The 71,790-nt window shown below is 45.5% G+C and overlaps 1 protein-coding gene across 2 annotated transcripts; it reads left to right on the forward strand.

Moving 5' to 3' along the window:
• Window positions 1-12,238: 12,238 nt before the first annotated feature.
• On the forward strand, window positions 12,239-34,726 carry Wnt5a (Wnt family member 5A). Of its 2 annotated transcripts, none has more exons than XM_021181977.3 (5): window positions 12,239-13,508; window positions 19,234-19,367; window positions 20,579-20,829; window positions 25,732-26,024; window positions 29,735-34,726. In XM_021181977.3, the coding sequence occupies exons 1-5, from the start codon at window positions 13,503-13,505 to the stop codon at window positions 30,191-30,193; spliced, it is 1,143 nt and encodes a 380-aa protein (XP_021037636.1). In that variant the 5' UTR covers window positions 12,239-13,502; the 3' UTR covers window positions 30,194-34,726. The 2 variants fall into 2 exon arrangements, with proteins under 2 accessions (XP_021037636.1, XP_021037635.1); XM_021181976.3 differs by lacking the exon at window positions 12,239-13,508 and adding an exon at window positions 18,792-18,834.
• The last annotated feature ends 37,064 nt before the right edge of the window (window positions 34,727-71,790 follow it).

Here is a 71,790-nt window from a genome sequence, read left to right on the forward strand (position 1 = left end):
CATATTGATATTCCTTCTATGGGGCTTCAGTCCCCTTCAACTCCCTGGGTACGTTCTCTAGCTCCTTCATTGGGGACCCTGTGCTCTGTCCAGTGGATGACTGTGAGCATCCACTTCTGTATTTGCCAGGCACTGGCAGAGCCTAGTAGGAGACAGCTATATCAGGCTCCTGTCAGCAGGCTTTTGTTGGCATCTGCCTAGTGTCTGGGTTTGGTGGTTGTTTATGGGGTGGATTCCCAAATGGGGCAGTCTCTGGATGGTCGTTCCTTCGGGCTGTGCTCTGAACTTTGTCTCTGTAACTCCTTCTATGGGTATTTTGTTCCCCATTCTAAGAAGGAATGAAGTATCCACACTTTGGTCTTCTTTCTTCTTGAGTTTCCTGTGTTTTGCAAATTGTATCTTCAGTATTCTAAGTTTCTGGGCTAATATCCACTTATCAGTGAGTGCATATCATGTGTGTTCTTTTGTGATTGGGTTACCTCGCCCAGGATGATATCCTCCAGATACATCCATTTGCCTAAGAATTTCATAAATTCATTGTTTTTAATAGCTGGGTAGTACTCCATTGTGTAAATGTACCACATTTTCTGTATCCATTCTTCTGTTGAGGGACATCTGGGTTCTTTTCAGCTTCTGACTATTTATAAATAAGGCTGCTATGAACATAGTGGAGCATGTGTCCTTATTACAAGTTGGAACATCTTCTGGGTATATGCCCAGGAGAGGTATTGCTGGATCTTCCATTAGTATTATGTCCAATTTTCTGAGGAACAGTCAAACTGATTTCCAGATTGCAATCCTACCAGCAATGGAGGAGTGTTCCTCTTTCTCAACATCCTTGCCAGCATCTGCTGTCATCTGAATTTTTGATCTTAGCTATTCTGACTGGTGTGAGATGGAATCTCAGGGTTGTTTTCATTTGCAATTCACTGATGGTTAATGATGTTGAACATTTTTTTTTCAGGTGCTTCTCAGCCACTTGGTATTCCTCAGTTGAGAATTCTTTGTTTAGCTCTGTATCCCATTTTTTAATGGGGTTATTTGATTTTCTGGAGTCTATCTTCTTGAGTTCTTTATATATATTGGATATTAGTCCCCTATCTGATTTAGGATTGGTAAAGACCCTTTCCCAATCTGTTGGCGGCCTTTTTGTCTTATTGACAGTGTCTTTTGCCTTACAGAAGCTTTGCAGTTTCATGAGGTCCCATTTGTCAATTCTCGATCTTACAGCACAAGCCATTGCTGTTCTGTTCAAGAATTTTCCCCCTCTGATATGATCTTCAAGGCTTTTCCCCACTTTCTCCTCTATAAGTTTCAGAGTCTCTGGAATCACCATGCCTGACCTCAAGCTGGACTACAGAGCAATTGTGATAAAAATTGTATGGTATTGGTACAGCGACAGACAGGTAGATCAATGGAATAGAATTTAAGACCCAGAAATGAACCCACGCACCTATGGTCACTTGATCTTTGACAAGGGAGCTAAAACTATCTAGTGGAAAGAAGACAGCATTTTCAACAAATGGTGCTGGCACAACTAGCAGTTATCATGTAGAAGAATGTGAATTGATCCATTCTTATCTCCTTGTACAAAGCTTTCCTCATTTCTTTCAACTGGCATTGCTCCCCTGAAATGTCAGAATGACCAAGCATTTTGCTAATTTAATGGTTGGAGTCAAAGACATTCTGTAGGTAAAATCCTCCTCATAGTTAGTGTTTCTGGAGAAATGTGGGAAGCAAACCTATTTTTATTACATGAGAGTATATCTTAATGAGATAGACAGAGGCGAGAGAGAAAGGGGGCCATTAGGGATGGAGGAAGGGAGAGAGAGAGAGAGAGAGAGAGAGAGAGAGAGAGAGAGAGAGAGAGAGAGAGAGAGAGAGAGAGAGAGACCTTAGCTATAAGTTATTCTCTCAAGGTAGACTACTTGTGTCACTTTCTCTAAACCTCCTCATGGAAGAGTAACAATAAAAGGCTCACTATAAAGAATTTCTAAGGGTGTCAGACCCACTGTCTAGATAGACTCTCATTGGAAGTTTTCTAGGGTTTTCGAGCCAGCCTCCTTGGACCCTAATGTTGAACCTCAATCCAGCAGACTTACCAACAACGCACAGTAACATTCAGAATGCGTGTGCCCACTTTGGTGAGCTTTAGTCCCATCATGCATCTGAGATGTCCTTCTGCAATTCATTACACCTTTGGTAGCTAATTACTCCACAGTTGTGCTGTTATGTGCATTAGTGTTTTGCTTGCATGTGTGTCTGTGTGAGGGTGTCAGATCCCCTAGAATAGGAGTTAGATAGTTGTATTTCCCCATGTAGATGCTAGGGATTGAACCTATGTCCTATGGGAGAGCAGCCAGCACTCTTAATTAGTGAGCTATCTCTCCAGTTCTCAGTAGTCATTATTGATAGACTAAAATGGACAGACCATCAGGATCTGGCCAAGCCAGTCTAATGCAACAAAGGGATGAATGATGTCTCATCAGTACATAGTAAGTGAGTAGGTAAAGACATGAAATATGTGTTGAATTAGCCAACGCTACATCCATGAATGAATAGCGAATGGCCACCTGTGATGCCTATCGCCATTTCTTTCCATGTGTTTTAAGCTGCCCTTTGATTTATTTATTTTTTTTGTAGCCATAATACAGTCCCAACAAACTGACTCTAAATTTATGATTTGCTTTTATGTTCTGCTGGTGACTTTTGAAATAGAGGCTGGCACGCTATGCCTTGAATCCCATTTTCAAATAGTTAAGGAACATTTTCAAACCTCCCTGAGTGGAGTAGGCAAGACAAGAGAGGGATGGCGCTTATGTCCCAGCTAATCTCTGTTATGACAAATCTGTATGACTAAGGAGTGAGGGCCATGGGGGTAGGACCGTGCCCCTCGGCTGAGTAGAAGAAAGTTGTCCACAGATGACACATGACTGGAGCCATCGAGTTCCTGTATATACTTGCTAGATATATGTACCCACTGGACTAGGTAAATCTAATCCTTTGCAATTTTTCATTTCACTTCCTTGAGTTCTGTGGTATTACCAAGGAGCAACTGGTTTTCTTCTGGGTGAAGTGGAAATCTTTGCTTAATTCAAAACCACTTACATTAAATACGTGCAGCTACATGGGGATCTTCTGCAAGAGAGACTGTTTCTCACGCTTTTCAAAATCAACGAATCGACATTTGACCTTAACGGACATGTATAGATCACTGCAATTGGGAGTTAAACTGAGTGAAGAAAAGCAGCCTTTACTCAAAACCTAATTGTTTATTGATATATGTTTGGAAACTCATAACAGAGTCACATGTTTGAGTAGGACAATGGCAAAGTATGCAAAATTAAACCAACTCACAATACAGTCTGCTACTTAAAACTATGTGAAGTTCCCCGAAAAGGAGGCTGGGAATATTCACATATACTAAGAATTCACATAGACTAAAATAGAATAACTCAAGTTAAAATTTGGTGAAACATGCAATTGAGGTGGTAAGTCATAACATCCTGAACACATTTTAAAGTACAGCCAACTTCCTGGTTACTTTGCATGATGGTGAGGTCAAGAAGTCCAGATACCAGACTGAAATGTTGCTAGTATGTGGCCCTCTTTTAATATATTTTTCTGTACTGTTGATTTGGTAGCGAAAATTAAAGGTCATGTCTGGAGGGATGCTCATGGGAGCATAAGGACTTGAGTTCAGTCTCCCAAGCCCATTTAAAAGCCAGGCACCACGCACCCGGAATTCTAGCATGGAAGTAGAGATAGGCAGGCCCTGGGGCTTACTGGCCAGCCAGCCTAGCCTAATAGGCAAGCTGAGTATAGTTGGATGAGAGATGCTTTCTCAAATGCTGAGGTGAAAATTGATTGAGGAAGACACCTATCATCTCTGGTCCCTGCATGATTGGACCCTAATCCACATACACATGAACATATCTGTGTATAATACACCACACACACACACACACACACACACACACACACACACACACACACACACACACACATTTTTAAAAATGTACAACTTAAATGAGCCAGCATGGTGGTAGGAGCACGTACTGCTCTTGGAGAGGACCTGGGTTCTGTTCCCAGTACATAAATTTATCAGGCGACTTTAGTTCCAGGGCATCTGATGCCCTCTGGCCTCCTAGGCCCTTCTATATACATGGTGCATATAAACTCGTGCAGGTACACACAAATACTCATAAATACATTTTCTTATTGATGTCACATCTGTTGATAATAAATTGGTATGGCCAGTACAAACTGCAATATGAATGATCCTGAAGAAAAAAGAAAACTAATAAAAAAACAACTGTGCTGTCTTAGTTACTTTCCTATTACTGTGAAGAGTCACTGTGACTGAAGCAACTTACTGAAGACAGGGTTTATTGGGACTTACAGTTTCAGAGAATTAGACAATGTCATGGTGGGAACATGTCAGCAGGCAGTCAGGCAGGCATCGAGTTGGGACGTTTCCACTAAGCTTACATCCTCATTTGCAAGTAGGAAGCAGAAAAAGCTAACTGGGGATGGTGTGGGGTTTTGAGACCTCAACACCATCCCCCAATGACACACTTCTTCCAACAAGGTCAGGCATCCTAATCTTTCCCAAACAGTTCCACCAAGTGACACAGGACTAACCACATGTGTGAGTCTATGGGGGTTATTCTCACCCAAACAACCACACATATGATTCAGTAATCACACACACACACACACTTACACACGCACGTACACACACTTGCACACACTTACACACACACACACGTACCACGTACACACACACACATACACACGTACACACACTGAAATCAATGACAAGAAGAGATATCAGAACTCAGTGTTCAGAGCTGCAAAAGTAACCAGGATACAGAATCAATCTACGTAATCATCAACACATAAATTGTAAAGAAAAATGTCCTATAGGCTGGGGCAGTACCCCAATGCTTAGTTTAGTATGTGTGAGGTTCTGGGTCTAATTCTCACCACAGCACAATAAATACATAAGAAAAAAGAAAATATGACACACGTACACAATAAAATGCCTTTCCATCTTAAGAAATATTGTCATTTAGTACAAGATGAACCTAGAGGACGTTGTGTGAACTGAAATAAGCCAGCCACAAAAAGCCAAATAGTCCACATTCTTAATTACATATGCATTTTTTTTTAAAAAAATCAGATTTCTAGAAGAGCTAAAAAGAATAATGGTTGTAAGGTTTTATAATTTGGGTCTGGAAAGGTCTTCAAAGGTTTGTGAGTTGAAGACATGATCTCCATGCAGCAGTGTTCTGAGGTGAGTGGACTCATGAGAGCTGTGACCTCCCCAGTGTACTAATCTCTTGTCCACATGTAGTGCATAACCAAGTGGACAATAGGGAAGTTGTGGGAACTGCAAGAAGCGAGGCCTTATGGGAGGAAGCAGGCCGTCGGTGAGATGATTGCCTTTGACTATTGTATCTTGTCCAGCCCCATCCTTAGCAGCTGCTGTTATGGGAGCGGCTTTACATTGCCACAGCCTCCCTGTGACAATGTTCTACCTCACTGGTGTCTAAAGCCACCCACCCATCCAAACAGCTGAAGTGGACCCTCCTCCTTAGTTCAGATGGTTCATCCCAACAATGAAACGCTGACTAGCATATCAGGGCTGAGCAGAGAGGAGCCTGAGGAGATGTCAATCAAAGGATACAAAATTTCAACTATACAAGAGAAAAATTCAAGGGTTGTACTGTATAATATGTTGATTATAGTTAATAATGTATTTGTCCTTGAGAAGTGATGAAGACAGATTATGTTAGAGTTCTTAGTCTGAGATTATACCATGGTGGAGAACACCTGCCTAGCATGACTAAAGCCCTGGGTTAGATCCCCAGCAGACACAAAAGGAAACAAAGATGTTCTCTACCTAGGAAAGAATGATAACTATGTAACTGCTAAGTAGCTTGATTTAGTCATAACGCATTTGCACACCACAACTTGTGTGCAGTAACTTTTCTCTGACTGTAAAGAGACACCAACTTAAAAATTGGTTCCATTAGAAATGATTAAAATTTATGCCTAATATTTAAAGATAACGTCTCAGGGATGGGACTGGCAGGGAGAGAAGCTTACAGTCATCAAGCCCTGGGAAATGTCGTGTCTTTCTCAGGCCAGGTGAGCCTATTTTAGCATTCACTTCAAGCTGTCTCCAGGTCAGCCGTCAGCTTGACAGGTAGAGCGCAGAAGCCTGGAAGGGACAGATTTGATCCACATAAAAATCTAGTTAGAACCAAGTCTGCCCTGTGCCAGCTCTTCCCTAAAGGGTTCTGATGCTTCTTGCAGCTGGTACCACAGCGTGTTCAAGTCCAATAAATGGGAAATAAACTCTCTGTGTCCAGATTTCCCTTCTAGAGAGAGGAGCTTAGCTAAATGGTAGAGCAGTCTGCTACTATATACCCGGGAGTAGCTGGGTGTTGGGCCTGGAGGAAACCTAATGGACTTGATGAGGAAGCTAACCCTGACTTCCAAAGTGTTACTGCACAGATTTAGACCTGCAATTCTAACGATTGCAAAACAGGTTAATAATAACATAAGACAAAAGAAAGACTCAGCCTTTTGTTCTATCTCTCTAAGAAATCTAACTTCTCTCAAATGGAGAAAGGGGCCACCTGCTCCCTGGAAATGATCAGTCTGGGCTTTTCTCAACCCAGTCAGTAACTGTTTGGTGGCTGCATTGAATACAGAGCTGAATGCTTTGAGTGTCATGATGTCTGCCTTTCAGAAGCAAATGCCAGCCCAGAGGACAAACTCACAGGCCATGGTGATGAGACGATAAAGTGGAATGTCACCTATCTGTAAAGGAAAATTGCTTCTCTTATTGGACTCTCTCCACTTCAGGAAAAGGGACTGAGAGAAAAGCTAGAAAACTCGTGGGAGCTGAGGAGACACCTTCTAGGGGCTAGCAATGACTGTGATGAACAAGTAGATGAACCGTAATGGTTACTTCCTGGACACTCAGGCCAACACCATGGTGAGAACAGCCCTTCATTCATATTTCAGAGCATATGTCAGTCATGGGGAAATCCCAGCCCTGACCAAGACAAAGACCTTGGCCTTCCTGCATTTACATTCTAGTGCAGGTAAATGAAAAGCAGTCAGCTATGCATATGGATTAAAGAAAGTCATGTTGGATTTGAAGGAAGGGAGAATATCATCCCCATAGCAGGGGCAGGGTTGAGTCATGGAGAAGAGATGGCTTCAGATCAGTGTGTCTATAGAGGAGGTGACTGAGAGACAGTGAGGTCATCCAGATAGGAAGGGCATCTCGTGCCTGTGGCAGAGCAGAAACAAAAATCACACCACCCCAAGGAGCCTTGAAAACCTGTTTAGACTTGACCCAGAAGGTCTGAGGAGACCCTAAAGAACTTTAAGCAAGGTAGAGACATGATCAGAGCTGCAACGTGTCGTGAGAATGAGAGCAAGTAAGAAATGTGTGTGTGTGTGTGTGTGTGTGTGTGTGTGTGTGTGTGTGTGTGTGCTGCATCTGGATCAGGATCAGGATGTATTGTTACTCTTGATGGTGGAAGAAATGGAGAGTTCTGGCTTCCAAGTCAGGCAATTCCTGATAAATGCCACCATAGAACTCAACTGGCATTGGGGCATTTCTGGGACAGCTGACTTGATATTCCCTGTTCAGTGCAGAGTGAATCAGAAGCTGCTAATATTCCAAGTCCTGCCACTAAAACTCGGGCCTTGGGGCTCTGTGTCCTCTGTTAGCTTTCCCCTGTCTCCTCCCACAGCTAATATGATCTGCTTTGTTGGGGCGTGGGGGACCAAAGTAAGACAATGAGTAATGTGGTAAGAGCTGGGGAATGTCCCGGAGAAAATTCTCATCCACTCCTTGCCATTATCCCAGTATTTGCTCAACCTGTCCCATCCTTATAGAATCCCCCCACCACATAACAGGCCACGTAATGCTGAAATTGCCTGCCAAGTATGCTCCTTTCTAGTAGCCAGTCCCATCTTCTTCAGAATGTCACTTGGACATTGATTGCTACCACCAGTGCTGAAATCACAGTATCTGCCATTTTGGACAAGTCACCACTGGCAGAAGTTGGTCCAAGGCCTTCTGTAGACTGTCAGTGAATACAACAGCTTCACTCTAATCCTTTGTTTAGTTCTGCTTTACATTGAGGACACTGAGACTCTCAGAAATGGACATGAGGCTACTGAGTCACTCACCCAACAATAGCCAGAACCAGCCCCTCCCCGCCTCCAAATCATTTTTTTTTTCTTTCTGACCCCGCTATCCTTTAAAGACCAACATTAACAAACAAGTAACAACAGTTGATACCAGATCAAAATATCTACTCTGGACCATCAGAAAGAGGAGAGAGAGCTGGCTGGGCACATAGAGATTCTCTCTTCTTGGTTGTTTTCCTTTTTGAGACAGGATCTCTCTGTGGCAGCCCTGGCTGTCCTGGAACTCTGCAGATCAGGCTCAGGCTAGCCTCGAACTGTCTGTCTCTTCCGTGAGTGCTGAGATTAAATGCGTGTGCTGCCATGGCCACCATCCCAGGTGAGTTTGAGATGGCTTGAGACCCTTAAGGCACTTTCTTGAGTCTGCCCAGAGACCAAAAATGCCCCCTAAACTCAAGGAAGCCTTTGTCCCGCCCCCCCCTTCCCCCGCAGGCTAGTGGCCAGTGGCAGTATTCTGTGATGGGATTACTTTGACTGTGGCCATGTGGGGCTGGGAAGCGCCTCCAGCCCCTTCCGGCCTCTTTGTCCCTTTTCTAGAATTCCATCTGCAGGGCCCTCACACAGCCCTGCTGCTCTTGACTCTGAAGCAAGGAGGTAAACATCTTGGGGCGCTTTATTAGTTTATTTCAGAAGATGGAGCCTGTTTGTCCCTAGGGCCCAGCCCTCTTTTATGGCCTCCAGGCCCTCTTGACAAATTCTAGTGACTGGAGAGAAAACCCGCTTTCTACAGCAGATCATTAAAACACCCACCATAAACCCAGGGCCATAAAACATTATTTGCCAGGCATAAAAAGAGGGTAGATTTTCCCAGAATGACAACCCAGACCCTGCTTTCTCCCGCTGGGAAAGGCGGCACACGGATGCCGTCGTTCATAAATTCCTTATCTTGCACTATGCTTTGGGAAAAGAACCCTGTTGGGAAAGCAGCCAAAAAATATTGATTTATTTGTTCCTCGGAGTCCAGAGCATTTTTAATGAGAGAAGCATGGCGATGCCCTGCCTGTGTGTCTTCGGATGACTTAATCAGAGAACACACGCCCCTGTGTAGCCATAGTTTGACAGGAGGTGAGGGACTTCCACAAACTGGAGGCTCTCCTTTGGGAGTCTTCCCCAGTGGAGAGACATTGACTTCTCCCTTTTTCATCTGTTAGTTTCCCAGTTAAACCAGCCAGCAACCACAATGGGACTGCTTCTTAGAATGCAGTCTAGCTTTCCAGGACACTCGCCCTCGGCCCCTCACTAAAGACTTGAAGGGGATTTCCGTTTGTTCGGGTCTGAAGGACAGGACTGAGGTCTTTGGTACTTGGAGCCCAGAGTTCCAGTGACATCACTCAGTGCAACCAGTATTAAAACCACTAGCTCTGAAGCTGCCATCCCTTTATCTGAAGTCACTGGGACCAGATAGGCTTGCTGGAAATCTTGCCATACATTTTTCTTGAATGATAAAATATAGTATATGATTCAAATAGCAATCCTGATGTCTGGAGAAATAGCTAATAATCAAATATGTTGGAAGGAGGAACATTCTCAGGCAGTGAAATAAAGAACAGCTAGAACTGGTCTAGTCAAAATTTGCATGCCACAAAGGGGTTTTGCAAGACACCCCCAATTTCCAGAGCTGAATTTTTTTTCTAGAAAAGTCAGTGTCTAGCAACATTGAGTGCTTCGCCCAGTTCCCGTGTTTCTGTGGTCAGCTTGATGCAGCCTGTTGTAAAAGCCATTCTCTTCCACTCTAAGTGCCCTCCGGATACCCTGTCAACTTTCTGTTTGGTTGTGTGTGTGTGTGTTTCAGAAAATACGGGGTGCAAGGGGTCTTGTGAACATCTACAAAGTAGCAGGGGAGGAACTGGAACTCCAGGCTCCATCTTCCACTAGAGGATCAAGGGATGAATCCTTGAGGCTGGGTCTAACCCAAAAAGGCAACTGTAGAGAAGCAAGCCATTCTTCAGGTAACTCAGGCAACAGCTGAGTAAAATAAAGGAAATGCTCAGTGCTTTTGCTTTGACTGTTAAGTGGAAGGGATTTTGTCTTCTGTCCTGTTCATTTATGTGGCCTGCCTCTGGAATCCAGGGCACTTGGGAGCCAGGTGGCTTCTCTGCCCTTTGTGGGGCTCTATTCACAGCTACTCCCAGCTTGTTTTCAACAGCCACTGGTGAGTTGTATCCTGGAGATGTGCTAGCCCAGGGCAGAGCTGGGATGCCTGCCTGGGGACACCTGGGCTGGGGGTGGAGGGGAATGGGAATTTCTTTGCAGCTGCAGCTACAGAGCTGAATAGCTGGAAAGGAAGCAAAGAGAGGAGAGAAAGCCTGGAAGCAATTCCCCTGATTTAAAACAAAAAAACAAAACAAAAAACCCACCTCACTTTTCCCCCTCAAGTGTGAAGATCTAAAGCTACATGGAAAATTGTGAAATGCCTGAGAAAGATAAGGGATGTAAGCCTAGAGAGGACTGGAGGGAAAGTGTCACAAGGTTTTGAGTATCTCTGGCTTTCCTAGGGACTACAAGCATCCTTAGCAAAGGAAGTCCAGTGGGGGGTGGCCTGAATCCATCCATCTGTCCCAGTTTACTCTTCAGCAAAAGCACCAGGGGTGCAGTGATGGGAGGCTGTCAGTCAGTGGGTATGTATGTGGCTGGGTCCGTGGAGGAACAGTCACATCCGTGGAGCTGAACTTGTGGCTTAAGCATGCTCTTGGGCGCGCTGCTGGGCATGGGGTAAGGCACAGGGTAGCAAACACAAACTGTCAAAGGCAAGCCAGTGGATGAAGACAACTGACTCTGGTGAGTGAGTGGAGTGTGTGTGTGTGTGTTTAATATGTGTGTGGTATGGTACATGTGTGGTGTGGTGTGTGTGTAGTGTGTATGTGGTATGTGTACATGTATGTGTGTAGGGTGTATGTGGTGTGTAGGGGGTGGGGAATGGCAGTGCGTGTTTGTAGTGTGTGTGTGTGTGTTTACCTTCTACCCTTGGATGCTGGAAGATGGGAAAGATGGAGAAAAGAATTGCACTATCTCATGAGACGTTGTTTGTTTGAGCATGCCACCTGTGGCATACGGGAGGATAGGGTGGTGATTATCCATCCACTCTGTCCAATCGAAGTCCTAACAATTTCAGCTATCTAGAAGTGTCTAGAAGTTCTGGAGTCTGGATCCCCCCCCCCCCCCCGTTCACCTAAACTTCACAGCCTTCTCACCCTGAGAGCCATCACCTAGATCCATATTGGCAGCATGACCTCTACTCTTGCTTGGCCACGTTGGGGTGAGCAACAGTCCTGTCTAGCAAACCTCTGACACCAGGGACTTTGCAAGATGCAGGAGCCCACTTTACCCTCCAAGCCCGGGCTTTAAGCCCAGGGCGCAAGAAAGAGACATCCCAACCCAACGAGGATCCAGGTCAGTGAGGTCTTTTCTGTAGAGGTGCCAGTAAATGCAGTTGGGTACAGTTGAGCCAAGGGGTCCGGATCGGAAAGTTGGGGTTCAGCCCCCCAAACGGGTCGACGGCTTTGGAAGAAGCTGAGCCGGTCAGGAGGCAGGCAGGCAACAGCAGTGAAATGGACCTCATTCTACAGATGCCTGGGGGATGGGGAGCCTTGAGGAGGGGGCCCAAGGGGGAGCGTACCCCGCCTCCAGGCACCCTGTCCCGTAGTACAGCTTTAAAATCCTGAGAAGTTTGTCATAGGACAGCCTCATCACGCATGCGCATAGGCAAAGTTGACTTTTTTTTTTCTCTACCCCCCACCCCCCTTTGCCTCTCCAGCCGTGTTTGGTTCTGCAACTTTAAAATATATATATATATTTTTTCGCTGAGAACACCAAGGGAAAGAGGAGTCTGGAGAGAGGGAGGGCGAAAGTGAGGGAACTGGTCAGGAGGGCCGGGGGTGGGGGGCACGCGGTCCCCTCGCTGGGCCAGTCAGTCTGTGGGGCACAGCATCGCTTGGAAAGTTGCTGCAGGCTCCGAGGCACCGCCTCCGCCGTCCGGAGTCCGGATTGTGCGGCCGCTGCTTCGCCAGCTCCTTCCGCGGCCTCCGCCGGGCCCTACGACCGCCCCTCGGACCCCGGCCGCGACCGAGGAGGTGGGCAGCCTCGGCCGCCATGGACCTCTGGAGTTGAGTCGCCACCGCGGAGCTCTGCGCCCTCCGTCCTCTTGCTCTGTTCTCTCTGGAAAGGCGGGGGGGTGGAAAGAAGAAGGTTAACCCGAAGAAAGGAAGAAAGAAAGAAGGGGACCAGAAGGGGGAAGCCAACGTTCCCCCACGGGCTAGCTGTCCATCAACCGCTCAAGCCACCAAGCGGCAGAAAGTTCAGGGCTGCCTTGAACCCATTTTCTTTGCGCCTGGTTTTTGCCAGACTCTAAAATGAAAGGACAAAATTCGGCGCTGACTCTTGCAGCTCGGATGGCGACTTGTGCGATTTCAGCGGCATCTCCCGGAGAAAAAACCATGCGTGCCTGATTGTTCTGTGGTCCTATAGCCGCCGCCGCCGCCGCTGCTCTGTGTGTGTCTCTCTGTGTGTGAGCGCGTGTCTCTGTGTCTGCGTGTGTGTGTGCGTGTGTGTGTGTATGTGTGTGTGTTTGGGTGTGTGTCTGTGTGTACACAGACGTTCACTAGCTAACTCAGCTGCAGGAGCAGTCCCTGGAAGCAGACGTTTCGGCCACAGACCCAGAGAGGAGGAGCTGACAATCAGGAGGCGTGAGCCGCCAGGAGCCTGCAGAATTCGTGGTGTGAATGAACTGGGGGCATCTTGGGCACAGGGATTGCCCCCCCCCTCCTTCCCCGCCTCGGGCCACAGTTGAGTAGTGGGGCATTTTTTTTTCACCTTCTTGTGAAGAATTTTTTTTTTATTATTTGTTGTAAAGTCTTTTGCACAATCACGCCCACATTTGGGGTTGGAAAGCCCTAATTACCGCCGTCGCTGATGGACGTTAGAGAGGGAGCGCCTCGCCGCGGAACAGTCGCCTGCGCGCCCTCGTCGGACCCGCGGCTCCTGCACTGTGTCCCCGCTCGGCCCTGCGCTTGCTGCTCGCCCGCGCGCGCCGGCGCCCTCTCGGTTCCTGGGCACATTTCCACGCTATACCAGCTCCTCTGCCCGAGCCCGGGCGCCAGTGCTCGCTTCCGCTCCGGGTCGCTGCGCCCACCCGACGCGCCCAGGAGGACTCCGCAGCCCTGCTTTGGATTGTCCCCCAAGGCTTAACCCCGACGCTTCGCTTGAATTCCTCGGCCGCCTTCGCTCGGGTGGCGACTTCCTCTCCGCGCCCCCTCCCCCTCGCCATGAAGGTAAGTGTTCTGTGCTCACGGACGCTCCCTACTTTTTCCCCCCCTTTTCAAAGTTAATTGAACTCTTTCAATCTATCCCTATCCTCTCCATTTCTCTAACTGCCTGGAAAAAGCTAAACTCCAGTATCGCTGGCAGGAACTCCTATCTTTTCGTCCCTTACCCTGGGGACACTGCCTCTGCGTCCTTGGAGACTTTTTGCACCGGCTATTCTTCAAACCTTTTCAACTATGGAGAAGAGCGAGGGCAGGAAAGACAGTGCGGGTCACAGGCGGCGCGCCTTTTTACCTCGAGAACTGGAGTGTAGTTTTACTATGTGTATTTCAGCGACTGGATAATGATTCGATTCATCAAGTATATATCAAACGCTCATTTCACCGGCATGCGGAGATTGTGTGGCTGAAGCTCTGAGGCCCGATGAGGACTGTGTTAGGAGAAACGGCTGCGAGACTAAGGAAACTAGGGGCCACCTACCCTAGAGCAACGCACACCCCACCCCCAACCTCCGATCAGGGCCCAGTTCCCGGCTCTCCAGGTCGAGTAACCGGAGCGTTCCCGGCCCCTGTGCCTTTAAGAGTGCCTGGCGGGGGGCCAGAGTGCACCCCGCGCGGGGAGCGGGGTCGCGTTATTAGCTTTATTAGCGGCCTCTGGGTGAGCTCAGGTCCTTTACTGCAGCATTGGGGGCGGGGAGTAGTGGTCCTAGTGGCTTTAATCCTGCCCCCTGAGCGGAGTCAGCCTAGTGCTTTGGAGACTCTAGGGCCTCTGCGTTTCGAGAGCGGGCGGGGGGTTAGTTTGTGAACTCATGTTTGTTTTAATTGTCAGTTGTATGTTAAAGCCGAGTCACACACTCTGAGGGTCACCGAGAGTTCACTTTTACAAAAAAGTTAACGTTTCGTCTTGAAATATAACTAGCAATTTTCCAAACAACTTTCCCTTCGGTTATCTTCCACGTCTCGATAACAATTTCCATTTATACTTCATATCTCGTTTCCAGCTTTCTAGTAGGGAGTAAGATGAAGATCGGAACGAAGCTGTTTCCTAAAAGCAAACAACCTTCTTTCTTCAAAGAAAGGGTTTTAAACCCCGGTGTTTCTAAGGCCCTGTTTTACCCTCTATGCCCTGTCCGAGCCACAGCTCCGTGGTCGTACTTTAAATGAACAATTCGCTCCTGGGAAATAATTTGGGCCCGGTGATGAGGTCGTACCTCCTCAGCATCTGCTGTCTTGACGATATTAGCACACCTAGCCAGATTTAATTTCAAGACATTTTCCATCAGGCAAGGCTTGGTGGGGGGCGGGGGATTTGGAGGAGACAATGTTGTAAGTACCCAGCAATTGAGGAATGGCGGAAAGTAGGGTATGAGAGGACGCGTTGGGACCCTTGCTGTGCTTTGGGGACTTGGGGAGCTGGAGATCAGTTTTTGACAAGCCGGCTTTAGTCTTGGCGGTTCGGCCCTAGATCCTCCAAAGGAGGTCCAGCCCAAAACCCTGGTCTTCCCTTCTAGAGCGCTCCTTTGCACAAGGGGCGCGCTACGTGCTGGCAAAACTCTTGAGCTTTAACGCGGCCTTTCTAACCGGCCGCGCGGTGCCGGCTGCCCCCTGTTGGCCATCTGGAAATAAGGCCCCTCTGAGTCCCAGTCCTTCAACTTGTACCCCTGGAGACAACTCAGCCCCACTCTTCCCACCAAGACCCTTCTAAGGTCTCCGCCAGGGGACAATCTGTGTTACCCCGAGCTTCGAATAGAAAAGGGCCATAGCTGTAACCCAGCAATGAGGCCTTGGGCAATTTGGGCTAAGGATTTCGACCCTTTCTGGTCACTGGTGAGGGAGGGAGTGTCACAGTACAAGGCCTCGGGTGTGGCCCTGGTTGTCTCACCAATTCTTTCTGTGGTCCTGGATGCTTGTTGTGTTTCCCTCTCTCAGCCTCTGCTTCTTCATCTATTAAACACAGAAACAAAAACAGTGATTTTGTTTTCGCTTATGAACTTAGTCTGTAAAAAAAAAAAAAAATCCCCTGTAAAGATTGGGACTGAACCGATCTTTGATTTCTCACTCTCTCTTGGGGCTACACAACTGTTTTAGACAAATGACTCTGTGCTCAGTTACTCGAGATAATTGTGTGTGGGTCCTTGAGAACCCTGGGGAACATCTCTGAAGCTTAGGAAAAGAGCCGAAGTTTATCTCCTGGACTATTACTGTTCTCCGATCTCCTGGCAATTCTGTGTCACTCGGGAATTTTTCAGGTTTCTTACCCTGACTGCAGCTCCAGACAACCTCTGGCTTATCTCACTGGCTATTTCTGCCTGCTGCATGTGCTCTGACCACGTGTATTCATGAAGTGGGACAGGTACAGCTCAGCTGGGCCCAGGCCCTAAAGATGGGGAGCAACGCTTCTTTTGTCTACACCCCCTTAAGCAGACATTGGTCATTTCTTCATTGCCTTCTCTCTGCCGTTCTTGAAGCCGGAGAACCAAGTTTGTTCCAGCGACAGAGTTCTTCTCCCTCAAGTTTCTCCATCCATCTTCTTGGTTCAGAGAAAGAGCAGACTGGAGAACATAGTTCAATTTCCACCTCTTCAAGAACAGAGATCTGGGAGTTTCCCATCTTCCTTTTCGCCACTGGGAGCCTGGGTCACTCTCTTCCGCCTAGTTGGCATCTCTCATCATTTCCACTGTCAGTCGTGGGCCCTAAATGTAGAATCTAGCAGAAGGAAATGACCCGATTGGGAAGTAGGGCCACTGCCCCCTACTTCCCGCCCCCTGACCCTGGAAAAAGATTCTGTGCCTAGCCTCTCTAGTGTTTGCCTGTTTCTGCACTTGGGAGCGGAACACTTTTACGCGTGTCCTGTAGCTATCTAGACCGAGAAAATAGTCTTTTCCCACCAACTTCCCTCTCTTTCGTGTTGGCACCTTAGAACAGCGCTGCAGCCTGCACCTTTCACCTAGTCCACCCTGAAAGCTTGGAGGTTTCCTTTATGGGGAAGCAGCAGCATCGAGATTCAGCTTCTTTGGCTTCAAGACCCGCAACCGCTTTTCCTTCGCTTCACCCACCCCTGCGCTGCACCTCTTAAAAGCCCGCACCCTCCACTGTACACCCGGGAACGACAGATGCTCCGGCTTCTCAGCCTGCTTTCCCAACCCTATTGGAAAACATTTGGCTCGTTCTCTGGATAATTTTGACCAGAACTTTTTTAAAAATCTATATAACTCTGTTGCGGGAGTCTCCCGAAAGTTCTCCTTCCACACGGTCTTCTTCGCTTCGATTTCTCCTAAACTCACCCGGTTGGATGTTTTACACTCTAGAGTGGAGGTGTTCCTTAGTGAGTTCGCTGTGAGTTCCTTGAATCGCTCAGATTTGTGGGGCTGCGACAGACTGGAGAGGAAAGAAAACCGAGGTTTCCAGGCAAGTGAAGAGGGTCTAAGGCAGATGCTGCTCTCAGGACTCTCTAGCCGATCTCCTGGGGACACCCCTAAGCTGTAACCGAGGAGACCTGAGTCCAGTAAACCCGGTGCCTCCGCTCGCTGTTAGCCAGGGTTCTGGGAACTGGTGGATTTGCCCCGGGGGCGTCGGCCGGGATAGGGTTCGGTTTGTGTGGTTTCGGCTCTAACAAAGAGATTCCCTGTAATCCGCCGAATCTGTTATCAATTTCTCCACCACCCGTGCCCCGCCCCGCGCGCCCCGCCCGCTGTGAAGCTCCAAAAGTTAGTGAGACCCGCCGCGATTTGAGAGCTGGAGCCCTTCGTAACGTATGTGTGTCTGTGCATACGAATGTGTAAGTGTGCACGAGGGTGTGTATGGATGTGGTGTGAATGTGTGTGTGTGTGTGTGTGTGTGTGTGTGCGCGCGCGTGCGCGCGCTTTTAGCCTCCACTAGGGACTCTAAACCTTTGCAGCCTGGGCCGCGCAAAGAAAGACCCTGAAGCCCACCCCTCCCCTGGAGGAAACTTGACACTTCAGGCGGGGGTAGGGAAGGAGACTGAACCTTCTTTCTCTTAGACTGGGGAAACTCCACATTTCCATTCTCTCCAGGATGCGTCCCCAGCTTTGCTGTGCTTGGGCACGGCCGGGCCGAAACTCGGAGCACTGGTTAGCTGGCACTGGGAAGCACATAAGCTCCTCTACCAGGAGCCCGGAGGTGTGCAAGCCCAAGGGGTGGCTCGAAAAGGAGAGCTACCGCCTGCTCCAAGGCCCCTTAGCATTTCTACTGCCTACAGGGTCCCCTTCATCCCTTTTGCGGAGCTGGTCTCAGCAGGGCCTTCGCCTGGAAGAGGTTCACCTTTCTTGCCTTTCCAAAAGAAGGGGCTCCCTCGGGGGCTTTGGGCATCACAGAGTTACACTTATCAGAGACGTAAAGGGGAACGTTGGAAACCTGCTCCTCGTACCCACACTCTTCTCTCTCCGCCGCCGCCTGCAGGTGGAAAAGTCACCAGTGGGAGCAGCCTGAGAACTCTCTGTCCCCGAATATCTTCAGGAAGGAAACTTCTCCGCCCGGCTCCCTGCGCCCTGGAGGCCAGGGGCACTGCTGATGCTTGGGAGCTGGCTCCGCTTGGGGACCTGTCGCCTCGGCTCCGTTTGCCAACAGTTTGGAACTGAATGAACTGAGCCCGACTTGGGCCAGAGAGGCTAGACTGGAGGCAGGGTGGCAGTGTGCTTCAAGACACAGGCCCGCAGTGGTGCGATGAAAACATGGGGACAACTCCAAGAGAAACAACAGGCTCTCCGTGGTTTTCGCCCCGCCTCCCAGCCGCTGCTGGACCTGGGGACCAGAGGGAGAGTAAAAAGTCAGAATAATGGGGTCCAAGAGAAGGGAAGGGTAGGGGAAAGATCCTCCCCTAAAGGAACTGAAGCCGGATACTTCTTTCTATCCGAGACCTTCGTCTCCTCTCCTACTGACTTGAGGCCGCTGGCAGGAGGGGGCAGGCTTTCCGGGTTCCCTGGGGTGGGAGAGCCGACCCTCTTCCCATTCATTATCCCTTACCCCCCAACTTCATCTACTCCCCGCCCCAAACTGGCTGAAGCAGATCCTAAAGGAAATCCAGGCTGCTCTTCCCCATCTGGAAGTGGCTTTCCCAAAATCGGCCCCGTAAACTGATTATAAAACATACGATGTTAATTCGGAGCTGCATTTCCCAGCTGGGCACTCGCGCGCCGCGCTGGTCCCTGGGGCCTCGCCCCCACCCCCTGCCCTTCCCTCCCGCGTCCTGCCCCCACCCCCACCCCCGCGCCGGCCACCCCGCCTCCTCGGCAGCCTCCGGCAGTGCGCTCCACTCGCCTTCGCGCTCTTCTCGCCCATGGAATTAATTCTGGCTCCACTTGTTGCTCCGGCCCAGGTCCGGGAGAGGACGAGGGTGGCGGCGGGTTCCCGAGTGAATTTTCTGGGAGGGACCGAGCGCAGCGGGAAACTAGAGGGAAGCGAGGGGGTGCGGGACTGGAAGTTGCAGGAAGCCTGGTACCCGGGCTTTGACTCAACTGCATTGAGACATGTTTGTAATCGCTGGCGTGCCCCGCGCGCAGGATCCCAGCGAAGTAAGACTTCCTGGTGAGGGTGCGTGGGTGGATTAATTTGGAAAAAGGAACTGCCTATATCTTGCCATCAAAAACCTCACGGAGGAGAAGCGCAGTCAATCAACAGTAAACTTAAGAGACCTCGGATGTTTCCGTTGTTTAAACTTGTATGCTTGAAAATTATCTGAAGGCAATAAACATCTGCTCCTTTCTTTCCTCTCCAGAAGCCCATTGGAATATTAAGCCCGGGAGTGGCTTTGGGGACCGCTGGAGGTGCCATGTCTTCCAAGTTCTTCCTAATGGCTTTGGCCACGTTTTTCTCCTTCGCCCAGGTTGTTATAGAAGCTAATTCTTGGTGGTAAGTTGATTCTGTGTGCCTATTCTTCCTTTAAAAAACAAAAAACGTACACTTGCACTATGTTATGGCCTTGGGTACATTCATCTAATGTAGATGGTGTGTGTTCTATGAGCTTTTAAAATATGAATTTTCTTGTAACCCGCTCATTTTGTAAATCATACACTCAGTTCCACGGGGAAATCAGAATATATAAATCTCAGCCTTTTTCTATGAGGCCCTTGTTGAGATGTGGGTTTACAGTAACATCGTGTACTAAAATAAAAGGGAAATGCACTTCTTTAATAATTGTAAGTCTATCTATAACTTTTGCCACCCCCTCACCAGGTAAAATAAAAATGAGTCTCCCCTTTATTTTTCTGTCGTTTGAGGTTATTAAGCCACAGTGTCTGAAGCAGCAGAGTCCTAGAAGACATCTAACCCCAAATAAAGAGAGAGTATTTGCACTTGAAATTTGATCAAAGGGAGGTGAACTTGAAATAGTCAAATGTCCCTAAATGAGGTTTTCTCTCTGGGCTGCAGTGAATCCCGGGGATTGTGTGTGGCACCATTCTGGATATTTTCTCCCTGGTAACAGAGTAGCTTTTTTTTTTTTTTTTTTTTCCTTTTCTTTTCTGGCTGTTAAATGTGACTTCTAGTCATTGGATTTCCTAACTTGAATCCTTCATGTTCACTTAGGAATCCCCTTTAATATGTCTAAAAACATGGGGGATTTTCTTCAGTCTGTATAGACATCCCCATCTGTGTTTCCATTTCTCCGAAGGAAGGTACTGCTATCTCCTACCTAACTATCTCTACTTTTGATGTTCCTGAATTTTCGAGGAGGATTCATCTACCTTGTAGGTACCAAGTCACTTTCTCTAAAGTCAGTGGCTGGTCTCTGGAAACCTCCACCCCCCCCCCCCGCCCCCTTTCTCAGTGACTCTCAGAAATACTGGTTCAGGTATGTAGTGACTGGAGAAGAAGGCAATGAAAATACTGACTGAGGGAGCCAGATGGCTGGGTGGGGACTGCACAATACCTCTGTTTTCTGCAGGGTTTAAACAGAGGAGTTCTATGAAGCCCTTCTCCTACTTTGTCATGCAGACAAACAGGAGAGAAAAGGCATTTGTTTGCTTCAAGCCCCCAAATGGCTGACACGTTTTTGGGGAGGAGGGAGCTACCTCTAGAGTTTGCGTAAATCTTGAATGAACATCTCCCCCTCCCCTTTGCAGGTCTCTAGGTATGAATAACCCTGTTCAGATGTCAGAAGTATATATCATAGGTGCACAGCCTCTCTGCAGCCAACTGGCAGGACTTTCTCAAGGACAGAAGAAACTCTGCCACTTGTATCAGGACCACATGCAGTACATTGGAGAAGGTGCGAAGACAGGCATCAAGGAATGCCAGTACCAGTTCCGGCATCGGAGATGGAACTGCAGCACAGTGGACAATACTTCTGTCTTTGGCAGGGTGATGCAAATAGGTAGGATGTGTTGGGATGCCCATCACCTTTGTCTGCAAAGGTCTTTGTGTTTGCTTCAGTGTTTGATGAGCTGTCCGCTTTACAGCCTGGGTGATGGCTTGGGAGATTCTTTTCCAGAATGGTTTTAATTCTGATCCCCACTTCTGATTGCAGTTTCTAACTCCTTGAACCAGATCAGTAGAGGGACACCTCAGATCCCATCGTTCCCTGTGACACTTCATGTTTTTTTGTAAAATGCATTTTATTTAAAGTAGAAGCAGTATCCTGCTTTGCTTTGATTGATCAAAAGTAGATGTGGCAAAGCAGAGCCATTTAAGCCCTTTTAAAACTAAAAGCCCTCCTGATGGTTGTGTCTTAAGCTACAATCCAAATGGCCCAAGTTGTCATCTTTTAGAACACTGGCAATGCCGGCAGTAAGGTTTTGATTTTCCTAATATAGACATTTCCTGAGGCTACAGAGATACATAAAGTTAAAAGCTTTATTTTTAGTCCCAGAAAGAATTTTAATAAGAAGTGATACAACTTGTGTGTGTGTGATTTTTGACAACTGGCAGAAAAAAAACACACACACACAGACTTGGGCTTTCAACCTAGAAACTTTGACATTGCAATTTTAAGTGTTTTGTGTGCAGTTTGAGTTTTAATTTCAAATATGTTGTTGAGTTTGTTGTTCCATTCAGGAAGGAGACAGCATTTAAATTGGACCAAAAGAAAAAAAAATAATTGAAAACTCAGTTTGCCTGTGGTTTTCTGCAGTAGTCTGCGATCCTACTTGACAGATGGGCCCTGTGTGTTTTCTAGTGTGAATATTTTAGGTCTCTTTAGTTTTATGCAAACAAGCCCTTATAATTAATAAGACTGCAGTGACTCCAAAAGTAAGAAGCAATTTATCAAGGCAATTAACTGTTTATACTGACTGGAGATAAAGAGTTGGCTTAATATCCATCACAGATGGATAAAATACTTTTGAAAGAAAACCTTAAAAAGTGCATTCATTGAGAACAAAAAAGAGTTGTCAGTGGATGCTTGAGCCAAGGGGCTTCATAAGCGAAAATAACACAGGTTTGGAAACCACTCCTCTAATCCAGTGGGGGAACAGCCTGCAGCCCCAGCCTGCAAGGTTCATGGGGCTTTGTCCTTTCTGTCAATGATTAAAATGTGCTAATGTATATCCTGGGGTCGGACTGAAGTAGCAAAGCCCAGGGAAGCAGGAATGATCCCTAGATATAGACTGTTTTAAGGTAGCCAAATTGGGGGGGGGGGGTATCCTAGGGACTTTACTTCTGCCTTCCGAAACTTCAAGAGAGAAGTTAAAACCTCCTTCAAAGTTCTATCTAAATGTCAAGTGCTGTTGGGTGTTTCCTTTATAAGCACCTCAACCGCCTTTAAAACCTCTGTGTTCTCACAGGGACAGGAGTTAGAAAAAGCCAGAGGAAGGGGCAGTTGCAAGTGCTTTCCAACTGTGAACTCACTTGAACATAGCTTTGATTGGCATCCTCCTTCCTCTCCCTCCTCATCCTTGGCAGGGGGCTTGCTCTAGGCAAGAGTGTACCAGATAAGCTCTCATTTGCTGAGTGAATCTAAATACCGCTTAAATCTGGTCCAAGATTCAAAGTGCCTGTGTCCTCAAGGCCTGAGTAGAGCTCCTACTCCAAACACCTGCATTTAATTGTCTCCTCTTTGGTCTTTGACTGTTGTGGTACTCCCTGGTAGGGACTGGATGATGGGGCTTGTGTGAGTTCCACCCTCTCAAAGTCTGGTGAGGTGAGAGTGACCAGTGCTGTGGGTGGGCCATCGGATGCTCCAGAGAAGCACAGCATGCATCTTCCCTGGCCAAAGGTTCCCAAGTACCCGGTTGTCCTAGAGCAGAAAGCCACCTGCCAGCTTAGGTCTGACTCTCTAGAGGCTTTTTAAAATTTTTCCTTAATATTTGAAAGGAAGGAAGGAGAGTAGGAAAATTATAATACATGTTCTGGATGAGAAGGAGCAGAGGTTGAACTCCAAGAACGGAACAACGTCTTTGTCTTCTTTTTCTGAGCTCAGGCTTTGCTTGAAGTCAGTGAGTTTTGGGACAGTTGAAAACACCTCTGGTGCCCAAGGTGTGCCCGGGTCACTCCAAAACTCTCAGGATCCCAGGGATGTGGAGAGGAACACTTGTCTGTGAGACCCTGACCCTGTGAGGGGCCAGTGTCTGAGAAGCTCCTGCTGCCACCTCTGACCCCTTTCCAGGCTCATTTTTCTAAGGTGCCAGTTGCCCTGGAGGCACCGTGCGCAGCCGCCTCCTGAAGGGCCCCCAGCTTCATTTTGGAAACATTCTCATTTTTCACCCGTGTTCCTTTTCCCCCACCAGCTTTTGTTTCTCTCCTGTCTTTGTTTTTAGACTGTGAAAAGATGTCAGGAAGGCACCATTTTTAAGGGATGTGAGGATCCAAGTCAGCCTAGATTTCATGCAGAGGGAGACTTAACCAAATGAGCAGCCATAGAGAGACACAGAGGCCTCACGCAGCCCTAGCCAAGCAGAGCTCTTCAAACTGCTGTTTTTCCACAGTCAACAATTAGCTTAGAGACTCCTACCAGGTTTTGTATTCTGGATGAAAATCGAAATGATTTAGCTAGATCTATGGGGGGAAAAAAAAGCTGTGTAGGATTTGTGTTTTGTATAAAAGCCCTTTATGCTCTGTGCATTCAAAGGGCAGTGTCTCATCCCCCTCTGTCCTCTGAGGATCAGTTTATCTCCTCTTCCTCTACCCACACTTTTATCCCACAACCCTCTCCTGCTCAGACCACAACACTTCCCATATTATCAGTGTTAATCTTCAAATAACCCCCACCAATCCGTTTGCTCTCCTGGTTTATTTCCACCCCCCACCCCCCCCAGCACACACACTCTGCCATCTAAGGTAAAGCCCCACTGGGACTTTCTGGTCCCATCTTCCTGCCTACCACCAGCACACTCCTGATGGGCTTTTGTTCATTTGTTAAGTGCAGGAGGGGAGTCTGTATGACTTAAGCCATAGGACTTCCTGAGGGTCACAAATGGCACTGTGAACTGTGGGACAGTACTAATCTTCGAGAGGGCAGGCACCAGAGTCAGCAGGACCATCCTCCTGGATAGGCCTTCTCCTTGGGGTTGGCTGAGAACAGAACAGCTGTCTTTGTTCTGCCCCTGCTTCATAAAGATTGCTTGCAAGCTTCCTAACTGTATGAGAAATCCAGTCTGGAACAGGGGATGTTAGCATCCAAAGGGACCTTTAGATCATGGGCATCCATTTCTATACTCTTATTTTACAGTTGATTCTGAAAGTGAAGCATGGTACCAGTCTTTCCCCTACATGCAGGTCCAGCTTCCTTCAATGGGCACAATGTTAACATTTCTCTCTCACAGTGCAGCTGGTTATCAAGTTGCTTCTTGTTACATTAGCAAAGTCTCCTTTTGCAGGTAGAGCTCAGGCTGGTGTCTGTGGATGGGGCTCCCACAAGTGTTCTGTGGGGAAATGATCTTCACACTTTCTATCTATTCCCCTCCCTGTTCGCCCCGAGTCTGTTCCCTTTTTCTTTCTCTTGTCATCTCACCACTTCAGGCAAAGGCCGTGGGTAGAGAGAGCACAGAGCAGGAGAGTCCAGTGGTCCAGGGCAGTAGTAGATGCAGAACCAAGATGAACCAGGAAGCTGTTTTAAACTTGACTACTTATTCTCGTGTAGGGGTGGTGGTAGTGGAAGCAGCACACACTTTTAATCCCAGCACTTAGAAGGTGGAGGCAGGGAGATCTTTGAGTTTGAGGCCAGCCTGGTCTACAGAGTTCCGGGACAGCCAGGGCTACACAAAGAAACCATGTCTTGAGAAACTAAACCAAACCAACAAGCAAAAAAACCAACCAACCAACCAACCAAACAACCAACCAACCAACCAAACAACCAACCAACCAAACAAACAAACAACAAAAACCTTAATTGCTTATTCTTAAATGAGGAAATTCCAGGGCAGGTTTAGCACTGTTGTACAGAGTGGTAAAGAGTGGAGAGCTTAGAGGGTCCCATAGCGGGGAAGAGAGTATAGCTGCAGAGAAAGGGTGCCAGGCAGAAACTATCTGTGGCCCCCAGGCTGGCTGAGGATGGAGACTTGAGATTCACAGAGGCTTCTAAGCCTAGCAAATTCTGCTCTGTTCAAGGTGAAAATAATATGCACATTAGAACAAGGGTAAAAAAACGTCTAACCTAGTTCTGAGCTTTCTTTCAATGACTTCTTTCATGTGCATTTTTAGAAATAAGACGTTTTGAATATCTTCAATCGGGGTTAATGAAAAATCAAGCCAGCAGGATTGGAATCCTGCCTAGGCTCTAAAACATCCTAGCAGATGCAGGTATTGCTGTCCCCTTTGTTATTTGTTGTTGCTGTATGCGACTGGATCCATCCTTCTGAGCTTGTCACGAGGTGGGCCCAGGGCCTGAGTGTACATTTTGGAGTGGGGCTCTGTATGGGATATCGGCGCTCTCTCTCTCTCTCTCTCTCTCTCTCTCTCTCTCTCTCTCACACACACACACACACACATACACACACACCAAATAATCCAGATTTTCTGTGTTAGGGCTTCTTCCTCTTCTTGCCGCAGGGGTTTCTGTCTAGTTTTTTTCTGCCCACAGTGGGCCTGAGAACTGTTTGCTCCTGTGTTTTGACGAGTGGTTTCCCCCAGCCCCACAATGGGATTCAAGGCCAGATGTGCTGGGGATCCCTACCTCTCCAATGGTCTATGTCTGTTGGGGCTCTCTCAGCCTTCTCCAGCCTGCACAGGCCAGTGCCTTAGGGGTCTTAGTGATGCCCCGCCTTCCCCCTCCCCATTCCCAGCAAGATTTAGGCTTCTGCGTGGGGCAGGCAATCTAGTGACCCCTCATCCTTAATCGCAGGCAGCCGAGAGACGGCCTTCACGTACGCGGTGAGCGCAGCTGGGGTGGTGAACGCCATGAGCCGAGCATGCCGGGAGGGCGAGCTGTCTACCTGTGGCTGCAGCCGCGCTGCGCGCCCCAAGGACCTGCCTCGGGACTGGTTGTGGGGCGGCTGCGGAGACAACATCGACTATGGCTACCGCTTCGCCAAGGAGTTTGTGGACGCTAGAGAAAGGGAACGAATCCACGCCAAGGGCTCCTATGAGAGCGCACGCATCCTCATGAACTTACACAACAATGAAGCAGGCCGCAGGGTGAGTGTCATGCCCGCCCCCCCCCCCCCATACCGTCTATCCCCACCCCCTTGTACCCTCCCACCACACACACAGGAGTTGGGTCCTGGCCCCCTCAGTTCAGGTCTCTCCGGATACTCATACCTTGCATATCTGTATATACTTGGCATCCTCTATCTTCCTCTGCTCTGCTCCTTTTGGGCTTTCTCTTTTTCTTTTCTCTTCTATTTTCTTTTTTCTTTCTCTTCTCTCCTCTTCCTTTCTCTCTTTCTTTTCCTTCCCTTCTTCCTTCTTCACTCACCCCCTCCCTCCCTCTTTCCTTCCCCCCTCCCTCCCTTCCTTCCTTCCTTCCTTCCTTCCTTCCTTCCTTCCTTCCTTCCTTCCTTTCCTGGTATTTCAAGTCAGGGTTTCTCCCATGTAGTCCTGGCTGTCCTGGAACTTATTCTGTAGACTAGACTGGCCTCTGACTTAGAAATTCACCTGTGAGTGCTGGGATTCAAAGTTTTGGGTTTTTTTTTGTTTTGTTTTGTTTTTTTTTTTCCTTGAGTCACTTCATCATTTGTGGGCCTCTCTGTAGAAAGGTGCGTTCTAGAAAGCGCTCCCCCTCTAGGGGAATGATTGATCCACAAATGAACTCTGGAGATCCAGCTGTTTTCTGAGAAGTATGCTGTGTATCTTTTTAGCTGGTCCCCACAGATGGTCACAGTAGAGGTCACCATTTGTGGCTGGGTTTCAGTGTGGGGAAAGCACCAAGCAAGGCCAAGACCAAGGCCTCACTTTAGCTTGGACACTTATTTTCTTTCCCCCTGTCTGTCTTGTGGCATTCTGTAGCCGACCTGATGGGCTGAGAGTTTTTTTTTTCCAAAGGGCCCTTTTTAGGGAAAGGACAGACATTTTAGCAGTTTGGCATTTTTAAAGTCTGACCAGCAGACAAATCCAGGGTGGCTGTAGAGAGAAGAGAAACTGACAGTTTGTCCCCAGCCTTCCTGAGCCTCCTGCTTCCCCCCTCTTTCCTTCCCCTGGTGTGGATATGAAAAGCTACTCCAAGATATTTTAAAAGACCCTTTTTTCCCCTGCGGTTAAACACATGGCACTTTATGGCTGCTTTAAAATGAAGGGGTGAAAATGTTTCTTAACTTTGGCAGCATTGAAAACCAGGGTCATTAGTTTTTCACAGAACCCAAGGTAGGTGCCAGGAACTTTCTGGTCAGAGGTTCACTCTTCTGTATTTTGGGGTGAGGAAAAAGGAAGATAATCACAGAGTGGAACAAGGAGGACTGGAAGGAGCCTCTGGCCCCAACACCCTCGTCTCACAGATTGGGAAACTGAGGCCAACCACTTAGCAGCTGCAGAAGAAAAGCGGTGCATCTATGTTACAAGTCTAAGTTAAGCGAGTACTTTAAACAGATGCACAGGACCCTAGGGCTGAAACACAGGGGAGTGGCCACTGGAGATGCTGACTGAAAATCAGATCCTCAGGTATCCACATTTGCATATCTTCCAGTGGCTGTGTTTACAACTCCCACTTGTGGTCCTTGTGAAGACGAAGTGAGATCAGGCATGAGGGCCACACCATAAGAAATCTGACTTACAACAATGCTTCCTTTGGTTCAATCTCAGATTATAGCTTAAAGTTTGTCAGCAGTCAGTGCTTGATGAATGATACGTTAATTATTAAACACTGCAGAATACTAGGACCTAGGGAAGCCACAGATCACCGAGATAATTCCAGCTAACTTCCTCTCAGAGCAAACATTAAACATCTGAGGGTGTCAATGAGATTCTGCTTCCCTGAGGGGCCAGGTTGTTGCCACCGAGAGAGCACAGCATGTGCTCGCCTCAGGCTGCCCACTTTAGGGACTGCTACTCTCTAGCTTGTCACTGTTGTAAGTCCACCTGTGATTGCAGGTCTCTGAAAACCCCTAAGGGTGCATTTCCAGGATCCCATCATCCTGGCATCTTCCCCTCTGTGTAGGATCTAATGGACACATTCAGCCAGAAATGTCTCCTGCCATCTTTGGAACTTCCTTATCTCTTCTTTCCTAGAGAGAAATCCTGAGGGGCTTGTCTATCACAGGGAAGGGTCAAGCCTTTCCAAGTGTCAAGAGGGACCCCTTCCCCCAAGAAGGTGGAAAGTGACCTGGCTGTTTTTGTTGCCCTTAATAACGATACTTGCATCTTCTAAGGTGCCATGTCTTTGGTTTTGTTCTGTCATGGGAAGGATGAGCCAAAGGAAGGATCTTGGTCAGTAAGAAAGAGGCACAGAAACCAGCTCTTCTCTAAAATGGAGGTTAGGTACCTTAGAAAGTTGTACACTATGCCAGAAAATCATATTAACACTTTTTAGGGCATTAACTTTTGGTTTTCCTTAAAAGGGGAGCAAAGGTTAAATATATTTGCAAAACCTTCCTCAGTCTGAAAGTCTTTATGGCAAGTCTTTATGGCAAGTACTGTGGGCCCCTATTAAAAGAAAGTCCTTATAATTCCTTGGAGGAGGGAGGTAATTGTTCGGGCAGAAGTAGCTCTGGGTTCTGGACAGGCCCTGGCCAGTGCTGCCATACCATGATGACTCTGAAAGGTCGCTGGCATGAGGAGCTGTGGGCAGTAGGACTATAAATAGGCAACCACTACCTCCCAGACTGCTGGGCACAGTACTGTGGGCCAGACCTATGAGCACTGCTCCTGGGAGGCCTGAGGTGACTGGGCAAAAAACCCAGGGCCATGGCCCCATCACCCTGGAGAAAGACCAGGCTTACTGAGTGGATCTGGAGTGCCAAGTGCTTCCTTGGCTCCTTCAATTTTATCCTCCTGTGTAGGAAGTTGGTGCCATCCAAAGGTGCCAAATAGGTTTAGAAAGGGGCAGCCAGTTGCCTAAGTTCAAGGGCCAAGTTAGACATCCTATGTCCACAGCTGCAAGGTGGTCCTCAAGACCTAGGGTAGGACAGGACAGAGTAGGGATATAGTGGGTACAGCAGTGGACATAATTGAAGCCCAGACCAAGTTCCCCTACAACCTGGTTGTGTGATCTGTGTGAGCCTCCTTCCTATGCCACCGTGTTATCACCTGTTTCTACACATGCCACCAAACTGCTGGCATGATTGGATGAGGTCACAGGTGTCACAGCAGGTGTCCTGATAGCTGAGCTAACACAGTAGTACAGTAGAATGGGAGAGCACTGAAACCCTGATCCCACCAGGGATAGACCCCTTCCCAGCTCAGCACTTACCAAGTCACTGAACATAGGCTTGGTGTCCCACTGTCTGGGTTCAAATCCTGGCATTCCCCACTGGCCAGTGGTTGGGCAGAACTTGTCTCTCTAAGCCTCCATTTCCTTCTCTGCAAAGAGAAGGATAATAGCACACTCCTCAGAGGCTTGGATGTGGGTCTGCATTCAGGTAGGATAGGCAAGATATGGAGATCACATTGTACTGATAACATTTCCCTCCCATAAAACTGGAGGCTACTGGGATCGTTTTTTTGTTTTGCTTTCTTTTTTGTTTTCCTGTTCCCATCTGAATGTGATAATGGTGGACAGAATGATAAAGACTAAGAAGTTGCAGAGTTTCAAAGAAGGCAATGCAATATTTCTAGTGGTGGGGAATGAAGATGTAACACAGCCTTGGATTCAGCCAAGGGACATGGCTGCCTCTACAAAGTGTGTATTAGGCTCATGCCTGCATCTCGGCTCCTCCAGGGATCAGTACAATAACCTTTCCCTTTTCTTCCTACAGACAGTATACAACCTGGCAGATGTAGCCTGTAAGTGTCATGGAGTGTCTGGCTCCTGTAGCCTCAAGACTTGCTGGCTGCAGCTGGCGGACTTCCGGAAGGTGGGCGATGCCCTCAAGGAGAAGTATGATAGCGCAGCGGCCATGAGGCTCAACAGCCGGGGCAAGCTGGTGCAGGTCAACAGCCGCTTCAACTCCCCGACCACCCAGGACCTGGTCTACATCGACCCAAGTCCGGACTACTGTGTGCGCAACGAGAGCACTGGCTCGCTGGGCACGCAGGGACGCCTGTGCAACAAGACCTCAGAGGGGATGGACGGCTGCGAGCTCATGTGCTGTGGGCGTGGCTATGACCAGTTTAAGACAGTGCAGACCGAACGCTGTCATTGCAAGTTTCACTGGTGCTGCTATGTCAAATGCAAGAAGTGCACGGAGATTGTGGATCAGTTCGTGTGCAAATAGTGGTGTGCCTGCCCTTCACCCAGTCCCACTCCCAGGACCCACTTATTTATAGAAAGTACAGTGCTTCTGGTTCTTTTTATTTCTCCCCCAAGAATTGCAGCTGGAACCATGTGTTTTGTTTTGTTTTGTTTTTTCTTTTCTGTTACCATCTAAGAACTCTGTGGTTTATTATTAATATTATAATTAATATTTGGCAATAGTGGGGGAAACTAAGAACAATATTTATTTTGAGGATCTTTGCAAAGTTAGTACAAAATTTCTTTCTTCTGATGCTACAGGATAAAGGGGAAAAACTATGTATTCGAACTTAGCTGTGCAGTTGGGTTTCGCATCTAAAAGGTGTAGGAGCTGTTTTTCTTCTCAAACAGAGTCCTTTGAGATGGGTGGTACCCAGGTGACAGAGGAGGCACAGACCCATGAATGACAGTTCCTGTGACCAAAATGAATTGCAGGTGCTCTGGTACAAAAGATCTTAAATATAGATATATTAAATATACATATATGCCAAAAATACAGACTATGAGACACTCCCTAACCCAGAGGTTACCAGCCTGGTTTTGTGGGGTTTTTTGTTTTGTTTTGTTTTTCTTTTCTTTTTTTTTTTTTTTGCTTTTTTTGGTTTATGTTTGTTTGTTTGTATTTTGGGTGTGTGTGTGTGTATTTTTAGAATGATCTTTCAGAAGGTACAAGCGAGAATCTCATATCTTCAGAAGCAGGCATATCATGAATGTTACTGTGTCCCACCTACAGATACTCCATTCATGAATGGGCCTTTTTCTAACAGTTCATGAATATTGGGGAGCCGGTGGGCTGGGGGAGGGAAGTCCCCAGAAATTAGAAAACTTGAAATTTCCTACATTGAGGCCATAATTTTATGTTAGCCCAGCTGATTCTGAATACCAGACTTTTATATCCATGAAGGGATTTTTGACTAAAAAAAAAAAAGATCTTGTTTTGAAAGCCATCTTATTTTCTTAAAAATGAAAAATTACCCATGAATCCCATTTGCAACCCCTCACCCCCACAGGCAACAAGAAAGTCCCATGTAGTTGAGCACTGCAGAACACCTCTGTGAGGAGATGATGGCAGCCATCTTCCTGCATAACCCCAAGCCCTTTCTGGAATCTCTGCTGGCCATGCTTCCGAATGGCAGCCCTGGTGGACACTCACTCCTGGTAGGGCAGAGAATGTACACGAGGAGCCATGTTCAGAACCAGCCACTTAGGGGTTGTTCTCTGAGGCTTTTCTTTGGAGGTACGGTAACTTGATGTGTTTTGATGATATCACTTGGCCCAGGGAGTCCCCAGAGCTGTTGCAGCTGTTTGGTTGTTATCCTCCTGCGTTTAGACTTTCCATTTGTGCTTTTCCTATTACCCTGCAGGTGTACCCTAAAACTGTTCCTAGTGTACTTGAACAGTTGCATTTATAAGGGGGGGGTGTGGTTTAATGGTGCCTGATATCTCAGTTTTTTTGTATATAACATATATATAAATATACATATATAAATATAGATATAATTATATCTCAGTGCAGTCTGGGATTTAGACCTACAGTTTTCTCTGGGCTTGCTCTCTGCCTGGAGTATCATCCTTCATTGCAGTCCAATTGGGATTTCTTTTTTTTCCAAAAATTTTGAGTCTTAACATTGACCTGTGACAGGATCCTACCACGAACACCAGGAAGCAAGCTAAGACTCCGAGGAAGCTCTCAGGGCTCATGTCCTGAATGTATGTTGGTTAGAAAGTAGCCTTTCTGCTTCCTGCCCATGGCCAGTTCTCCACCCTCTCTTTGGTGTTCTTTGTGGGGAGGGCACTGTGGTTTGTCACAGCCCTGGACTTCTAGAGGCTCCCAGAACCCAGGATCACCAGCCTCCTGTCTGTTTGCTTCACTCTTTTCCCAGGGAGGACTTGGGACTGTCCTGTCTGACAGGATGGATCTGAGTTCCCGAAGTAAACCAGCTCACCACATAGATAGCTAGTTTAAACAATGTTTTAAAAGAAGGGCACCTCTGTTTCAAAAGTGACATCTGCTGTGTTGTTTTCCAGGCCTGATACTCTTTCAAGGTTTGAAAAAAATGTGTGTATCCATTCATGGGCTTGGTAGCCTTCTGGTCACCTCAGTCCTGTGGCTCTTAACTTATTGCCCAACAATATTCATTTCCCCTCAGCTACAATGAATTGCAAGCAAAAGACGTTGAAATGAAAAAAAGCACTAATTTAGTTTAAAATGCCACTTTTTGGTTTTTATTCTACAAAAACCATGAAGTTCTCTCTCTCTCTCTCTCTCTCTCTCTCTCTCTCTCTCTCTCTCTTATTTGTTAAATCAGATTATGTTCTCTTTTTGTTTTTGTTTTTAGTGATTCGTGTTTATGAGCAGAGTGGAGTTTAACAATCCTAGCTTTAAAAAAAAACCTATTTAATGTAAGATATTCTACGCATCCTTCAGATATTTTGTATATCCCCTATGGCCTTTATTCTGTACTTTTAATGTACATATTTCTGTCTTGTGTGATTTGTATATTTCACTGGTTAAAAAAAAGAACATTGAAAGGCTTATGCCAATGGAAGATAGAATATAAAATAAAATGTTACTTGTATATTGGTAAGAGGTTTCAGTTGTCCTTTAGCTAATTCATGTAGAGAAATATTTTTAGTTGAAGCCACAAGAGACAGCTTAGGGCAGTTATGTGTTCAAATAACAGAAGAACAGACTTTTTTTTTTTTTTTTAACCAAACCCGAACTGTTGGGAAACCTCAATAGAGCTCTATATGTATTGGAACAAAAGTGGAATTCTCTTCTCCTATATATGTTCCTTCAAAAAGAGAGAGAGAGAATCAAGCAGATGGCTTAAAGCTGGTCACAGGATTGCTCACATTCTTTTGGCATTATGCATGCGACTTAATTGTTTGAGAGTGTGTTGCTATTGTAACATCCCAGAGATGAACCAAAAAGGCTCACCCTCTCACCCAGAAGCAGCTTTTCAGCATATATACACATGCATGTACATGTGTGTGATATGCATGTGTGCATGCATGTGATATGCATGTGTGCATGCATGTCTGTATGTATTTTTGTGCTTGCCACTATAACTATTGCACCTCTCTATTCAGTTTGACCGAATAGGGGTCTTGTGGGACATCTCTATGTTCCAGTCTTTATGGGAAGAAAGCAAGGGTCTGCAGAGAACAGGAACTAAAGAATCCTTGTGTGGTGTGCAATTAATAGAAGCCCTGCTGGTTTCTGGAAATGTAGACCAGAATCTGGCCAGGACTGTAGACTGATACATTAGCTGGTCCTTTGCCTTTTTCTTTTCCCTCCCTGTCCCCCCCCCCTCTTTCTTTACGGATAACCTTGTAACATATTGAAACCTTTAAAGGAAACCAAGAATGCATTATTACACACACACACACACACACACACACACACACACACTACAGTAGACCAACATATAGAGTGTTTAAAATAGCATTTCTGGGCAAATTCAAACAACTTGTGGCTCTAGGACGCACATCTGTTTCCGTTTTTCTTCAGTTGTATATTGACCAGTGTTCTTTATTGCTAAAACATATACTCGGGGTAGCAATGTCAGCATCTTTTTCCTTCCCATCCTGGAGAGCATTCAAGACCTTCCCAGTACAGGAACATCAATGAAGCATTTATATACAGGCGGTGGCAAGCAGAACCACGTCCAAAATGGTCAGTGTCGGGCTCTAGGGCAAGGCTATCTTGTTCCAGTCCTGTTTCTTTGTGCTCCTGACCTTTGGGGCTGCCACTTCCCAGGATGACCGCTACCTGCCCCCGCTCCCCTGAGGATTTTCCCAATAGCCAGTTCCCATGTGTCTTTTTCTGCAACGGTATTCAAGCCAATGGAACCTTCATATAGGGCCCAAGAGCAGGATGACACAACCTGTGGACAGGAGCTATATTAACTTGATTACTAGTATGAGCTAATATTAACATGATCACCCATGAAAGGCGCCTGCAATCACTGTTTAGTCTGAAATATAGGTAGAGAGCGGGGATGGCGAGGTTGCTTGTAACTGCTGGTACACGTTGAATGCACACACGCATGGAGGCAAGCTCTAAATCACTGCACTGTTACTGTAAAGCATACTTTAAAAATATTTATTGTTTTGAAAAGCATTTTCTAGTCTTCCCTCTCTTGGTGGAGCTGTAAACAAGATGGCATGTTGTGAAGGTTTAAGATGATTTTTCTTTTTAAATCGCAGAAACATTTAGACACCTAAGAACTAAAACTTATAAAAGGGATCTTTGAATTTGCCTGTTAACATGGATTAATGTTTACACTTACATCTGATGAGTGGACGGTGTTTTATGTTAGGGAAATACCTTGTTAACGAACTTCATGAAGCAGATGTAATTAAAGGTCGATGTGAGCCAATCTAGAAGGTTGAACAGTGTTTTCAAAGAACGGAGAGACTTACATTTTAGACCAATCTTTATACATTTTGCTGAGCTAGAAAGGAGATAAAGATTATTTATTTTTGTTCATATCTTGTACTTTTCTATTAAAATCATTTTATGAAATCCAGCATGCTCCTGTGTGTGTATTTAGCAGAGAGGGGCAGAGTTCATCTGAGTCTGAGGTGTGCTTGGAAAATGGCATAGGACTTCCGGCGTTTTTTGTTTTTGTTTTTTTGTTTTTTTGTTTTTTTAAAGGCACTAGTATTTCTGGCCTAAGAGATCATTATGTTTGAACTTCAAGGATGCCTTTTGTAGATTAATGTAGATTGGCCTCCTATTAATTGTTCCTTTACCTTCTTTGCTTTGCTGGGGCTGAGAAGTAAGATTTGTGCTAGATACTTCTCTCCTGTATACATTTAGAGGGGAGAGAAGGGGTTACCATAAAATTCCAGGGTCAGGAAATAAAAAGAATGAGCTGGGGATAGAGGTAAAGTGTGTGAGATGAAGAGCAGACAGAATCAACTGGAATGTTCTCCTGGTTGCTTATTTAGTGACACAGAGACCGTCATGAGCTTCTTAACTTGGGGTTCTTCCACCCCAGCACCACTGGAATTTCAGGCTGGGTGGCTCTCTGGAGTAAATCTGCCCTGTGCAGCAGAGTTTACCAATCCTCTGGGCCTCCACCTACTCCACATCCACGGCCATCTCCCTGTGGTTGATGTCTCAAACAGTGACCTGGAGAAGAACCTCACTCCCACTGGGAAGATGCAGCAGCTTTAGATGAGGTTCTGAACACTTGCGGAACTTGGCTTGATCAGACCCCAGGGATAACACTGCTGCCAATGTGTGGACACAAGCGTGGGATAAGCCCCTTGTCGGTATTTCTGTGTGGACACCAGAGATCCAACAAGCTGGCTACATCTCCAAGAACAGATATGGGGCTAACAGATGGGGCTCAGATTCTAACATGGATCTTTTCTTTGCGACCTGGAGAAGTTGAGGGATGGCTTTGTGAGCTGGACCCCTTGTATTTAAAATGGGAGGGCACAAGTTGACTTAGCTCTTAGAGTTGTTGTGCAGGAAAACCCACATCAGCAGGATTCTATTACAGACTCCTAGCATAACAAACGTTGCCTGGGAGGGAAGTAGGTAGGGCAAGGGACTGACTAAGCCTGAGGGTTCCTCTGAGATGTGATGTTAATACTTGCCCCCTGTGGGGAGTGGCCTTTCTCCCTGTTAGACTGCAGCCCTGGCTCCTACTCTCCATGCCCTGATTTCAGTGCCTCCTGATTTGTTTTGTTTAACCTGCATGGGATTTTTAAGGTGTGCAAATTAGATGTGGACCTTTAAAAGAGATAGTTTCACATTAAAATTCAGGTTTCTGGATTGATAGCCAAGGAAGAATGGGGGCTTGGGCACTTGTATAGCAGGTCCAAGCAGTTGCCCCTCCTGTGGCCAGTCTGGCCCATCCATTGCTTTTTGTTTGTTTTCTTTTGAACAGAGTACTCCACCCTCCCACAGCCCCTGCTGTCCCTTCCTCAGGGGGCTCTTTGCCTCAGCAGGTGACATTTTTGGTCCAGGTGTTTCTCTTATGAGGGAGGGAGTATCTCTTGCACATCGTGGGACTTTGGTGCCACTCCAGACAGGTTTCTTCTAGAAGACTACAGCACTCTCCCATGTATGACAATCACATTGTTGCCTCCGGACATTTCTAGATGTCCCAGGTCGGGGGTGGGGAACACCTGAGAGTGAAAGTCACAGCAATCCTTATTAAGTGTGTGTTTAGATACTTGCAGTGTGAGAATTAAGGAAAAGCAAGACTTCCTGTGCAAACACAGATCATGGGATCACAATAAATGATCCTTGAGTGTTCAAAGAGGCTCTCCCTCCCCAGGTTTGGCTCTGCCACTCTCAGGCATTGTCGTCTAGAGTCTCCATGATCTCAGCCCTCACATAGAACAAGGGGCCCATAAGCAACCACCGATTAGAGTTAATATTTAAATGATGTGATCTAACACCTCCCCCCACCCCCAGGATGCCTCACAACCTACCATAAAAGGTGGAATCAGTTGAAAAACAAAGACTTTAAACTAAGAGGGGTATTGTTCTAGCCAGCCTGCCCCTCCCCCACCTGGCTAAACCGATAGGGGCTTTGGTGTGTGAGCCGGAGGCACCCTGGAGTTGCCAAGCAGGAAGCACTTCTGGCCAGGATAGACCCTTGCCCTTGGGAGGACTCACTCTGTTATTAATGTAGGCTAGGGCAGTGCAGTAGCCTGGGTGCCGGTGGGCGGGCAGGTGGGCGGGCAGGAGAGGCCTGCTGCTGTGCTCCCTTAGTGTGGGATGTGTTGCTTGGAAACCTGCGTTACCTGGGTAAGATGGGAGGGTGGCACCTTCATGGACTCATCTCAGTTCTTCAAATTGGAAACTGAAAGGGTTAAAATGCTATTAGAAGGTAAGTTTTGACTCTCTCTCTCTCTCTCTCTCTCTCTCTCTCTCTCTCTCTCTCTCAATCCCTCTGGCCTTTTCTTTCTTTTCTCTGACTCAGTAGGTTAGTAGGCTGTCATTCCCTATGTAGCCTGGGCTAGCCCTCAACACTTACTGTCCTCTTGCCTTCACCTCTCAAGGTAGAATTCTAGGATCGTAGTTATGTCCTCCTGATAACATTTATTCTTGTTTGGTGCTAATGGACCCTCGAAGACCACCCGAGTTAGTACTTTGACTCTGTTTTGTAGACGAAGGAATGGATAATTTGAAGAGTTTAAGTCTTACCCAAGTGTCTACCCATCCTCTTCTGCAGCAGTATGGTGGTGTTAAGGGAAGATGTCCGCCTAATGGGACATTGTTTTGTCAGAGTCCCCATATATATGACCAGAGGACTTGCTCTGTCAACTGGGGGGATTGGGAGTATTGCGTACTTCAGGGTGAGAGATTAGGAGATTGGAGCCTGAGGTTTTGAAAACCCACTGTGAATTCTCTGTGTCTTTATGTCACTGACCCTGAACACCAGCAGCTGATGGAGCCCCAGGCAGAGAGGCCTGGGTCCCTGACTCGACCTGGAGAGAAGGGTCACACATCCACCAGGCGTTCTCTGAGTGGTTTCCTTATAAATGTCAACTGAAAGACTCTGAGATTTGGAACTAGCAATTCTATCCATCTGGTGCACTGGCTTTCCTGATACTTCCCAAGGCCATCACTGTGTCCCCAAACTTGGTGTGGATCCCCTAGCCAGAAGGAAATGCAGACCAGGTGAGTCCTTGGAGCATCATGGTAACCCATCTTCAGGGGCCATGACTTTTCCTGGAGAAACATAAAGAATGTCTGCTTACCCCAAATAGGAGAGGCATGGACAGACCTGAGGAAGATTCCACCCAAGTCCATCTGGGCGGAGAGAAGACTTTACTGCTCTGTTGCAGGTCCTGTCTACAGAAATGCCCTCCATCATGACTCTGAAGGTAGTAATGAACGGAATGGGTTTTTCCTCCCTGTGACCTTCCATCTCCAGTGAGGCACTCCGGACTCTTTGGGACCTCTTGAGACCTAGACTCATGGTTCTCATTGCATTAGCAGTCTGAGGATAGCTGAGATTCAAAGACTTACTCCCACACACTCACCACAAATATGACCCAGAGGGAAGGACAAAGCTTTCAGCTAAAAAGAAAAGAAAAGAAAAGAAAAGAAAAGGAAAGGAAAGGAAAGGAAAGGAAAGGAAAGGAAAGGAAAGGAAAGGAAAGGAAAGGAAAGGAAAGAAAAACAATCACCATCTCCCTGAAAACAAACAAACAAACAAACAAACAAACAAACAAACCCGAAAAAACCCTGGCTGGAAGCTTTTCTCATTAGCTGTGCATCCTTTGGCCACCTACAGAACCTCTCTGAGCTTCAACATTATCATCTGTAATATATGAGACTGTGTCTGCTTTGTAGGTGATGGTGAGGACTGTGGATCCTGCTATCCTGACACCTAGCAAGTACTCTTGCTGTGGCAGTCACAGGAATCTACAAAAACAGCCCTTTCTCAGCACCAGGGTTCGGAGACGCTAGAACCTCCAGGTTCTACAAATGCAGGGTGCTCCATTCACATGATTCAGTGGGGATCCACAGGAATGGCTCCAAAAAGTTTTCCTTTATTTCAGAAGACACCATGACTACTGGGCAGGGCACAGACCCAGCAGCTCCACAGGGCTGAGTGGAGGCTGAGAAACAGGAGCCCAGGTTAGCAGGAACGGAACAAAACAGGAGCAGGACCCTGGCATCCCAGGCATCTGCTGCAGGCAGCCATTGTGCTTCCTGGGCAGACTCTTGGCTCTCTCCTGGCATCAGCCTCCTCATCTGAAAGCCCAGAGACAATAGCACAGGCTCCAGGACCACAGCAGCTCCCATTCACTATGTCCAGGATGTCAGGTTCCCAGAAGAACATGGGAAGTCCAGACACTCTCACAACCTGACATTTTACAAGGACTCTGGTCCAGTAGAGGTCACCTGGCTGTTCCCCTCCTCTTCCTCCATTGGAGGGCGCCATGAACAGCAGGCTGGGAATTTTCTTCTGCACATGAACCATCATGTATCATGTCCCTAGACCCAAACCATTTGGTCGGTGTTCTGGCTCATCACAGTCTGCCATTTTGCTGTGTGGCTTTGGGGCAAAGTTTGTGCCTTCTCTGGACCCCCATTCTTCAACATGTGCGTAGTGGTTTGGGACGTCTCAAGAGTGTTTGCCTTCTCCTTTAACCAGCTGATCATATTTGGAGGTGGGAAACAGAACATGGGCAAATGAAGCAAATGGAACCTGGACTACATTGTTTGGTCTTTGTCCTCTGTCCTTCTGCCCATTTGCCCATGTGACTTGCCCTCTCTTTGTCTATCCAGGTGCTCTGTCCCTCAAATCGTGACATTCTGTGTTTCAAAACCACCCACAGAGTTCTGGCTCTTTCCTTGGCCTTCCTGGGCCTTATCTGTGAAAGGGGCAGTTCCTGGCCATTGTGCATCGGTTCCCGGGGATTCCCCAGGAAATGGTTTGTGCAGGCAACTGGCCTGGACGTGGTGCTCACACAATAATCTACAAGTGGTAAGTCTTCTATCGGCAGCCTGTAAGTAGGAACTGCACATGACCCACCCATCGGCCATGGAGAGCACATCTGGGGATGTTACCGAGTGGTGGGCAGAGAGCAGGATGAAGCAGCTGGCTCGCAGCCTGCCATCTCCAGACTGTTTGCAGTGCAGAGAACACGGGTCCTGTCTAACAGGCTGGTTTCCTGGAGAGATTCCTGGCAGGCAGGTACGTTTTCCCACTCAGAGCCTTTCCTGAAATCCATAATCCAGGCTGGGGCCCAAGCTCTCCACCTTTATTCTTCCCCTCTGCATTTCCCCAGGGCCTCTACCAACCAAAACTTTAGCTGGGTAAACAAATCACTCAGACTTTCTCTTGTGCGGAAGGATAACGACTTGGTACCATTTAGGGTGGGGCACTGGGAAAGAGAGAACCCTAAGAGGGTGCCCCAGTGACAAGGGGGAAATTCATGCTCCCTGCTTTTTTTCCATAAGAAGCTTCAACCACTTGAATTTGGGGCTCGAAACCCAAGAAACCAGTTCTAAACTGTTTGCACCTCTCCCGCTGCTTCTTGCTAAATTTCATTAGGGCTGACAATTTGTAGAACCACTTACAGTGTAATATGATTTGAATGGCTGGCCCTAACTGTTAGAGATGGAGGCTCCCCTGGGCGTGGGAGCCTAGACACTGGAGACATTTCCCAGGCAATGGGGCCTCCCTGAAGTGGGGTGCGGCGGGGCTCTATGAAGGCAGAAGGCAACTCGCCAGACAGGGTGTCCACTCTCAGAGCCAGGAGGGGCAGTCTCTAGCCTCCCTTCCCTTGTTGCCCTGCAATCACTTCTGGTCTTGGAGGCTGAGCAATCTTTGAGTTTCGGCATGCAATAAAACATGCTTGACCACAGGCTTGTGTTGAGCCAGGACTGGAGTTCCTCGCCAAGCCCGCTGGCCAGCAGTCCACATGGGTAGGCGGAATTGATAGTGTGGTCCCGCCTCTGGCGTTGCTTTCTGTTTTGGCTTTGTAACTAAAACAGAGCTGATGCTGGAGAGATGGGACGGTCCCGTTTTATTTTTATCCCCTATCAGAGTTTCACGCCCATGTGTAAGTGCGGAGTAGTTATGGCGTGTCACAGAATCAGTTTGCATTTGGATTCCTGCCCTGCCTCATCCTGTGACCTCAGGCACGCCATTTTCCATCCCTGAGTATCAATTTCCTGGTTTACTAAAACTAAGCTGGTGTTTCCTACTCGGCACAATTAATTAGGCAAAGTATCTAAAACATTCGCGTCATCGACAAGAGCCACCAGCAGCTGTGGGGACTAGCTAAGCTGGAATGGTTAAAGCATTTTATTCGTCAGTGCATCAAGCTTCATATCAGGGGTTTAATATAGCCACGAAACTAAATGACAGAACAGCTATAGGATTCCCCATGAGTGTAGGATGCTCCGGAGTGCAGGTCTAGATGTGCACCTGCACACATGAGATGCTCAGTAAGCATCTAGAAGGGAACCAGGCCTTCATCATCTCCCTCTTTGTCTTAGTATTGGTCATTCCCTTGTTGTTCCTCCTTCTCTTCCTTCTTTCCTCCCCACAACTCCCCTATCTTCCTTTTTTTTTCTTTCCTTTTTAAGACAGGCTTTTGTTATGGAAGGCAGCCTGGCTTCAAATTCCACTACACCTAAATCCCTTTGTAACACTGAACCAAGAGAAGAGTCTTCAACGGCCTGGGACACAGCCATGGGTACTAAGTAAGGTACAGGATGCAGGGCCCAGGACTATACAGATGGACTCTGCAGCAGCAGGACCTGAAGCTCTAGCTGCCTCAGTTACGGATCTGTTAGCAGTTGTTACAGGCTGCAGGCTGTGGAGTGGGGACCACGATTACAAACTGATGATGGCAAGGTCTGCCTGAACCTAAGGAAGAATCTTCGAGGCTCCAGGGAGGAGCCCAGAGCAAGGCATTCATGAATTCCCCTTCACCATGGATTCTAAGTTAACACAGGACACCAGGAAAATGCAGATCTAGGACCCACCTTTTGGTTATTCAGATTTACTGTGCAGACAGTGATTCTCGGGGAGTCTGTATTTTCTTAATTTCCTGGGGGGAACCCAGCAGCCTCCACTCCTACTAGGGAATGTGAATAGGTTCAGGTCTTGGGGGGGGTCACTTGTGGGTAATCACAATTGCTCTGATCTCAAGATGATAATATCCTAGGCATTGGCTCTTAATGAATTACACACACACACACACACACACACACACACACACACACACACACACACACACGTGTTCCTAATGAGAGGACTTGATTGATTGTTGCCTGTTGTTCAATCAGCAGTCATTGTTTGGGGTGGGGGGCTGGAACATGGAGGCTCCAGCTTGGTTTCTAAGGGCTCACCTAGCCTATCACATATCCATCCCTGTACTGGATTAAGAGCAGGTCCCCGAAGAAATACCTGCTCTTTCATCTTCAACTTATATTTATATTGTTGTCAAGACTACTGAAGACAGTAAAGACATGAAGCAATGTCAGTGTGCAGCGGATGGACAGACCAAGGTGGAGGTGGGGGCGTGGGGGAGGAGGAGGGGAGGTAGGTACTGACTTACAAAGTATTAGTCAGACTTGAGGCTGTGAGAGGGGATGTAAGTGAGTCTGGAGGAAATTAAGCTAAGTGAAAAAAGCCAGGTGCGGAAAGACAAACACTGGATACAATTCCACTTAGAGAGTCTAAAATTGCCACATTTGTAGCAAAGTTAGTGGGGAATTATCAGGAGTCCCAGGGCTAGTGGAGAGAAGGAGGTAAACCCCGGTGCTCCTGCCTGTAGCCAACAATAAGATGATACCCTTCAAGATTTACAGATAGTTCTGAGGCGGAGTGAGGAAAAGAGGATGTGGGGGTGGGGAACTGACTGAATTTTAATGATTTTTGAATCTGTCTCCTTTGGGGATGTCACTCTTGTGGCTTTATCTGGTGATGTCTAGAGACTAGGATGGTCTTTTGCTCCCAAGTTCTGTTCTTTTCCAGGGAGTCATTTGAAGGCGTTTCCTTTACCCATTAGTGTGCTGTTGGTTGTATGGTGTCTTAATGCAGCCTTTATAGTTAGTCCTATGATAATTATGGGCAGTGTAGGGCATCTGACTTGGTACCCAAGGATCCTCATCCTCTTTTTGCATTCAGCATTGATCTTATGCTTTATAATGGAAATGAGCAGGTAAATTTTGCCTCCTGTATTTATGAAAAAAAAAATAGTACACAGTGTTATCTAGTGTTACCTAGTTCTTATCTCTAAGTGACAAAACAAAACAAAACAACAAAAACCAAAACTGTTTTTCATCGATCTCTCTGATGACTGTGGTTGGCTTTTGTGCAATTAAAGTCTCTTTAAACTATAAAAATGGATAGGATGAACAAAGTAATGATTGGTATGTGTTGTGTGACTTGCCCTAGGGGGTGGGGGTTGGGGGAAAGACATGAACTTCGCCTCCTCTGCGACAAGGCCAGTTCCCCTTTTCACCTGCACCCCTTGTCTACATGTCCACTGCTAATGACTTCTTATGTCTCTGCAGGCCACCAGGACCCAACTAGGGCCTGGATCCTGAAACCACCCAAGCATATTAGAAACCAGTAAGTCCACAGCCGAATGTGGGGCCTCTGGTCACTCTGAATGGCTACGCCTGCAGGCAGCCTTGGCCTCCCTGTTAGGGAAGCAGTTGGCCCAGTGCCTGCCCATGAGATCTGCTTCCTTCATGACAGCTGGCCGCAGGGATCACCTGCATTTCTTTGGTGAACTATTCAGGCTTTAAAGCCTTCCAGAACCTCACAAATACAGTGCTTGGCTCTCCGTCAGGTTTTCCCCAGGAAGCCTGGCTCCACACCAATCTCGCCACATTTGCTTTCAAGTGACCTGGACAGCCCCCTTCATCTGCTTTTTCTTTCTCTCATCCACTCTTGATTGCTTTAGTACTTTACAAACCTGATTTACATGCTGGTCTAAGTCACTCAGATCCACCAGCGCCTTTCCCACCTCATAAAGATCATGACCCACTAGGGGTCTTGGCAAAGTCACAGAAGCCCATACCAGCCTCAGGTCTCTGTTGAACTCTCTCCCTTCTTAACTCTCCTGCAAAGAGTTCTATCTGGCCCAGGGAACTGGGCACCATCCAGAGGCTCTCTCCTGCTTAGCTCACTCCCTATTGCTCTTACCCATTTCCACTGATACCTACAGACTCAAAGGTTTGAAAACCAGAGAGGCATATTTGGCAGAAATTTATTTGGAGACACCCCCCCCACACACACACACACTTTTTTGTCACACCCAAACTGTGAGAAACAGCAAACAAGAACCTCCCCTTTATCCTCTCCTTTATCAGATTTGCTTACCAAATCATAGGCTAATATGGAAGATGGCACCAGCAGGTCGTTTTTTGTTTTTTTGTTTTTTTCTCTCTCTCTCATAATTACTTCCTTCTGTGGGCAATCTCTTTCTGGGCAGACAGCTAAGCTTCAACGGCAGCCTTCTCACCCGTAGCAGGGGCAGGACAGCTTCTTCCTCAGCTCCTAACGAACCCATTCCTCTTGTGCTGCTTCCAGGGATTACAATATGTTTTCTGGTCCTCAGCCATTCTTGGGATCCCAAAATGTTGCCACATTGTCCTGGCAGACCACATTTATCAAGGAGATGTGGCATTCTGTACAACATGAAAGAAGATGGTTCCCGTAGGAGTCCCACCATGACCACTTCAGTCTCACATGCAATAGCTTCAAGTGAGTGTCTTTTTACACATAGCAGAGGCAATGCAGCAACTTCTTTATCAAGACAGTGGTCCACACCACTCAGGAAGGGATGGCTATATTGGGGTTGTAACCATGTCCACTTCATCTTCATATAGTCTTGCTTCTACCACATGCCTTTCTACCCACACCAGGGGCAATGTGACTACTTTTCTAAAACTCATCTTTGGTTATGCCCTGTCTCTGTTTAGGTACCAAGTGTTAAGTGGCTTTTTCTTTCTTTTTTCTTTTTTCTTTCCCTGCAGAGACATAAGTGAATTTCTTTTTTTTTTTTTTTTCTACTCTCCCAAGACTAGGCAACAGTGACCGACCAAAGATATGAACCCATACAACTCCAATTTGGTGAACCAGTGAGTTTATTGGACTTACATATAGGACCATGGAAGATTATTTAGAAGAACATGGGTGACCTTCCCCAGACAGTTGCATCACTGAAGACTGCCACCCTAGGGATCATGGGTGATGGCATCCCCATAGCTGCATAGATAGTTATCCCTATCATTTAACCTTCCACCACCTGCTAAACACTCTAGCTGATAGGGGTCTCTAACCTTTGGCCATGGTGACATGAAATTGGACCACATTCATAGATGTCCTGGGATACATGTATCCTTGAGCTGCAGATTGGACACACCTGCTAGTGCCATAGAGTCTATATATAGCTCAGCAGAATTACTTATTGCTGCTGAAATGGGTGACTTGTTATGGTCTCAGGTGAGAATCTGATGACCCTCCCCTCCTACTAGGGAACAGTTATGGGCCCCAGCCTTGTGGCATTCCATTTTGGGCAAGCACAGATGGTCTGATTTCAAGATAATATTTCCCATGGAATGCACAGGTAGACAGTGTTTTACAACGGTGGCAAAGGACAGTCAGGGCTCCTAACTGCATGATGTGTCTTAAGCCAATGTGTAAGTGTCCCTTTTGATGTGTAAAGAGGTGTCCCCTTTCTATGATGAGTTTTCCAAATCACACAAAGGTGCAGATAGCGGCTACACACTTGTTCATTTGAGATCTTTCTCCTGAAGGGCAACTTAACCCAGTCTGTCTTCCTGTCTACTGTGTACACCTCAGAGCTGCCTCTAGAGATTCATCTCCTCTGATTCTGTTATTAAACTGCTTTGTGTCTTTATGTTTTCAGCATTTCATTTTCAGTATCTGGAGTCTTTGTTCGTTTGTCTGATGGTGAGGATTATATCAGTATAAGGATGATTTATTATTGCTTTGATTTGCATTTTCTCTTTGTCCAGCTGTCTGGATGGTAAACAAAACAAAACATAACAAAAAAGCCAACCAAAGCTGATGGCATCCATGTCTTATTGATTCTTCGCTCCTTAGCCTATCTGAAGTTGTTGCCAATGGTCCATTCTGTCCAGTCTATCCTGGGTGTCTGTCTTCTGTATCCTCTGAAGGTAACTTTAAAAGATAAAAGATTTATATCGTCTGAGTAGAGATCAGTGTATTGTTTGTAGCTTTAAATTCCAATGCATTCATTATTTTTCTCTGTACCAGGGTTTAATATGTCTTGGTATATTGAGCACAATCCTATTTGTGTGACAGAATAACTGGGAACTTCATAAACCACTTACGTCCTAAAATATGGAGTCATTAAGTTAGAGTTGTGTGGGCAATGCTCCCTTTAACACAAACTTATCCTTTACTGAAAAATTCTAATATTTAAAGTTTAAGTATATTTTAGGAAATTTGGTGCATACAAATATACACGCTTATTTGTGGGTTCCTACTAGATAAGGGCTGTGCAAAGTCCCTTCCTATGCTATGGAAGACCTTGTAAAGGACCTAGTAAAATAAACAGATTGGGGTTACTTTGTCCTGGGTGACAGAATCACATTGAAGTAGGCTATAGCTCTGTGATAGAGTACTTGGCTAGCATGGGCTCCATCCCTATTGAGGCAAGCCCTTGAAAGTAAGCCAACATTGCCTACTGTCTGCCTTCAGTTGTTCCTCACTGGGGCTGTAGTGTCTGAGCTAGCTGAAACTCCAAATGGAATCCATTAGGGTCAGCTCCAAACTCTCTCCCAGCTCAGTTTGCTTGACTGCAGGCCTAGGAGTAACACTGCTGTACAGGATTAAAGAAGGCTATGAAGCCTCCTGGGAAGAGCGTGCTGCCTAAACCTGTCCCTAGGTGGACTTGCCCCTAGAGGAGTGGCATTTGTCCTTGTAGGAGGATCTGTTCTATGAAGCTATGCAGTTCAGATCTCTGCTCCGGCTGCTTTGCCAGCTATAAGTCACTATCACAAACCACAGCTAAACTGAATAACAAGCACAGCAGTTCTTGAAAACTAAATATCTAATCCCAGCCATTGCAGAAATTGACAGAACATTCTTCTGGGTTTTTTTGTTTGTTTGTTTTCTGTGTTTTGTTTTGTTTTGTTTTTCCCCACCCTTAATCCAGTTTAGCAAAACCTAAGTGCTAGGTCTGGAAAGATCTCAGTAGTTAAGGGTACTCACTGCTCTTCCAGAGGACCCAGGTTCAAATCCCAGCACCCACATGGCAGCTCACAACTGTCTGTAAATCCAAGATCTGATAACCTCACACACACATACATGCCAGCAAAGCACCAATGGACATAAACCCCCAAACCTAAGTGTCTGTGACTCATCATACATATCGCCAAGGTAATACACAAAGACATGCCATGACACATCCCCAGATTAAAGTGAGATAATGTCCGATGCTGGTAGGCACATGGGAAGGTGGGTATTCTTATTCAGCTGCTACACAGTGTGGGGCACGAGCCATAAAAGCACTCATGCAGTTACCTCAGCCTTCCTACTGCTCCGAATCCCTCATAAGAAAACAATCAGGGATAGGTGGGTACATAAAAATTTATGTAGCAGCATGTTCATGGCAGCATTATTTATGGCCGTGTGATACCAGAAACTGCCTACATGTCTAACAATAGGGAAACGGTTAAATAAATCATGGTACAACCTGATGGTAAAATATTATTCTGCCCTTAAAGTGTGGTTCACAAAGAATTTTAATGACAAGGAAAACCAGCTCTGATATGACATTGAAGGGGAAAGACTGGCCACAGCCTAGCAAATGCAGCATGAACTGAACTGTGACAGGCTCTCTTCGATGGCTTCTTTCTTCAGACCGGCCCTCAACAATGGCAGACAATCAGCAGAATATTGCTGCCCTTTGGTCTCAGTTGTCTGTATTTGCACATATTGTCTTTGTTTTTGTATTTTTATGGCAGTGTGTGGAGCAAAGGGAGAGCCTTGTACCCATTAGGTACATGCTCTGTCACTGACTTCTGTATCTTAACATGCTTAGTATCTGTGCTCTCTTAGTGCTGCATCCCTTGTCTTGTAGTCCAGAACATTCCGACAGCAACCTGGTGGTTTGGTAAAACATGGTCTAGCCTCCATGTGATATGATAGTGTCATGTAGAGAATCACACGTGGTCAGTGTCCAGGGTGATTGGGCCCTAGGCTCCTAACAGAAGGCTGCTGGCCTGCCTGAGGCAGCAGGGGACTCCTGTGAGGAGTCTGAGGTTTGCCACTGTAGTGAGGATTCTGGAGCAGCCGTAATCTACACCTCTCCTCTTAGGATTCCTTAACAAAAGACCATGAATGAGCGAGCACCTTGAACTTGAGGAAAGTACTTTCTTGAAGTTCAAGAAGCAGGAAGTTTGAGACAGTCTGGCATCAGGGTTTGTTTCTGGTGAGGGCTTCCTAACTTGTAAATGGCCACCCTTACCTGGGACAGGGATAAAGTTGTGGAATACAAACTTTCTAATGTTTCTATTTCCAAGGGCACGTTCGTGTGGAACATAGCAATTTGGAGGGACACCAGCCTCCAACTCCTAAAACCTCTCTCCATCTAAATCCCTCCTGCTGTCACACACTTAGTGGCCTTACAGACCATCACTAGAGACAGGTAGGGAGACAGAGAATGGCCCAGACCCTCCACCCACACTCTCCAGAGTCCACACAGAAGACTTAACAGCTACTTTTGATTGGGTGCTCGTGCTGTGGCACCTGTCGGTACTACCTCGGTTCCCCAAATTCTCACAATTCAAAGAACAATTAGTTTGTGCAGATGAATTAACTGAGGCCTAGAGACATCTAGAAGCTTAAAATGGAGTCAAAATATTGAAGAGAGACTTGAGCATCTATGCAGAGTACAGCCTTGTCTGCAAGTGTCAGGACATGGACTCAAGCCTACAGATCCACCTACAGTAGCTAGATAAGAGAAAGTCGGAGATAAATATATACAATAGAATACTCTCTAGGCATTACATGATTAAGTATGAACTGCTGTCTTTTGTAAGAGGCCAGAGGGAGAGTATGGTGAATGAAATAATTCAGGAGCCACAGGACAGACTGCATGCACACTCATTTATGTGAAATCCGAGCAAACCTTTGTTTGTTAGTTAGTTGTTAATTTATTTATTCTAGAAATTGGGAGAATGGAGGTTACTAGAGTCTGAGCAGCATAGGGGATGGGGAGTGGTTGTTGGCCGGGCAACAGGTGCTGTGTTTCAGCTGGATAGGACGAATGTGTTTTAATGCTTTAGGCACAGCAGCATGAGTATGCTAACAGTCTTACATCTCAAAGTAAAGTGTAGAATTTGATGTAGTCACTGTAGAGAAATGATGGTGTTTAAGTTGATAAATAAGTCAATTACCCTGAGTTGATCATTACTCTACATGTTTTTGAATTAACACTTTATCTTAATAAAAGCAATGTACCGATATTTAGAAATTAATATTTAATATTAATAATATTTAGATATTTAGTTTAGCATAAAACCACAGACTGGAAGCAGCACTGGGGTTCAAAATTTCACCTGTGTTCGCTCTTGGGACATGCTATGGTCTAGAAGCATCCAGACGAGCAAGCAAGCCCTGTAGGTTCAGAGCCAGAGCAAGTTCCTCAGCCTGTGCTGCCTCTACTTTCTTTCTCTCTCTATCTAATGAGGCTCCCTAAGATTATTATGTGACTTTAACACTCCTGTGAGTATCAAGTACCCTCAGAGAAGAGGTTTCCTCTATCTCTATTACTGCATCTGGTAAAGATTGGCCACAGAGGATAGATGGAAAGGAAGCTTGGATTGGCAGGGGAGTACAAGGAGGAAAAGTATGCATTACCAAATAGAGTAAGATGCCACCAGCACAGAGCTCCCAGAAGCACTTGCTGCCACAGTCAGAGACTGTCAGGTGTGCAGCTCTGGGTGTGAGGCTAGACTCTGGCCTCACATCTGTTGAGCATTAGTGCTAGGGTGAGGTGGGTGTGGCTGGGCAGTAACCAGCTTCAGACAGGAGCAAGTCTGGGCCCATGTACTGTGCACCCAGGAGCCAGTAGCTCATTAAAGAGGAGGGCAAAGAACAATTACACACAGACTTCTGAAGGCAAAGACCATGAGGAGTGGGGGCAGAAGCAGGAGTTCTCTCCCTGGGGCCCTGGCATGCCAGGAAGGCGGAAGGCATGAAAGGAGAGGGAAACAGCTCCCAGGGGTCACTTGTTAAGGTCAGGACAGTGCTGTGAATCAACCAGGGTGGCCAGGAAGAGAAAGAGGCCTGGCCTTGGGCTTGATGGGACCTGAACTGGGGAGCCTTGGTAAGCTCTAGGTGGAGGGAGGGGCAGGCTTCCGGGAGGATAAAGGCAGTACTAGTGACTGTGCAGCTGGGTTTGGGGTGGAGGAAGGAACATCCAGGTGTGACTGTATCTAAGGTCTGGCCCTAATGCTGACTCTGCTCTTCTTCCAGGACAGTGCTGTAACCCACAAGTGCACTGCCAGCCATCAATGCACTTTAAGGTTTTCTGTGTAGCTTCCAGTAAACAAGCAAAGGAAATTAACCTAAAAACTTTATTTAGCTATTAACATTCTTCACCCCCCCACACACACCCCCACCCTGCTCCCAACACCCCCCCCCCCAGACTGGTTGGATGTCACAAAATTCAACTCAGTTCTGATGAGTGATGCTTCCAGAGTTTTGGGTGGTTCCTGCCTGTGGTTTGGACAATGTGGCCTATGCCTACAGGCGTTGTGTCAGGTTGACCTCTGTGACACCTTTCCCTATTTCCAGTTTTCTCTCTACCTGCAACCCACTGCAGGGTAGGCTTGGATGGCGAACGAGGTCTTCCTTGGACCTAGACAGGTTGGGGGCTCCATTAATCTTTCTCTGCATTGCAATGTTGAGTTCATGAGCTGGCTACTGTTCTTTGGATCAGAACTGAATAGTAACTCTGGACTTCTCAGAGGAGATATCCCTAGTGAACAGAGATAAAAAAAAAAACAACAACAAAAACAACAACAACAACAACAACAAAAACCCCCGAAAAAGCCAAAAAAAACCACAACAAATCTCCGGATCCATCTAGTTCCCTCTGCTCTGAAGGACCCCAGTTCTCCAGGGGTGGCTGTGGACAAGCCCATGGTGGCTTCTCACATGTGTTAACTTGTGAGGGTGGTGTTGGGTATTTCATTAAAAGCTAGATTTGGAGCTATGAGTGAAGGCCTAGGAGACTGAATTTAAACACAGCTCCCCTGTTTGCCATGGGTAAACAGGTACCATGTCTGGAGTCCACCTCTCCATCCCAATTTCAAACTTCTAGATGCAGTTGGTCTGGGAGAAAAGATGTCCATGTCTAGAGATGGTTGGTGTTCTCAGGTACTGGTGGACTAGGGGTTTAGGAAGCCAGACTGTATTGTTCTGGGTTAGAGTTTCAGCTCTACGACCATGGAGACGTCTGGTATACATTAACCTTTTGATTTCCTTGTCTTTGCTATGGGGTCATATGTATCACAGTTTGAGGGTTTAGTTAGGGTACAGCAGGGAGAGAATGTGGAAAGCTCCTGGCTTGCAACTGAGGACTCAGGAATAGCATGGGGTGTGGTTACTGATGTAACCATTACCATTGGTGTTCACAGAGCAAGCCTGGGCTGTGTGTGGTTTGGGTCAGGACAGGCACTGGGAAGAGGCTGGCATGGGAAGGGAGGTGGGAAGGAGGTCTTCTTCCCAAAGTCTGAAAGGGTTGAATGGGAGGTCTCTGGAAGACAGGGCAAGGACGAACAGCCTGACACTTGTCTGAAGCTGCAGTTTCAGTGCCCAGGCCATACCATGGACTTGACCAAGTGCCATGTTTTGTTTTGTTTTTTTTTCCAAGGTGTTCAGCTCCATGGCCCATGCCCAGAGTTGTTTTCCAAACCACCTTTCTGATACGTCCAGGATGCACCTGTGAAAAGGAGGGACGATGATGGGCTCAGTGGGAAGTCACACATTTTAGTACCCATTGGTTCTTAAAGCCAGATGTCCAATCTCAGGTAAGTGAGAGATTTTTGTCTCCCAAAATAACAATGAACTGCAGTAAGGGACACTCAGTAACAACTTCTGGCATCCATATGTGCACATAGAGGTTCATGAACCCTTATACAGAGTTGTACACATACATACATCATATACACAAATAAAAAATACATTAAATTAAGAAAGAGTAAATAGTCATGAACGAGTGAGTCATAGCCCCAAGGATGACTCCAAATACCAATGTGCATTTCCAATCAACCCTGCCTTACCAGGGGGCAGCCCTAGGGTTCATCCTTGGGAAGGAGCTGGGAAGGACCCTGGGATTTGTCTGTCTCCTTTTCCTGCACTGTTGAAGTTATAAGGGCTGACTACTATACCCTTTCATGTGGTTGCTGGGGAGCTGAACTCAGGTCCTCATGATTTTACAGTGAGCACTTAATCTGCTTAGCTGTCTCCTCAGCATCTATGAACACCCACTGAGCAACCATTGTAACCTGACTTGCATTTTCTTAATGTTCAGCAATGTAAAGGTGATGGTACTTTTGGTCTCCAAGATTCTGTAAGTCTTGGGAGGAGGGCTCTTATTCTTTGGAAGTGCTTTAAAGGAAATGCACGGGTTATCTTTCCTTTGTTACTTACTGGTGGTTGGGCTCTGGGTTGGGTGTTTCCAGGTTCTTAGCAAAGAATTGAAAACAAGGGCTCACACAGATTTGCAAAAGAAACAAGATAAATTTATGTCAAGCAAGTGGAGAGTGCAGATTTAAAAAGAGGCACAGCTGTGGAGCTTGATAGTGGGCCACCAGAGTGAGGGCTCTAAAGAGCCCCAGGCTATAGCCCAGGGTCTCCTTTTATGGGATCTAAGGGAAGGAAGGGCTCATTTCTAAGGAGATGTTGTTTATGTGGTTCTCTATTATAATTTTGATCAGCTTAGGCTATATAATTAGTTCTATACTGCAAATGTCCCTTCCCAGGAGGCATCTGATTTTTATCATATGCATGCTCATAAGTTATGCATAGGCATAAGATGGTAAATAGGGGACTCCCTAAAAGGTTACTAGGGGACACAGTCTTGACTTTCTGCACATGCACTCAAAACTAGTTCTGGCCAAATTGGCCCTTCTATTCTTTATACCCAGATACATTGGAATACACCTAAATAGAAACCATCTAAATACGATTGTTTGCAGGGGCAGGGAAACTCACATCATTGTTCAAAGGTGGGAGTACATGTGTCCTGATGCAGTTGGGAGACTGCAGGGGTTTTGAGGTTTGCTAGCACAGTTTTTAGATGGGGGGGGGGTATGAACATGAATAGCATGCGCAGGTAGAGGAGCTATGCTGCCAAGTGGATTATTACAAAGGTGCGTGCCTGTGTATGAATCAGATATGAAGGATCCAAGATAAAATATTTCCTGTGTTTACCATCCAAGCCTAAAACATGAAAGTCTGACTCAGGCTTGAGGACAGAGGCTGAATAACAAAAGAGGGTTCATAAGACGTTTAGAGGGGAAAGCAGGGGCAAAGGCCCAGTGGTGAGAAGGGCCTGGTACCCTGGAGTAGCTGAGAGAAGACTCCAGAAGCCAGATTTGCAAAATCAAGTCAACAGGCCATTTAAGCTGAACTTTTTGATGTTGGTTTCTTGTGGTGTTCAGAATTGAGCCCAAGGTTTTACACATACTAAGCAGATAAATCCTAGCCTTTTAAGCTTGGTCTCAAGGGTTAGTACAGGAACTCCACCCAGACCCTGTCAAGGCTGTGTGTGTGTGCCAGGCTAGTGGGTAGTAGGTTTCAGAAGCCTGGATAGAAGCCCTCATGGCCTTTGGTACCATCTAGTATGATGTGTGCAGGCCAGATCAACAAGCCTGTGTACTAAATGCCACGTCGTTTATTGCTAAGTCAGAACCTCAGCCAGCACTCTAGATGCAGTGGGCAAGCTATGTCATCATTTTGGACCACCATGGCAGAGCTGGACTGTTTTGTATAAGAACAGAGAATTTTGTCTGGTCTCAGATCCCACATCATCTACCAGTTGATTATACAATATTGGACAAGCTACTCTGCCCGTTTATGCCTCTCTGTCTTTGTTCCTAAAATGACAAGAATAATACTACAGCACCATGCTGACATAAAGAGTATTTGTGTGAATGTAATGTATGTGCATGTGTGCACCTTATTCCCTTGAGAGAGGACCCTTCCTATGCAGAAACAAAACAAAACAAAACAAAACAAAACAAAACAAAACCCCCTCCTTTCCAGGTATGTCCTCCCAAGGCCTCTGTGTTATTCCCTCTATATTCTCAGAGAGGGAATTCTGGGAATTCTGGGAAAGGAGAGGTTCAGACATCTAGAGCCAGAACTATACAGATCTTGATACAGCTTTACCAGGCAACATCTGGGGGAGGCTTACTGTAATTTGTCCTTCAAAAAGCAGCCTAATAAGATCCCTTTAACCCAGGAGATGATAAAGAAGTCAACTGCCCCAGAGTTGGGTGAGGTGGGTCTGCCATACTGGAGGTGCTTGTTAATCACATACTGAGGTGCAACATTTGTGGAGTGTTTTTTACTCTCTAGTGCGGAGTCTCCTCTTCACAATGGCCTGATGAAGGCTCTCCTCTGTCTGTTTCTCATAGAGAGGTAAGGGTTTCACATCTTTGGTGCTACACAGGACACTGAGTGATGGTTGACAACTGATTTTGGTAGGTTGGTGTCCGTGAAGCTTTTAAGAGTAGAGAGATGTATAAATTGGGTCATTTGTGCTCTTGTATTGCAAGATAGAGCTTGCCAGGAAGATACAGATTCAGCGTCAGTGTTGCTCGGGAAGTGACCTTTGTACTAGTCTTCTGGTGACCCCAAAGAGTGAAACCACTCACTAGAATTGCTAGAGCACTCACATCTCCATAGTCTCTGGCCAATGGCAAGCTGAGCACTCCCGCTGAAAGCATAGACTGGCTTCCACAGGCATAAGGTTGCTTCAAGTTGGGGAGAAAACACATTTCCTGGGCACTTCATAATGAGGTGTGGTGACCTCTTCTCATGAAAACTCATCTTACCCCCAGAAACCCTGTTTATGTTGTGGCACCATGCCTGGAGACCATAGGCACTGAATGACTCGTGTGACTTGAAATAATGGAACCAAAAGGATGCTAATAAATGTTTGTCAAAGGCCAGATGATTGTGTGTCAGGCTAGAGGATGGGGGCAGTGCTGGTCAGGAAACAGTGGCATGTCCAGCTGCTGCTAGCTCACGGAAGCCCTCGTGAGAAGGCCATCAGGGCCATCAGGGCCATCAGAGTGAGTCCTCTTGAGTACATAGCCTCGAAAGGTAGAGTAGTCAGAGTTCCCACTGGCTTTCTGTAGGGTTCCTGACCCTTAGATCTAATGCTTCTCTTTGTCATCTTTCCTTGGACATCCAAAAGACAAATTCTTCTCTCCCCTCTCCCAAGCAAACGAACTCCCAACCCTTTGAGCTCTACAGAGGCATCAGTGGCCCCATTTAAACTAGAAAGCTGGCCCCCACTTTTGACACTTCCTTATTGTATCCAATCCAGCACTATGTCTTAGAAAATTCATTCCCAGAACCCATTGTGCCTCTATTTCCTGTCTGTGTTTTATACTACCACTCTTGTAGGACCATTCCCCATGTTCCCAGCCAGATCCGGCCTGTAAGGATTCTGGTCCCCCTTCATTTTCTTACAGGACCACTGGACTAGGTAGCTGTCCCAGGCTGCACCTTACTCCAATGGGACCTGTTACCAGCACTTCAGGTGACTGATTGGGTCTTGCTTGACACACATCTCCTAATTTTTCCATCCTTTCTGAGCACGTAGTGGTTTTCTGGCTTCCTCTTTAGGGGGCTCCTCCTTGAGATCACCTCTGACAACATTTTCCCCAGTGGCTCTTTTGTGGGTCTCAGTTCAGCCTACATATTTCAGGAAATGTCTCCCTTGACTTCTATTGTTCACACGCTCTCATCTTTTCATCCCAACCATGGAATCCATATTGTCAGCTATGCACTCTGTTGCCTATTAGAAGAGCAAAACTTTTCAGTGTTTTCAGAACAAATCCGGCCTCTATCACTCTGCTTACCTCTGCTACCTCATTGTGGAAGCAGGTAAGTAGACACTCTGTACACGAGTAGACAGGACTACGTTTCAGTAAAGCTTTATTTGAAAACCCTGAGAGATAAAATTTCATATCTCAATATCATCTGGCTTTAAAAGTCCTTAAATTATAGAAATCACTTATTGCTCTTGGGCTTAGAGACAGATACAGTGGGGCCAATTGGGACTGCAAGCTGTAGCTTGCCACTTCTGTCTTGAATATAAAACCCAGGGGGGCTACAGGTCATCAGTGTATCCCAATTGTATGAGGGCTTTTGGTGGAGAGAAGAAAAACCCTTTGCCTTTGTAAGGTGTGAAGAAAAGGATAACAGCTATGTACATGGTGCTGGTTAAACATCCAGAATACAGGAGGCCATCTTGTTTTGGAGAACCAGAAATAAGTACAGGAACAAGAAACAAAGGGGAGACACAAATAGGGAGAGTACATCTAAAAGACTGGGTAAAAAGAGTCCCTAGACCCCCAGCCAGCAGGCTGATTCTAGCTCCAGCAACCTTATTTGTCCATGGGCTTTGTTTTCAAGGCCCAGAGACATCTAAGCAAAGAATGAGCCACAGTCCCTGAGTCTTCTTCAACACTGATAAGGTCATAGGTGTTTTGTGCAAGCCCGGGGAGCTGCCAGATGAATTTACTGACATTTAACTGCTTCCACAAGGAAAACTGTTCCGGATCTTTCAACAATGAAGATCAACCTTTTATTTCTACCCTGGATTTGTATCATTCATTACATCTGGTTTAATGCAGAGCACTTCTTACTGTGGCCCTCAAAAAAATCTCTTTCTGCTTCTCTGATGGCATTTGTCCCTCCGCAAGAGATTTGGGACAAAATGCTCTTCTTAAAAATATTCTCAGAGGGAAACTATTTGGCTCTCTGCTTCATAATTTATGATGGAGCCTGTTTATTGCCTTGTGGTCATTTCATTGGCCGTCACTGGATTCTGCGGACTGCTGAGTGAGGCTCCTTTTGGGTTGTCTCTCTGGACATCAGTGGAACCATTTGGATTTAAGAAAAACTCAAGTGACTTATTGAATTCGAGGAAAAGTATAAATAGAACTCATGTTTCATCTTATTTCAGAGTCCATTATGAGTCAGACTTGAAAAAAAAAAGATTGATGAACATTTAAAAGACAATTTAGAGGCTGTAGTACCTCCAGACGTATAACTGAGATAGCAATACAAGGACAGAGCTGATTTGTAATAATTAAAATAAAATTTCAGTTCAGATCTCCCTTTACAATAGGAAAATGACCAAGAACCATAACTTTGCTGAATTATTTCCCAGCAAATCACAGAACACACAGAATGTTCCAATCACCAAGGGCAGGGAATCCCAACTGAAAACCATGTAGAGCAGTGGTTCACATGGGCTGTGACCACTCTAGCAAACCTTTATCTCCATTACATTACAACTCATAATAGTAGCAAGATCACAGCTATGAAGTAGCAATGAAAGTAATTTTCTGGTTGTGAGGTTATAAAAACATAAGGAACTGTATTAAAGGGTCTTAGTAATAAGACGGTTGAGAACCTTAGTCAGTGTAAAGGATCAGTGGTCTGTGTGCATATGTATGTTTGTACATGCATATATTTTTATGTATGGGTGGATAGACACTAGTAGATCTAAGCAGATTCTTCAAGAAATAAATACATTTAGTCAACAAAAATTTGGAAAAAATGTCCAATCTTTTTTTTTTCTTTTTTCCATTTATTTATTTATTTATTTATTTATTTATTTTGATTTTTAATATTTTTATTACATATTTTCCTCAGTTACATTTCCAATGCTATCCCAAAAGTCCCCCATAGCGCCCCCCAATTCCCTACCCACCCATTCCCATTCTTTTGGCCCTGGCATCCCCCTATATTGGGGCATATAAAGTTTGCAAGTCCAATGGGCCTCTCTTTCCATTGATGGCCGACTAGGCCATCTTTCGATACATATGCAGCTAGAGACAAGAGCTCCAGGGTTCTGGTTAGTACATCATGTTGTTCCAACAATAGGGTTGCAGATCCCTTTAGCTCCTTGGGTACTTTCTCTAGCTTCTCCATTGGGAGCCCTGTGATACATCCAATAGCTGACTGTGAACATCCACTCCTGTGTTTGCTAGGCCCCGGCATCGTCTCACAAGAGACAGCTATATTTGGGTCCTTTCAGCAAAATCTTGCTAGTGTATGCAATGGTGTCAGCGTTTAGAAGCTGATTATGGGATGGATCCCTGGATACGGCAGTATCTAAATGGTCCATCCTTTCATCACAGCTACGAACTTTGTCTCTGTAACTCCTTCCCTGGGTGTTTTGTTCCCAATTCTAAGAAGGTGCACAGTGTCCACACTTTGGTCTTCATTCTTCTTGAGTTTCATGCGTTTAGCAAATTGTATCTTATATCTTGGGTATCCTAAGTTTTGGGCTAATATCCACTTATCAGTGAATACATATTGTGTGAGTTCTTTTGTGATTGTGTTACTTCACTCAAGATGATGCCCTCCAGGTCCATCCATTTGGCTAGGAATTTCATAAATTCATTCTTTTTAATAGCTGAGTAGTATTCCATTGTGTAAATGTACCATAATTTCTGTATCCATTCTTCTGTTGAGGGACATCTGGGTTCTTTCCAGCTTCTGGCTATTATAAATAGGGCTGCTATGAACATAGTGGAGCATGTGTCCTTTTTACCGGTTGGGACATCTTCTGGATATATGCCCAGGAGAGGTATTGCTGGATCCTCCGGTAGTACTATGTCCAATTTTCTGAGGAACCGCCAAACTGATTTCCAGAGTGGTTGTACAAGCTTGCAATCCCACCAACAATGGAGGAGTGTTCCTCTTTCTCCACATCCTCGCCAGCATCTGCTGTCACCTGAATTTTTGATCTTAGCCATTCTGACTGGTGTGAGGTGGAATCTCAGGGCTGTTTTGATTTGCATTTCCGTGATGATTAAGGATGTTGAACATTTTTTCAGGTGCTTCTCTGCCATTCGGTATTCCTCAGGTGAGAATTCTTTGTTCAGTTCTGAGCCCCATTTTTAATGGGGTTATTTGACTTTCTGGAGTCCACCTTCTTGAGTTCTTTATATATACTGGATATTAGTCCCTTATCTGATTTAGGATAGGTGAAGATCCTTTCCCAATCTGTTGGTGTTTATTTTGTCTTATTGATGGTGTCTTTAGCCTTGCAGAAGCTTTGCAGTTTCATGAGGTCCCACTTGTCAATTCTCGATCTTACAGCACTAGCCATTACTGTTCTATTCAAGAATTTTTCCCCTGTGCCCATATCTTCAAGGCTTTTCCCCACTTTCTCCTCTATAAGTTTCAGTGTCTCTGGTTTTATGTGAAGTTCCTTGATCCACTTAGACTTGACCTTAGTACAAGGAGATAGGATTGGATCAATTCGCATTCTTCTACATGTTAACAACCAGTTGTGCCAGCATCATTTGTTGAAAAGGCTGTCTTTCTTCCACTAGATGTTTTTAGCTCCCTTGTCGAAGATCAAGTGACCATAAGTGAGTGGGTTCATTTCTGGGTCTTCAATTCTATTCCATTGGTCTATTTGTCTGTCACTATACCAGTACCATGCAGTTTTTATCACAATTGCTCTGTAGTAAAGCTTTAGGTCCGGCATGGTGATTCCACCAGAGGTTCTTTTATCCTTGAGAAGAGTTTTTGCTATCCTAGGTTTTTTGTTATTCCAGATGAATTTGCAGATTGCACTTTCTAATTCGTTGAAGAATTGATTTGGAATTTTGATGGGGATTGCATTGAATCTGTAGATTGCTTTTGGCAAGATAGCCATTTTTACAATGTTGATCCTGCCAATCCATGAGCATGGGAGATCTTTCCATCTTCTGAGATCTTCTATAATTTCTTTCTTCAGAGACTTGAAGTTTTTATTATACAGATCTTTCACTTCCTTAGTTAGAGTCACACCAAGATATTTTATATTATTTGTGACTATTGAGAAGGGTGTTGTTTCCCTAATTTCTTTCTCAGCCTGTTTATTCTTTGTGTAGAGAAAGGCCATTGATTTGTTTGAGTTAATTTTATATCCAGCTACTTCACCAAAGCTGTTTATCAGGCTTAGGAGTTCTCTGGTGGAATTTTTAGGGTCACTTATATATACTATCATATCATCTGCAAAAAGTGATATTTTGACTTCATCTTTTCCAATTTGTATCCCTTTGATCTCCTTTTGTTGTCGAATTGCTCTGGCTAGGACTTCAAGTACAATGTTGAATAGGTATGGAGAAAGTGGACAGCCTTGTCTAGTCCCTGATTTTAGAGGGATTGCTTCAAGCTTCTCACCATTTACTTTGATGTTGGCTACTGGTTTGCTGTAGATTGCTTTTATCATGTTTAGGTATGGGCCTTGAATTCCTGATCTTTCCAAGACTTTTATCATGAATGGGTGTTGGATCTTGTCAAATGCTTTTTCCGCATCTAACGAGATGACCATGTGGTTTTTGTCTTTGAGTTGGTTTATATACTGGATTACGTTGATGGATTTCCGTATATTGAACCATCCCTGCATCCCTGGGATGAAACCTACTTGGTCAGGATGGATGATTGTTTTGATGTGTTCTTGGATTCGGTTAGCAAGAACTTTATTGAGGATTTTTGCATCAATATTCATAAGGGATATTGGTCTGAAGTTTTCTATCTTTGTTGGGTCTTTTTGTGGTTTAGGTATCAGAGTAATTGTGGCTTCATAGAATGAGTTGGGTAGAGTACCTTCTGTTTCTATTTTGTGGAATAGTTTGTGAAGAACTGGGATTAGATCTTCTTTGAAGGTCTGATAGAACTCTGCACTAAACCCGTCTGGTCCTGGGCTTTTTTTAGTTGGGAGACTATCAATGACTGCTTCTATTTCTTTGGGGGATATAGGGCTGTTTAGATCATTAACCTGATCTTGACTCAACTTTGGTACCTGGTATCTGTCTAGGAACTTCTCCATTTCATCCAGGTTCTTCAGTTTTGTTGAGTATAGCCTTTGGTAGAAGGATCTGATGGTGTTTTGGATGTCTTCAGGATCTGTTGTTATGTCTCCTTTTTCATTTCTGATTTTGTTAATTAGGATGCTTTCCCTGTGCCCTCTAGTGAGTCTGGCTAAGGGTTTATCTATCTTGTTGGTTTTCTCAAAGAACCAGCTCCTTGATTGGTTGATTCTTTGAATAGTTCTTCTTGTTTCCACTTGGTTGATTTCGCCCCTGAGTTTGATTATTTCCTGCTGTCTACTCCTCTTGGGTGAATTTGCTTCCTTTTGTTCTAGTGCTTTTAGGTATGTTGTCAAGCTGCTAATGTGTGCTCTCTCTAGTTTCCTTTTGGCGGCACTCAGAGCTATGAGTTTTCCTCTTAGAAATGCTTTCATTGCGTCCCATAAGTTTGGGTATGTTGTGGCTTCATTTTCATTGAACTCTAAAAAGTCTTTAATTTCTTTCTTTATTCCTTCCTTGACCAAGGTATCATTGAGAAGAGTGTTGTTCAGTTTCCACGTGAAGGTTGGCTTTCTATTATTTATTTTGTTATTGAAGATCAGCCTTAGTCCATGGTGATCAGATAGGATGCATGGGACAATTTCAATATTTTTGTATCTGTTGAGGCCTGTTTTGTTGACCAATTATGTGGTCAATTTTGGAGAAGGTACCATGAGGTGCTGAGAAGAAGGTATATCCTTTTGTTTTAGGATAGAATGTTCTGTAGATATCTGCCAGATCCATTTGATTCATAACTTCTGTTAGTTTCACTGTGTCCCTGTTTAGTTTCTGTTTCCACGATCTGTCCATTGGTGAAAGTGGTGTGTTGAAGTCTCCCACTATTATTGTATGAGGTGCAATGTGTGCTTTGAGATTTAGTAAAGTTTCTTTAATGAATGTGGCTGCCTTTGTATTTGGAGCATAGATATTCAGGATTGATAGTTCCTCTTGGAGGATTTTACCTTTGATGAGTATGAAGTGTCCCTCCCTGTCTTTTTTAATGACTTTGGGTTGGAAGTCAATCTTATCAGATATTAGAATGGCTACTCCAGCTTGTTTCTTCATACCATTTGCTTGGAAAATTGTTTTCCAGCCTTTCATTCTGAGGTAGTGTCTATCTTTTTCTCTGAGATGAGTTTCCTGTAAGCAGCCAAATGTTGGGTCTTGTTTGTGTAGCCAGTTTGTTAGTCTATGTCTTTTTATCGGGGAGTTGAGTCCATTGATATTAAGAGATATTAAGGAAAAGTAATTGTTGTTTCCTGTTATTTTTGTTGTTAAAGTTGGCATTCTGTTCTTGTGGCTGTCTTCTTTTAGGTTTGTTGAGGGATTACCTTCTTGTTGTTTCTAGGGCGTGGTTCCTGTCCTTGTATTGTTTTTTTTTTTTTTTTCTGTTATTATCCTTTAAAGGGCTGGATTCGTGGAGAGATAATGTGTGAATTTGGTTTTGTCGTGGAATACTTTGGTTTCTCCATCTATGTTAATTGAGAGTTTGGCTGGGTATAGTAGCCTGGGCTGGAGTTTGTGTTCTTTTAGTGTCTGTATAACATCCGTCCAGGATCTTCTGGCTTTCATAGTCTCTGGTGAGAAATCTGGTGTAATTCTGATAGGCTTGCCTTTATATGTTACTTGGCCTTTTTCTCTTACTGCTTTTAGTATTCTGTCTTTATTTAGAGCATTTGTTGTTCTGATTATTATGTGTCGGGAGGTATTTCTTTTCTGGTCCAGTCTATTTGGAGTTCTGTAGGCTTCTTGTATGTTCATGGGCATCTCTTTCTTTAGATTTGGGAAGTTTTCTTCTATAATTTTGTTGAAGATGTTTGCTGGTCCTTTGAGTTGAAAATCTTCATTCTCATCCACTCCTATTATCCGTAGGTTTGGTCTTCTCATTGTGTCCTGTATTTCTTGGATGTTTTGAGTTAGGATCTTTTTGCATTGTACATTTTCCTTGATTGTTGTGCCGATGTTCTCTATGGAATCTTCTGCACCTGAGATTCTCTCTTCCATCTCTTGTATTCTGTTGCTGATGCTCGTATCTATGGTTCCAGATTTCTTTCCTAGGGTTTCTATCTCCAGTGTTGCCTCATTTTGGGTTTTCTTTATTGTGTCTACTTCCCTTTTTAGGTCTAGTATGGTTTTATTCATTTCCATCATCTGTTTGGATGTGTTTTCCTGTTTTTCATTAAGGACTTCTCCCTGTTTGATTATGTTATCCTGTTTTTCTTTAAGGATTTGTAACTCTTTAGCAGTGTTCTCCTGCAATTCTTTAAGGGATTTTTGTGCTTCCTCTTTAATGTTTTCTACCTGTTTACCAGTGTTCCTTTGTATTTCTTTAAGTGTGTTATTAAAGTCCTTCTTGAAGTCCTCTACCATCATCATGAGATATGCTTTTAGATCTGAGTCTAGCTTTTCCGGTGTGTTGGGGTGCCCTGGACTGGGCGAAGTGGGAGTTCTGGGTTCTGATGATGGTGAGTGGTCTTGGTTTCTGTTAGTAAGATTATTACGTTTACCTTTCGCCATCTGGTAATCTCTGGGGTTAGTTGTTGTCGTTGTCACTGTTTATAGATTGGAGCAGAAGCTGTGTTCCACTCACCAGCAGTCTCAAAATCCTGTGGCGGGGGTCGTGGGTAGCTGGCGGTACCCCGGTGCTGGTCCAGCTGGAAGAGGCCTGTGGTCCTACTCAGGCCGTTTTTCTGCTTCCCTAACTAATGCAGTCTCTGGTCCCGCGCGCAATTGGATTGGAGCAGAAGCTGTGTTCCACTCTCCAGAAGTCTTAAGATCCTGTGGCGGGTGTTGTGGGTAGCTGGTGAGTGTCAGCCGACCCTGCTCGCTAGCTACCCCGGTGCTTTTCTGACCGGAAGAGGCTTGTGGCCCTACGTAGGCCGGATTTCTGCCACCCCAACCAAAGCAGTCTCAGGTCCCGCGTGATTGGACTGGAGCAGAAGCTGTGTTCCACTCACCAGCAGTCTCAAAATCCTGTGGCGGGGGTCGTGGGTAGCTGGCGGGTGTCAGGCGACCCTGCGCTCTAGCTACCCTGGTCCTGATCCGGCCGGATGAGGCCTGTGTCCCTACTCAGGCCGGTTTCTGCTTCCCTAACTAATGCAGTCTCAGGTCCCGCGCGCAATTGGATTGGAGCAGAAGCTGTGTTCCACTCACCAGAAGTCTTAAGATCCTGTGGCAGGTGTTGTGGGTAGCTGGCGAGTGTCAGCCGACCCTGCGCCCTAGCTACTCCGGTGCTTTTCTGAGCTACCCCGGTGCTTTTCTCCTACCCCGGTGCTGTTCTCTATTTATTTATGTATGTATGTATGTATGTATGTATGTATGTATGTATGTATTGGCTTTACATCCCGATTGCATTCTCCCTATCTCCTCCTGTTCCCCTCCTCACCCAGTGCATCTCCCACCCCATCCCCTTGTCTGAATCTCCCCAGTATCACCCCACCCTGAAATGTCAAATCACTGTAGAACTAGACACATAATCTCCCACTGAAGCCAGGCAAGGCAGCCCAGTTTGGAAAGTAGGATCCACCGTCAATAGATTCAGAGACAGTGTCCACTCCCATTGTTGTGGAACCTTCATGAAGACAAAGTTGCACATGTGCTACGTGTGTGTGTGTGTGGGGGGGCTGGCCAACCAATGACTGGCCCAACTTGAGACCCATGCCATGTGTAAGAACCAATTCCTGACACTATTGAAGATACTCTGTTATGCTTGCAGACAGGAGCCTAGCATAACTTGTCTGAGAGGTTCCATCCAGCACTGACGAAAACAGATGCAGAGAACCACAGTGAAACATTAGATGGAGTTCAGGGAGTCTTGTGAAAGACTCCGGGAAAGGATTAAGGAACCCAAGGGGAATAGGGACTCCATCAGAAGACCTGGACTATCCTGGACACTTGGGGGGTACCCAAGGTTGAACCACCAAAAATGTCTAATCTTAATAATAAAATAACCCAGAAACGAAACATCCTCATATAACCATGTTCTGTCAAATTGGCAAGATAAAAAACAAATAATAGTGAAGTGTATGCTCACATGTGATGAAGCCAGCTGAGGTGTGTAGATTGAGAACAGTGGTTCTCAACCTGTGGGTTGCGACTCCATTGGGGTCACATATCAGAGATCTTGCATATCAGGTATTTACATTACAATCCATTACAGTAGCAAAATTACAGTTGTGATGTAGCAACAAAAATAATTTTAAAGTTTGTAAGTCACCACAGTTAAAGGAACTGCCTTTAAGGACCACAGCATTAGAAAGGTTGAGAACCAGTGCTCCAGAGTATACAGTTCTGTTTGAGAACAGACTATATCCCATCAGGATGAGGATCCCAACTGAATGAGCTGTGCCTTGGCTGCCTGGTTGAATGAAGACAGAAAGGCTGAAGGAACAGCTCAGATCCTGGGAACAATGTCAGGATGCTCCTAGGAGCAGGCTCACAGGAGACACTGTCTACACTCATCTGTAGTATGCCGATTAAATACCAAGAGTCCAGGGTGTCACACCACCAGTTTACTGGACTGACCACCAGTTGGTTGACAAAATTGACATTAATAGTCAAAGTGAAGCCTTGAGGAAGGACATTGTGTGATGTGTTTAGTGTTTGTGTTCCCTGGGGGCAGAGACACCTGAAACATAACACTGGTCTCCATGTTGTGTTTTAGTGGAAGCACAACAAACATTTCTTTTTAAATAATTAAAAATGTTCTTCATCATCAATTATGGAATCTTAAGACTTTAGTAGACTAATTATAAATATGAAAACAATTGCAAATGCTTCTCTCTGTCCTTTCTGTAGTCAGAATTAATTAATTAATTAAAAAAAAAACAAGTGAACAAACACAGTCTTCCACTTGAGCAGACACTATGCACAGATAAGCTGGACCTGAGGTCTAGAGTTAACACTCCTACTAAAAGCTCAGAGAATAGCATTCTTGCTTGAAGCAATCTAATTAAACTCCATGTTGACTTGATGTGGCCCCCAGTGGACAGATCAAAACTATTTTTAGGTTGCAAGTGCTCTGAGAAGAAATATTTAATTAGGACGGGGGTGTTTAAAATAGCTTTCTCTCTTAATGTCAGGACCTGCTGACTTGTGTTCCCTGTACCATTAATCACCAATGAAGGAACGTCAGGAGTCACGGCTGAAATCCGCCTTCTGTGGGCCATGTGTCATGTGACTCAGAAGGCCAATTCTGTCTGGATTTTTGCATTTTCCTTCAAGTGACTGGCATCCAGAGTTTTAGATAATTGAATTTTGATAATTTCTTCAGAAAAGCACCCCATATGGAGGTAATTCTCCCGCTGTGCCCTGTGCTTTGTTGGGTCACACAATGAGGAGGTAAAGAACATTCCATGGTCCCCAGGCAATGAAAGACTTGAACTGCTAAACCTACATGAAGACTGGGCTGAGACAGCCTTGAAAGAGAGAGATGGAAACTCAAACATGAAGGAGTGGGGTTGAGCTCAGGGGCGGAGCACTCACTGCTTAGCATTCCTAAGACTCTAAGTTCTGTCCTAACATCAAAGCTCCCAACAATGGAAAACAACTCAAGCTTCATAGCTGGCCAATCTAGTGTGCAATCATCCATTCTAATGTTTTTCTAGATCAACAAATTGAAATTATTTTGAAGTTAGATATTTAGATTTGTTCTCTTTATGAATTGATTGACAACAGGGACAAGGAATTGGACTTTATTCTAAAAATGAACTACCAAGTGCATAAGAAATTCTGAGTGATACTTTTTAAATTATTTTTTTATTATTTGGGAATCACACATCATGCTTATCTCCATGTCTTCCTATGTCCATCCCCCTCTTCCATGAACCCTCTGCCACCCTCGAAAACAAACAAATAACAAACAAACAAACAAAACAAAACAAAACTAACTTCATTTTGTTTTGTCCATATACTCACTGGATTATGGTCAAATCACTAGTGGGCATTCCAATTGTGCTGTGTGTTTTCTACCCCAGGTACTATACTGGTGCTCTTTGAGGTGGATTTGAGTACTCTGTTCTTTTTGCAGATAAAGAAACAGAGACCCGGAAAAGCTGTAGAACTTTGCCAGAGTTTCTCCCTGGGATGGGAATCACACCTAGGATTAAAACATTGTAGTTCTGGGGTTGGTACACAGCTATGTTTTCCTTCTATAACTGATTTATCTAAGAGTTTTCTCTACCTCTGATAGTTTCGATAGGGCAAAACTCTTAGACCTTCATTTTCAGTTATCTTTCCCACAAATGATTACCCATCTCCCAAATTCATAAGTTGTTAGAAACTCACTATTGTGATGGATAAGATATAATCTGTATACTGTATTTTTCAGTATAAAAACGAACTCTGTCTGCTCCTTTACTGCAGCATTTTACGTGGTTTTTATGCTTGTGAGGTTTATGTGCATTTGTGAATGAATGTGTGTAATGTGCATGCGTGGAAGGCAGAGGCTGCTCTCAGGACTCATCCATGGTTGCTTCCCACCTTAATCATTAAGGCAGGCATTCATATTTTACCCTTGTGTCTTCTCCCTCCCTCCCTCCCTCCCTCCCTCCCTCCCTCCCTCCCTCCCTCCCTCCCTCCCTTTCTCCCTCCCTCCCTCCCTCCCTTTCTCCCTCCCTCCCTCCCTTTCTCCCTCCCTCCTAATTACCCCCCTGCCCTATCTATATAAGGCTACAACAAAGTCTCTTTGTTTGATAGAGCTAGGAACATAGCTGTATATCCGCCCCAACACATACTCTTGCACAGGAAACTATCTCTGGATCTTTCTCCATTTCTTGTTGGCCTAAGTAGTAACAGTAACACACTGGTTCATTTTTAAAGCAAAGCATCAGGAGTTGAGGGACTCAGACTGGGCAAGATGGAATTCCATGTGTCTTACAGAAAGTATGTTACTGGGAGTAACTTAAAGCAAGTTCACCTACCTGCTGCAGAACTCTCTGGGCAGTAGTGCTAAGAGGCTTGTGTTTGTAAAGATTTTCCTCTGGAGGTAGATCTCTTAACTATACCCAGAGATCTTCAATATGGATAGTATGGGTAGCTAACTTGCTCTGTGGATCCCCTCTCTGCCTTTGGAGCACCTAGCATGTATATGGGTGCTAGGGATCTGAACTTCAGTCCTCAGGTTTGTGCAGCAAGCCATTAAATAGTGAACCATTTCCCCAGCTTTGGCATTTGTACTCTTGGGAAATAATTTAAGTGTGGTAGAGAAAAACAGTAACTAGGGCTTTTTCTCTTCTGTGCTTCAGAACCTCAATGGTTCATAACATTGGGTGGATCCCCCAATGAAAAATATTAAACAGATAATAAATTAGAAATAACACCTCCCATTCATAAACCTTTAGCATCCATTCAGAGGATGAAATCATTTAATGTCCTCTGATGTATGCTCTATAAGCATAAGCCATAACTGTAGAAGAATTGTCACTGAGAAGAGCTTTTAGAAATTTCATAATTGAATATGACAGGTTCAAAGCCCTAACATGGTAGCATTGGAAAGATGGCTCAGAGGTCAAGGGCAAGTGTACTGTTTGGAAGAATGGAAGCTGAGTTTCCAGCGCTCATGTTAGACAGCTTCTAACTGTAACTCCAGTGCCAGGGAATCCAATGCCCTCTTTTGGCTTCCATGGTCACATGCATAATCCAAACCAGACCCCATCCTCACCCCAACACACACTAATAAATAATAATAAAACTTTAAAAAGTAAACACTATTTTCTTGATTATTTCAATCATAATTACTATAACCTCTATTAGTAAAGCGGTGGTATATTTATAGTTTGAAGTGATCTAGGAAATTTATTTTAAAATATAGGTGGTATTGACCTGCTGATGGAAAGTTGTGGGTGATTTTTATTTTATACTGGAATGTATTTCAAACCTTTTCTAAAGCAAACATAAAATAAATATGAATACTTTTATGATAAAAAGAAATGACTATTTAAAATCATATTTGCTTCAGGGTTGCAGGTATTATTGATAATCATGATATTATTATTATTTATTATTATTGGGTTCTTTTGAGGCTAGATTTCTCTGTGTAGCCCTGGCTGTCCTGGAACTGGCTCTGTAGACTGGGTTGGCCTTGAACTCACAGCGATCTTATTTGCCTCTTTCCACCAAGTGCTGTGATTAAGGGCATGCATCACCACTACCCAGTAGGTTGCAAATATTCACCAAAAGAAGGAAAGGAGGAAACTACATTGAGAAAGACTTACAGCTGTGGTCAAATACCAAAATACTAGTCGTAGCTATACTTGACTAGTCTGGTTAGTTATAACTTAGTTTATACTTCATGAATTCATATGTCTCCCAAATCATTAGTAATGAAAGTATTAAAGAGAATGTTTACATTTTAAAAGGAAAGACAGGTTTAGGTTGAGAAATTTTCTGGTTTTGTGTTTTCAGACAGTGTCTGAATGGGTAGCTCAGGCTCACCTTGACCCCTTGGTCTTTGTGCCTTGCTCTCTGAGTGCTAGGATTGCAGACCAAAGCTCTCTCCCATACATGGAGGCATTAGGACTGGCTGCGGTCTTTGCTGCCTGCCCGAAGCTTCCCTCTGGGTCCTTTGCCACATCGATTCTCTTCTGCTTGTAGTCCTGGACAGCTTGCTGTGCACACAGTGCTTGTGTGGTACATGGTGAGTTTTGGAATCATTGTTTACTGAGTAAGCAAAACAGCTGTGAAGCAAGTTGTTAATTTGGTATTTTAAAAGACATTATTTTTGTGTGATAAGGTGGGATATTTCCCCTGGTGCCATCACCTCTAATAACCCCTTGTCTCCAGGCACTACCTCCTCATCCAGGGCTCCATTCCAAGTCACTCCTATCAACACAGCTGCCTTTATCTCCTGGAATTCATTTTACAAGTAGTAAGGCCCATCCTTCCCAACTCCCACTCTTTCTTGGCTGTTTGCATGTCATTAGTCTGCACAGCACAACTGCCTTCCCAGGAAGTAGGGTGTCTGTGTGCTTTTGTACATCCCGGGGAATAACCCAGGAGGGGACTATGGAAGGAGAGGCAAACTTTCCACTTGTCACCAAGGGGACAGCCATTGTTCCTAAAACCTGCTGCTTGGGCTATACCAGGGTGCTCAAAGATGCTTCCTGTAGGGCTGAGAGCTTCCCCAAATTTGTAAATTTGTTTTTAAAATCCGGTGTCTCCTTATTCTGTTTTTTTCCATATTATTTATATCCTAGGTTAAAACAGATACAGAGAGTTGTATGGTTTACTCATGTGTGTGTGTGTGTGTGTGTGTGTGTGTGTGTGTGTGTGTGTGTATGTATGCGCACACACACACACAAACACACTTCTTCAATTCTAGATTCTATGGAGATAGCAACATAACCATTCTCTTAAAACTGTCCCTTGTTCCTTCCTATGTACACAGAGATAGCTGAAGAGGATGCCTCCAAGCCAGCAGGGAAACAGCCAATCTCCCTAATGCCCATCCTGGCCTCCTCCATTACAAAATGTCAGATGATTCTACCAACTCCCCAGTGGTAGGAGTGAGAGTCAGTGATCACGTGACAGATCCACAAGGTCTCAGGAAAGCCATACTGTGAGTCATTAGAAGCAGAAGATAGCACTTCTGCTATTGGGGGTAACTCATGCCCCCACAAACTGGAAAAAAAACAAAGCTCTAAAGGAATTTACAGGGCAATGAGGCAGATAGCTGGGGAACACAAGGTGACAGCAGGTCTGGCCTGACTCTTTGGTGTGCAATGGGCAGGGACTCGCTGAAAGGTTAGAATGAACTGGGGCCATCCAGTCCATGTGGCTATAGCAGCTTGTATGTAGTGTTCAGTGTTCGAAGGATTGGTTTTTTGGTTTTTGTTTTCTTTCATGCTTTTGTTGTCAAGTACCTGTCCAGGATAATCTCCAGCCACTTCTTTCAGTTTGTCCTGCATGCTCCTCCACTGCTCTCAATGACCTCACCCAGGCTTTCCATCCTTTTGTTTCTCACGTTACACACCAACCATTGCTTTAGAATTTGGCTCGCTTTCGACAGCACAGCCCTGAAATACATAGGCTAAAACACAATCAACGGCTTTTAGTTAACTTTGGCTAAATAAGATAAACAAGTAAACAGACAAACACAACAAAGCAACAACAACAGCAACAACCTGAGCCAACTCCTTTAAGAAGACAATATCAGGGAGATAGCTCAGTGAGGAAGAGTGCGTGCTACATGAAAGCAAGAGGAAGTGAGTTCGAATCCCCAGAACCCACGTTAAAGCCTGCCCCTGTAACCCCAGCATTGAGAGGGGGATGGGCAGAGAGCAGGGTATCTTTGGAGCTCATTGGTCAACTCATCCAGCAGAAGTAACGAGATCCAGGCTTAGTGAGAGAATTCGGCTCAAAGGACAAGACTCGAAGGGTGATGGAGAAAGACTCCAGGTGTCCTCCTCTACCTCTTATGGGAACACATAGGTATACACACCACACATACACACATACATACATACCATATACACATATACACACATACATACATATATATATACATATTCATACATATACACATACATACACATACATAGACACATAACACCTGCACATACAAATACATAGCATAGACACATACATGCACATACACTACATTTACATTCATAACATCTGCACACATAAATATACTACATACATACACACATACAAACATATATACACACACTTACCATTTACATATACTCCACACATATACATGCATTACACACATATACATATATACATACATTCTTATATACACACATGCACACACATACACATATACATATATATACATACATGCAATTACACACACCACACACATATATACGCACACATACATCACACAACTACGCACATACACATTTACGCACATATACACACATCTCTCTCTCTCTCTCTCTCTCTCTCTCTCACACACACACACACACACACAGACACACAGACACACACACACACACCACATACACACCACATACACA

This window comes from Mus caroli, unplaced genomic scaffold (genome assembly GCF_978045245.1).
Source record: "Mus caroli unplaced genomic scaffold, Mus_caroli_1 scaffold_12, whole genome shotgun sequence".
NCBI classification, from domain to species: Eukaryota; Metazoa; Chordata; class Mammalia; order Rodentia; family Muridae; genus Mus; species Mus caroli.

Bases quoted from the DNA above. Each gene is read 5' to 3' on its own strand.
- Wnt5a (XM_021181976.3), top strand. From the start codon at position 18,796: ATGGAATTAATTCTGGCTCCACTTGTTGCTCCGGCCCAG. The intron at 18,835-19,233 runs GTCCGGGAGAGG...TTTCCTCTCCAG, and splicing joins CACTTGTTGCTCCGGCCCAG to AAGCCCATTGGAATATTAAG. The intron at 19,368-20,578 runs GTAAGTTGATTC...TCCCCTTTGCAG, and splicing joins ATAGAAGCTAATTCTTGGTG to GTCTCTAGGTATGAATAACC.